The sequence below is a fragment of the Macaca nemestrina genome, chromosome 16 (genome assembly GCF_043159975.1).
Source record: "Macaca nemestrina isolate mMacNem1 chromosome 16, mMacNem.hap1, whole genome shotgun sequence".
Taxonomy (NCBI): Eukaryota; Metazoa; Chordata; class Mammalia; order Primates; family Cercopithecidae; genus Macaca; species Macaca nemestrina.
The window spans coordinates 95,592,973-95,665,061 of NC_092140.1; the positions used below are offsets into that span (position 1 = coordinate 95,592,973).

Sequence of the window (72,089 nt, forward strand, 5' to 3'; positions counted from 1 at the left end):
TAGCCTCCAGGCCAGAGCACAGCCCTGACCATTTGGAGGGTATAGACAGGACTTGCTAGTGGGCTGGATTTGTCGAGTATTAGAGAAATATTCCTGAGTTTTCTTCCATTTTTATGAATCCAAGAAATACAAAGCTAGTTAAACTTTTTAAAAATACTCATAGGTCCATTGGACTCATCTTCCTCCAATGCTCCTCTCTTGAGAAGGCTTCAGGACCCACCTCCCCCAGGACATAACCCGAGGTCCGTAGGGTGAGCGGCCCACCACAGAAGTGCTTTGCAGTTTCTCTCTATGCCTCTGCATGTGCTGTGGCCACTGCTTGGCCCAAACCTCCCCCTTCCGCCCACTCCCTACTCATCGTCCTCGTCTTCGCCGTGGCTGCTGGGCCTCTCACTCAAGGCCTTCCTGCTCACCGTCATTCAAGGCCTTCCTGCCCACCGCTTCCCTGTCGGGGTGAGATGGGCTTTATCTCTCAGTGTCATAGATGCGTGCTTAGCTCACCCTCTAGGCTGGGAGCCCTGCCAGGAGAGGGCCAGTGACTTCTTACTGCTGAGGTCCCAGTAGCCACGACAGAGTTTGGCATGCAGATGCTCAAGAAATGTTTGTTTTGAGGAAACGGAAATGAGCTCTTTAGGGCATGCTAGTAATGGAAATATCCCAGCTTGAAAGATGTTCAGCTCCAGGCTGCAGCCACAGGTGACTCCAGGCTTCCAGACGCTGAGCTTCCCAACAGCTTCTAGCTGGGGTGACTGGGTTCCTAGCTGTTGTGGAGGCTGCTCCTCAGTTGCCATGGGAACCAGCCACTCACAGAACGCCCTTCGCTGGGACCCCTGAGCTCCGCCCTTACTCCCTGCTGCTGGAGTCTGCTCACAGGCTGCCACGGGAACTGCACAGGGGCCAGCACCTCCCTCCAGACCACCCTTGAAGTCACCTGGGGCCACAAGATGGTGGCTGGACTTCCGGGGGATGGAGCCACCCTGCTTAGAGTTGCTTTCATGGAGAAAGGCATCCAAGATCCAAAGCAACCAGCCAATAAATGAATTACATCCATGAAATGAAATGGCTTTGTTTTCAACAGCCAGTGTGAGAAGGGCAAGAATCAAGAAGCAGGCCAGATGGAAAAATGGAAGAGGAATTCGTTTTCCTTTATCCTCAGAGTGTCTTCTGGATTGGAGGGAAGAGCTGATCTTAGGAAAAGGACACGTGGGGACTTTGTCAGACTTGCCAGGAGTGGGTTCAGGCAAAGATTTTACCAATTGGCTTTGAGAGGCAATCAATGGAGTATTTCACAAATGAGGAAACTGAAGCTCACAGAAGTTAAACAAATCCACATCTCTACCTTCTTCCTGGGCCTGCATTGTCTGATCTTCCTTGCAACTAGTAGTGACCACATGGCCAGCCAATGTAGCACAACCAGTGATGAAGGGATGTGCGCCACATCCAGGCCCGCCATTCAAAGTCTGCCATGCATGCCACCAAGCTCTCATCCTCTTCTGGTGATGACCCTGGGGTGACCTTGGAAGTGACCTGATGAAGACAACAGAACCTCCACAGTCTAAGTCCTTGGGTAACTGTACGGAGGAGAACTGCCCAGCCAACCTCTTCCAATGCCAAGATTGTGATCCGAACAAGAAAAAAACATCCACTATGATTATACATGTTGTTGAGGCTTATTTGTTCCCACAATTAGCCTTCCGTAACTGATACATGAGGACAGCCCTGTCTAGCTTCAGCTTCCCTGTACCACATCTGTACCATCCTGTACATCTCTGTGCCATCAAGGGTCAGTTCAGTTGCAGGGCAACTGGTGGCATCTGAGGTATCTTGGCTAATGTTGGGATGGTCCAGAGACACTGGGTCAGAGCTACTCTGTGCATCATGATAGTTGCTTCCTGTGGTCTGGAGGGCTCCCAACGAATTGGCTCCAAGACAGAACATGAATCTTTCATATGACATGTTCTCAGGGAGATTATGGATTTGCTGCATGGTGTCTGATACATAAAAGGTGTTCTGTGAATGCTTATGGATAGATGGATGGATGAGTGGATGGATGAATGAGTGGATGAATGGGTGGGTGGATGAATGGGTGGGTGGATGGATGGGTGGGTGGATGGATGGGTGAGTGGATGGATGGATGGGTGAGTGAATGGATGGGTGGGTGGGTAGATGGGTAGATAGATGAGTGGATGAGTGGATAGGTGATGATGGTTTCTACTATAAGGCAGGGGAAGGAGAGAATGTCCTAACATGGACATGGGAGTCTCACTGAGACACTAAAAGAGTAGGCAAGGAGAGAGGGCTGCTCACACCAGTGACAACTCCCTCTGGCTATGTGTTAGTAAGTCCCACTTGCTAGAGAAGAGCAGGAGACTAGACACGGGTAAGCCTGGGAGACCGCAAATGTGTGGTGTAAGTGACCCCTGCTGCTGGGAATGCCTCCCCCGCCCCCAACCAGGGTAGGGGTTGTCATCTTAGCAAATAAAAATACAAGGTGCCCAGTTCAACTCCAATTTCAGATAAGCACGAACATCTGCCCGTGCAATATCGGGGACATTTTTATACTAAAAATATTATCTTGTACCTGAAATTCAGATTAACTGGGTGTCCCATATCTGATCTGACAACCCTAAGCCAGGCTGCCCAGCAAGCGATCTTGTGTGGACAAAAGGCGGAAACAGTGGCATGGGCTGGTTAAAGGCCGCTGTTTCAGGGACTCAAGTCCTTCTGTTAGGGGCAGTTTGCCTCTTCTGAATGTCCAGGAGGCAGGAGACCTCTAGCCACTCCATCTGGCCTCTTTCCTGCATTATGGGAAGTATTCTAAGCTTGGAAATGGCAGGTCTGTAAATAGCGGTGTAAATCAGAGCAGAAGAAAAAAACCACAAAAATATACCTTTTGACCTTCAGTCCACTGGATACAAAAAGGAAATCCATCCAACTCAGCAACTGTTTATTAAATGTGAAACACACCATGTTATTCCTAACAGGAGTTACAGAATGGGAGCACAGGGGACCTTTCTGTTTTTCACCCTAGGAAAAAGTCTCTACATGCTTTTGTTCCAGTCTTAAACATCATTCGCATAGAGTTCCTATCACTGTCATAAAGCTGGCATAAACACAGTTGTGGTCAGCATGGATGCGCGGTCAGGCTTTGTACAGACACTGCTCTTTTCTCTTTAGATTCAACACGATTTTTGCTTATTTTCTTGATAGTTCTAGGAATCGTGGGAGGAAATTCTAGAAGTTAAGGGGATCTCACTTCACCCTTTCCTCCTGCACTAATCACATCACAAGTCTACATGAAAACCTCCATAGTGAGAAAAAAAGGCAAGGATGCTAAAGGGATTAGCCATCCCCTTCCTGGGTCAGGAGGACTAGCTGGTCACTTGGCCCTTCACCCTGGCTGGTGCTGTGATGCCCACGTTAATAATGGGACTGAGAGTTGTACCCCGTTCGCACATCGTGGCAGAACCTCTGCCACAATCACCCCCATTCTCACGGGGTTGCTTGTCATTGTCTCCCACTGGCGGCCCTATTTTTTTTTTTTTTTTTTTAAGATGGAGATTCACTCTTGTCACCCAGGCTGGAGTGCAGTGGCGCAATCTCGACTCACTGCAACCTCCACCTCCTGGGTTCAAGCGATTCTCCTGCCTCAGCCTCCCTAGTAGCTAGGATTACAGGCACCCACCAGCACACCCAGATAATTTTTGTATTTTTAGTAGAGACGGGGTTTCACCATGTTGGCTACGCTGGTGTTGAACTCCTGACCTCAGGTGATCTGCCTGCCTCAGCCTCCCAAAGTGCTGGGATTACAGGTGTGAGCCACTGTGCCCAGCCAGGCAGCCCTATTTTTATGCTTGCCTCTCTGTAGTCTTTGTCCCACCCAGAAGCTAGAGACATCATTGTGAAATGCCATTCTCCAGCTATCAACCTTCCAGTGATTTCCCTGCCTGTTCAAAAATGTCCCAACTCCTTCCCTCGGTCCACGACGCACAGGATTCAAGCCCTCTGACCATGTTCTCCCACCACTGTCATCCCACCCCACAGGCACGGCCCCCTTTCTGCTTCTCAAACATGCTGAGCTCCATCCCCAAGTAGGGTTCCACATTCACTGAGTACCAGACCTGGAAAATTCTTGCTGCAGGTGTTTACCTGGCTGCTGCCCTCTTGTCACTCAGGTCACGGCTGAGAAGTGGCCTTTCAGAACAGCTTTTACTGACCACGAAACCTAAAACAACCCCCTTCCCTTTTCCGCTCCATCTCATCACTCATTTTTATCACAGCACTTACCACGACCTGATAATTTTTTCCTTATTTATATATTGTCTGTATCCTCAAAAAAGAATGTAAGCTCCTATTTGTCCTTCTTGACCCATATTCCCAGTCCCTTGAACAGAGTGTGGCACATAGTATACTTTCAATAAATGAGGAATGAATGTGTTGCAGAAACTTTCCAAGCTTCATCATATCACCAGGCACCAAATCCTCATGAAGACCGCATATATACATGACTAGTAATAATACTAATAACAGGCAGACCCAGGTCTTACTGCTAATAACAGGCAGACCCAGGCCTTACTGCAGGCCTAAGCACTTTTCCAGTTTAATTCTGTCAATCCTCACAGCAGCCCCGAGAATTCTGCCATAGTATTATCCCATTTTACAGATGAGAACATGAAGCCCAAATGGGAAACGTAACTTCCCATGGGCACATGGGGATAAGTGAGGAAGTCAGAGTTTGCACCCAGGCAATTTAACTTCAAACTCTAAGCCCTGATCACTAGGATCTGCTGCAAACCCCAAACAGAGCCCAAAGCCTGACACACAAAGGGGACTGCATCCGAGCTGGTTTCTGGGAGGTCCCTGTGAGGCTTTTGGTTGTTTATGTTGGTTTGTTTTATACCATTTGTTGAGTTCTGTTCATACATTCAGTGTCAGGAGGAAATAGGCCCAACTGTGACTTGGTAAGAATTCAGAGATAGCCAAAGACAGAGGATGGAGGCCAGTGAAGCCTTCTCTATACTATTTGTCACTCACTTGACAGACATTTTGTGAGTCTGTGCCCTGCAAGGCACCATCCTAGGCTCATGTGTCTGTTAAGAGGTGGTCAGTGCTAAGGAGAAACAGAAGCAAGGAAGGCGATTGTGGAGTGCAGAGGGGAGGAGGAGGAGGAAGCATTACAGGAGGAGGGTGACAAGGAGAGCTGGCCTGAGAAGTTCCATGTGGGTGTCCAGAAGTAAGGTATTTCTGGCAGAAGGGATAGCAAGTGTGGAAGCACTGGGGCTTCCTGGTGTGTGCAGAGGATGAGCAGGAAGTGGGCCTGAGACAGAGGAGCAGTGGGGAGGGATGAGGTGAGTCTTGTAGGCACTGTAAGGATTTTACTCTGAGTCAATGGCAAGTCACAGGTTGACTTACATGTGTAGAGCCTTGCTCTACACCAGCACGGAGACAGTGTGGGCACAAGCGTGGAAAGTAGAAGATCAGCCATGGTGGTGGTTCTGCCCCTTCGTGGACATTTTGTCAATGTCCGGGGACATTTTGGTTGTTGCAGCTCAGGAGTGGAGGATGCTATTGGCATGAAGTGAGTAGAGCCCAGGGATGCTCCTGAACATCTTAGAATGCACAGGACAGCCCACCACAGTGAATAATTATCTGGCCCCAAATGTCAAATGTGCTGAGGCCCAGAAACCCCGAGCTAGGGGATTACTGCAATAATCTAGGTGAGAGGTTACTTATTAAATAACAACTGAGCACCTACTATGTGCTCAGTTTCAGTACTATTGACATAGCAATGAGCAAAACAGACAAAGCCCTCTGCCCTCATGGAGCTTTATGCTGCAGTGATGGTGGAAGCTTAGAATGGCGTTGGTGCAGCGGGGTTCCTGAGAATGGTCAGATCTTAAAAATATTTTTTGAAGGTAAACTGACAGGATTTGCTAAGAATGGAATGTGCAGTATGAGAGAAGAGGTCGATGCCAGGGTTTCATCCTGAGCAATTAGAACAGAGTTACCACTTACTGAGATGGGCCCACTAAGGGAGAAAGTGATTGTGTGGATGGAGAATCAGAGGTTTTGATTGGGACACATTAAGTAGGGATGAGGGCAACGCGATATTTTAGTCTGGAGGTTAAGAAAGGGATCTCCTTTGGAGGACACAAATTTTAGAAATTATCAAATGTGAGGAAGATCACTCAGGTATCTGGAGATGTGCAAGAGACTTGTGCAGCAAGCCTGAGCTCTCCATAATTTGGAGGTTGGAGAGTGTCTTAGTCTGTTCTGTGTTGCTATAACAGAATCCCGGAAGCTGGGTATTCTGTTTATAAATTTATTTCTTAAAAAAAGGTTTATTTAGCTCGTGGTTCTACAGGCTGGGAAGTTCAAGAAGCATGGTGCTAACATCTGCTCCTCTTAAAACAGTGGAAGGTTAAAGGAAAGGGGCAAAACTTAGAGGTGTCCTCATTTTGTAACAACCCACCCTCAAGGGAAACAATCTATTCCCAAAAGTGGGAATTCAATCACTACCTTGAGAACAGTACTAAGCCATTCATGAGGGATCCGCCCGCCATGACCCAAACACCTCCCACCAGACCCCAACTCCCAACACAGCCACAGTGGAGACCAAATTTCAACATGAGATTTGGTGGGGATAAACAAACCATATCCAAACCATATTATTCCACCTCTGGCCCCACAAAACTCATGCCCTCCTCACATTGTAAAATACAATCATACCTTCCCAATAGTCTCCAAAAGTCTTAACTTGTTCCAGCATCAACTCAAATGTCCAAAGTCCAAAGTCTCACTTGAGACTCAACGTAAGCTCCTTCCAACTGTGAGCCTATAAAATCAAAAACAAGATTTTTACTGCCAAGATAAACATTTCCATTCCAAAAGGGGAAAAAACAATCAGCCAAAGTAAAAGAATGACAAGTCCCACACAAGTTCAAAGCCCAGTAGACTGAACATTAAATCTTAAAGCTCCAGGTGCTGCCTCCTAGGCACACTGGTGCAAGGGGTAGGCCCCCAAGACCTTAAACAGCCCCATCCCCATTGTTTTGCTGGGCAGAGCCCATATTGCTGTCCCAGAGGTTGAAATCAGGCACCTGTAGCTTTCCCAGCCAGGCACTACATACTGCTAGAAGCGTTACAATTCTGGGGTCTTGAGGGCATCCCTGCCTCTATGGCTCCACCAGCCTTGGTAGGCACTCCCTGTGGTGGCTCTGCCCCTGTGTCAATTTTCTGTCTGGGCTCCCAGGCTTTCTGATACATCATCTGAAATCTAGGCAGAAGCTGCCACGTCTCCACTGCTCTTGCATTCTGTATGTTTGTAGAATTAGTACCACATGGAAACTGCTAAGGCTCAGGGCTTGCTCTCTACAGGGCAGTGGCATGAATCAAACCTGGGGCCACATGAGCCAAGACTGGAGCATCCAGGATGTGGGGAGCAGTGTCCCCAGGCAGCACAGAGACATGGCATCCCGCTCTTGTTCCCTTAAACCAACCTGTCCTAGACTTAGACCTCTGGGTCTATGATGGAAGAGGTGACCTTAAAGATCTTTTAAATACCTTGGGGACATTTTTCCCATTGCTTTTTCCCATTGTTCTTTTAGCACCTGGCTTCAGTTTATCCATGCTAATCTCTCTAGCAAGGGGTTTCTCTGCCTCACCTCACCCTTGGGCTCTTTCATTCTCTACCAGATGGCCAGGCTATGAATTTTCCAATTTTTTCTGCTCTGTTTGCCTTTTTCTAGTAATTCACTGTAAGCAGTTAGAAGTGAGCACTCAGCAGCCCATGCACTTTGCTGCTTAGAAATTTCTTCCACCAGATATGCTATTCCATCACTCTTAAGTTCAGCTTTCCACAGAGCTCTAGGGCATGGACACAGTGTAGCCAAGTTTTTTTGCTATGGCATAGCAAGGATCCCTTTTACTCCAGCTCCCAATAAATTCCTCATTTCCATCTAAGAGTTCGTAAGAATGACCTTTACTGTCCATATTTCTATCAGCATTCTATCTACCACCTCTTAACAAATCTCTAAGAATTTCCAAACTTTCTGTCATCTTTTTGTCTTTTTCTGAGCCCTCACCAGAATCATCCTTAATGCTTCATTCACAGCAATATAGTCTTTTTCTAGCTGCTCCTTCGAACTCTTCCAGCCTCTGCCCATGACCCAGTTGCAAAGCCACTTCCCATTTTCAGATATCTGTATAGAGACATCCTACTCCTTGGTACCAATTTTCTGTCTTAGTCTCTTTTGTGTTGCCGCAACAGAATACCTGAGGCTGGATAACATCTAAAGAAAAGAGCTGTGTTTAGCTCATAGTTCTACAGGCTGGAAAGCACAAGAAGCTTGGTGCCAGCATCGGCTCAGTTTCTGGCGAGGACTTTCAAGCTGTGTCACAGCATGGCAGAGCATCAAAGAGAAGCAGACGTATGTGAAGGAACAAAACCCAAAGGTGTCCTCACTTTTTAACACCCCACTCTCGTGAAAACTAATGAAGTCTACTGAGAGCGAGAACTCCCTCATTAGAGTGAACAAGTGAATGGCACCAAGATCTTTATGAGGGATCCACATGCCTTTCACTAGCCCCCCTTCCCAACATTGTCACATTAGGGATCAAATTTCAACAAAGTTTTAGTGGGGTCAAACCATAGCAGAAAGGAGCTAGCACCATAGGATGGCATAGAAAGAAAGCAAGAAGCCAAGTGAAGAAAGTGTTTCTAAGATGAGAAGGTGATCAAACCATGCCGAGTAAATTCTTCTCCCCTGCCAAAAAGAAAATCTAAATACCACCCTATCCCCATTTTCTAATATTATAAATTGTTCTAATGAGGTATCACACAACTCAGTCCACTCATTGACAATCCGCTGAATTATCTCCAAGGATAATTCAGTCTGTCCGAGGCTAATCCAGTTTCTTCAGGGACAGTTACAAAACATCTACTCTGAGCAATAAATGAAACTGAATGTCATGCAAGATGGAAAAATGATTAATACCTAGCTTCTGTCTTCATAAAGCTTTCTATCTACTGGGGGGAAAAATGCATCATCCATGAAAGCTTCTGCAACATCAAAAGAAGGTATTAATCCATTGATATTCATTGTTCACTGCATACACGGCACTCTCCTTGTTGCCAAAAATATAAAAGATAAATGCAAGGCAAACTCTGTCCTCTCATGGAATTTGCAATTTTGTTGGGGGGACTAGTGGAGAAATAAAAGCAAGCAGTCATAGTACGGAGTGTAAATGCTCTAGGTGTTTGAAGAGAGGGCCATTCATATCAGTGCCTGTTAACTGATCTCTGGCCTGAATTACCTCCCTTTGCTGCAGTTCACACATGGGTTCTAAGGATTCGGGGATCAGGCAAGAAGATGGGAATAAATTAGTATATGACCATGGCAACCTCCAGGAAGGTTCCCCATAGCACACTGGCAACCCGTGACCCTAGGAGGAGGCTTTTCCGAGACGCTCCGCTTCGTCATTAAGCATTCACCAGGACTGGTGCTGGAAGTGGAATGAGGGCCAACGTGGAGCTTGTGTTTCTTGATATCTCTTCCTGTTCATTAGCTCCCACCTGTTATTTCCCCAGAAGTAACCAGATGAAAGAGGTTTTGCATTTGAAATGTTGAGGCTTTGGAAAAATCAATTTCCACACCAATTTCTCCCTCGGTTCTGATATAGTTACCCAAAAAAACTTCTCAACTCTCCATACCCAAGCATTATAGTGGGAATGTCATGACTTTCTGCATGATATAACCACATCTTCCCACTATATTGAGCAAAGCCTCAGTACTCACAGGAACTCTTTATGTAAGGGGCAGATGGGTCTCAAAGGGCACACAGGCATTTGTTTGTTTTAGCCTAATGGTTAAAGTATGGGCCAGACACCAAAGGGCTGGATTTCTGGGCATGGGTAGGTGAAATATGTTTCAACATATTGCAAAATTTAGATACCCTTTCCTATAGAAATTCCAGGCAATTTTAAAGATAAATGTGTATCACTTGAGTAGAGAAGGGATAAGAGGAACTATGTATTTTGTAGTCATACCCAAGAATAACTACTCTCTCTTTGCATCAAGAATTGGTACAAAAAGAAAACTATTCCATTAACACTCAAGATACCTCAGAAGGAAGATAGAAGGGCAAAGTATTTCAAAATAATGTCCGCTTTCTGTACTCACCTTACCTTTGTTTTTAACTCAGGTTGCTTTGGTTCCAGTAAGATAATTCAATTATCTTTCTGTTGAAACCATGCCAGAGGCAAAAGAAACATGATCGTTTTTCCTTTGGTGCTGACCATATGGGGGTAGGTTATTTTTTCAAATAGCAAAGGACCCCAGAGTTAGAAACTACCTGCAAATCTTGAAGGCTTATAAGAGAGTTATCAGGAAAATGCCTTAAAGTTGTATTTCTTAGGCAAACCAACAAGAAAAAGACCTTTATTTTAATTTTTCACAGGGTGGAGTTATCCCGTTCTCTTTGGGCCCTGTTCTAAATTGAAAAATTCAGAAAAATAAACGGGAAATACACAGGATCAATTGATTTATTATGATTTTTCTAACATGACATGTTTTCCATAAATTAGGACAATGTTGCTGTGTTTTTAGATTAAAAGATCCAGTTCAATATGTCTGTCTGCAGAAGAGGAAATGACATATCCTGTCTCAGGCCCCATTATAAGGATGACTTACGACAGGCAGCTGTCAGGCAAGGCATCTGGATTCTGATGGAGCCTGTTTAGACAGTGGTGTTGAAAGCGCTCAAGAATCGGATGAAAGTCGTGGAATCTTACCACAACCACCCAGCCAAAACAACATGAACAGCATGCATGTCCACATACACACCATTCTGAGGTTAATGTCAGGGTTTTCAAGCCTCCGCAGCCCTGAGGTCCATACCCCGATCTCTTACCTATCAGTTCCTATCTATATGATCTGTAGTGAATTACTTCTCTCTCTAAAGACTCACTTTCCTTCTCTTTAAAATGAGCCTGAGATAGTGGTGTCTGGCTTATGGGTTTGTTTTGAAGATTAAATGAACAGATATATCTAAACGCTTGGCACCATACCTTGCCCATAATGAAGGTTGGTCATTCTGAGCCATTATTTTCCTGCTTGTGCTGTGAGTTTAAGCTTCCCTGGTCAAAAAGAATAACATATGTATTTTATAGTTTATCTGTATCAATTAAAAGGGACAATCTCTATTACAGGTTTTATAGAGTAACCATTAAAAGTATAGATTTACTTTACAATGTCCATAACTTACTTTAAAATACCTCCGCACTGAGAATTGAATCATGAGTTTGTATTAGTAGAAGCCTCAACTCTAGAGGCATGAAATTGCTATAATGGAAACTTTACCTCCACAGGTGACCGGCTGGTGTACCATCAGAAAGACTCAGTCATCACCTGAGGCTTTGAAAATTAGCATAGTGAGCATCATAGATGGATTTTGATTCATATAAGAGATTTGCTAGTCAGTGTGAATACCAGAAATAGGCTTTCAGCTGGGTGCAGTGGCTCACGCCTGTAATCCCAGCATTTTGGGAGGCTGAGGCGGGCGGATCACCTGTGGTTAGGAGTTCGAGACCAGCCTGACCAACATGGAGAAACCCCGTCTCTACTAAAAATACAAAATTAGCCTGGTGTGGTGGTGCATGCCTGTAATCCCAGCTACTCGGGAGGCTGAGACAGGAGAATAGCTTGAACCCGGGAGGCGGAGATTTCAGTGAGCCAAGATTGCGCCATTGCACCCCAGCCTGGGCAACAAGAGTGAAACTCTGTCTCAAAAAAAAAAGGCTCTCAATGGTAAAATTCAAGGTATTCAAGTCTGGGTGACTGTATGAAATATTGTCAGAGTGCTCCGCACCAGTGCTGAATAGGCAGTAGGAATCTAGTGAGGCCTGTGTCCCTGCCAATAGTATCTGCACTGCTTGCACTGCAGATCCATCCATAGACAGTTGTGCCACCAGCTACTGGTTAGGAGGATTTCTGGTTGCCTAATGCTGACTTTAGGGTATCAGAGTCCTACCTCTGGAATATTGTTGCTTCTGCCTCAAGGGAACTTTCATCAGGAGGTAGAATCCATCAAGTTCACAGTTTCATGAACTCTCCTGGGCCTGCTTTTTAAAGGAATGTTTGTTTCAAAAACAGTCTGTGTTTGGCAGAATTTCTTCCAGAATTGCTTTTTTGATAACAAGATCTAAGGACATATCTAACTCTCATTCATCTTAAACATCTAAGTGCCATCATATACCCAAAAGAATGCAAGAGTTGTGCATGGACCTATTTGCTGAAGTCAGTTCACAACAGCTTTAAGATAAGATAGACTGAATTTGGATCCCAGATATGCTACTTCCTAGCTCTTTGAACTTGGGCAAATGTCTTCACCAGTAAAACAAGAAAGTTAATATTACCTACTTAATTGGGTTATTAGAGAATTAAATGAGATAAGGCATATGTGATGGTTGATTTTATGTGTCAACCTGACAAGGCTAAGGGATACCCAAACAGATGGTTAAATATTGCTTTATTTATTTATTTATTTACTTATTTATTTTTGAGACAGAGTCTTGCTCTGTCGCTCAGGCTGGAGTGCAGTGGTGCGATCTTGGCTCACTGCGAGCTCCGCCTCCCGGGTTACGCCATTCTCCTGCCTCAGCCTCCCGAGTAGCTGGGACTACAGGCGCCCGCCACCTCGCCTGGCTAATTTTTTGTATTTTTAGTAGAGACGGGGTTTCACCGTGTTAGCCAGGATGGTCTCGATCTCCTGACCTCGTGATCCGCCCGCCTCAGCCTCCCAAAGTGCTGGGATTACAGGCGTGAGCCACCGCGCCCGGCCTAAATATCACTTCTTAATGTGCTTGTGAGGGTGTTTTCAGAAGATTCAGCATTTTAATCAGTAGACGGAGTATAGATGTTCTGCCCTCACCAATGTGGGCAGGCATCCTCCAATTCATTGAGGGAAAAAAAAGGAAGAAGAAGGGTAAGTTATCTCCTTCTCTGTTTGAGCTGGGACATCCATCTTCTCCTGCCTTTGGACATCAGCACTACTGGTTCTTGGGCCTCCAGACCCTGTCTGGTACTTATACCATGCCGATGTCCCCTCCCACACAGGTCTCAGGCCTTCAGACTTGCACTGATCTACACCACCGCTTTCTTGGTTCTCTAGCTTGCAGGCAGCCCATCTTGAGCCTTCTCGGCTTCCATAATTGTATGAGCCAATTCTCATAACCAATTAATCAAGCAATCAATCAATTCTATCAGTGCTATTTCACCAAAGAACCCTGACTAATATAGCGTGCAGAGCACACAGTGCCACTTCTGGCATACAGTAAGAAAGTAACAAATGCATAGTCACGGTTTTTATCATGCATTTAGGTATTCTTCTTTCTTATTATAAATGACTTTCCAATGTCCTTTGACTTTCATTTTCCATGAGGATTTATTTAGAACCATAAATCGAAACTGTTCACCCTTGGGTTTCTGTGACCTACTTTGCTCTGGTGTTTCTGCTGCCCCTCTGACTGCTTCCCGTCCTCCAGCACAATGAACGTTCTGCAAAGACAGGGACATTGTCTCTCTCATCACCACTGATGCCCAGCACCTATCCATATGCCTGGTATATGGCAGGAGTGCAATTGGGATTTATTTGGACTGTGAGTCTTCTCAGCACCCAGGCTCAAAACCAAGCATTCTCTCTTATTCTCTCTCCTTTCCCTGATCCCTGTCAACCAATCCTGCTTCCTGTTTGCTGTTCATTCATAACGTTACACCTTCCATTTTATTTTCCCATCCTGTCAGCTGCCATCTTTGTCTGGGTGCCATCTTGCATTTAGACCATTGAAATTGTCCCCTACCAATTGTCTCCAGCTGGTTTCCTGTTTCTAGCCTGACTAGTTTTTATTGTCAAACTATCCTCTAGGAAACTGCCAAATTATTTCTATTAAAACCTGCTTTGCACAAGTTATCTTCCTCTCTCTCTCTCTCTCTCTCTCACACACACACACACACACACCACTTTCAACAACTCTCTACTGAAAGCATCCAACAACCTAACTCAGGGACCTTCCTTTCAGGAAATTCTTCACTCTTGTCAAAATGGTTTACTTATTATCTCCAACTGTTCTTATGTACCTACTTTTGTTCACAGTCTAGAGGCTCTCAGCCCTTTCCACCAAAGCTTCCCTCAGTGACAGAGGAGGGTGGCTGTAGTACCCAGCCAAAGATGCTGCTTTCAAGTCTTGTGTTTTATATCAAGAATGCATTTTGCATTGCTATCACCTAATATGTCCATGTTTGTCATAATACCTAAGCGTTTTAAATTGTAGCCATCCAGTTAGATTGAACAAGCCCTATCTCCAGGGTGAGAGAGATGTGTTGGGTTAAGTCTATGGCTTTGTGAACCCTCTAGCTCTCACCATGGGGCACAACTCCCCCAGAAACCCCCTTCTACGCCCCGTCACTGTTCTCAGTCCCATTCCGTAATCTTCTCCCGGGCCTCAGTGAAGTCCTTCCTTTCTATCCTTGACTATTTCTGGCAGCAGTCACTGACTCCTCTGAGGTCCTGGAGTCCTGGAGACTAGAGAGTCTGCCATGCTGTAGCTTGAACCACTGACCATCTTTCAAAAATGGTTTTGTCCCCCCAAATAAAAGGTAGCCTCCTTGAAACAAGGATCCTCTGTTAGACCAGTGTTTATGCCAGCAGGTGCAGCACGCAGCTCTGGACACAAACAGCTCTCAACATTGTAATCTATATCACTCCTCTGCTTGAAAGTGTTTCTTTCACATTTTCAGTTCATATTGATTCTTTGTTTTTTTTTTTTCCTCTTCATGTCCTGGCCCTCACGGTGGCATTCTCTTCTCCTTTCTCAGGTTTGAGTGAACTAAACACTGAGTTAACTCTCAATACTGGGAGCTTTTCTGATGCTGTGCTTCCAACAAAACAATACAAAAGAGAAGTAAGAGTAGTAAACATGGGGGTGGGAGGAAGGGTAAAAATAACAGCTACTTTCTTTTTCCTTTCTTTTCTTTCAGCATTTCACCAAGACTAGGGTCCGTGCTCAGCATTTCATTTGCTTTGTTTCTTGATAATATCAACTGGGAATCTTTCACTGATGTGAAGTGGAACAGTCTAGAAAAGTACACAGGCAACTCTCAACTCCCCTGCAACCCACTTCCTTTGCCTGCCTGTCCACTCTCATTTAATGTCTTAATAATAATCCCACCATACGGGAAAAATTAAGGCAGGGAAGTCATGAAAAGAGAGGCTTTGAAACAAAAGGTTAAAATGAGATGAGGTTCAGACATTAGCGAGGTCCCCATTAACCCAGGTGATTGAAGGGGACACAGAAAGGATGTGTCAGCTGAATCACAGAATATTATTATAGCTCTTTCTCTCTCAGCAGGCATCTACTGTACCACACACACACACACACACCCCACCTCCTTTCCCCTGACTCCTCTCGCCAGCCTTTTTCTGAGGCTGAAAATTACAAGAATCATCCAGCCTTATGGTGTCAATTACGTTGGCCAGCATTCTTTTAATATGTAACTGCCCAGTGCACTGATAAGTTTAAATATAATTAGGGAGTGTTTTAGTCCATTACAGTTGCTATAACAAAATGCCATAGATTTGGTGGCTTATAAACAATAGCAATTTATTTATCACAGTTCTAGAGGCTGTGAAGTCCAAGATCCAAGCACTGACAGACTGTCTGGAAAAGGCCCATTTCCTGGTGCATAGATGGTGCCCTCTCACTGTGTTCTCACATGGTGGACAGACTGAATGAGCTCCCTTGGGCCTATTTTATAAGGACACTAATCCCATTCATGAGGATGCTGCCTTCATGACCTAATTACCTCTCAAAAGGCCGACCTCCTGATATCATCACCTTGGGGGTTAGGATTCCAACACATGAATTTTTGAGGGATGCAAGCATTCAGACCATAACAAGGGGAGAGGGAGATTATATAATCAGTGGGGCATGGCCTGCTGGGTCCAGGTAAGAATAGACATTTCCAGACACTTGTTGTGGCCATGTTCTGGTTGCCATAGTGCTGACATTGAGGACTCAAATGCATACGCACTAAACTAAGTCATTATGCATCAAATGTTTGTGCTTTTGCCCTCTTGTTGATTGGCTGAATGGCTTTTTATAAGTGTGAATCCTGAGAAGGCTTATATTTCATTCTGTTTATGCAATGAGTTCCAGTCCATTAACAGCAAGTCCATTTTAGCAGTAACTTCTTCACAATTAAGGCAAATTTCCATTAAAATTTGTTTACAACAATTGTCAAAAGAGAGACCGAGTTGTGTTCCTTTAGGTAGATCATCTGATTTCCTTAAAGCCTGTGCTGATTTCTTTTAGGCCAAGTAAGAGTGTGCCAGCTCGCAGTTGTTAACGCATAAGCTTCATACAGACAATATGTGCTACCTATCAGCACAGCATCTAAGTGCTTAGCAAGGATAAGAAGAAAAAAGGATAAGCTTCTCTTGGGACTGTGGTCTATTAGTGTGTCAAGCAAATTTTTAATTTGAAGAGCAATTCTGCCGAAATGAACAGAAAGTCCTCTCTAAACATTTTAATAAGAATAACCCCCTGAGCCAATATGCAATTGAGTGCATTACTTTCTAGTAATTTCATTTATACAACAGCTCCACAAGCTGTTTCTTTCTCCATATTCAGATAACCCTAGCCTCTAGGGTGACTGTAAAAGTGATATTTTAATAATGTGCCACATCTGTGATCAGAAATCCATGGTGAAACGCTCTCATGATCATATGGTAACAAGCCTCAGATAACTATTTTCCAGATTTAAACAGGGCTGGTTTGATGCTTGTGGTAACTTTCATTGCCACATTTTTCAATATCTTCTGCAAGAAATCATAGCTAAGGATGAGCCCATAGAATGAGATCCAGCCTTTATTTCAGCTGTGAAGACTTGCCATCTTCCATGGAACTTATAGATCAGCTCTGTTCAATAGGAGTATAATGTGAGCTGAATATATTATTTACATTTTTCTAGTAGCCACATTAAAAGTACAAAGAAAGATGTGAAATTAAGCCTAATGGTATATTTTATTTAACACGGTATATCTACAAGATTACCATTTCAATATGTAATCAGTGTAAAGCATTATTAATGAGATATTTTGCATTCCTTTTTCTTTGTATTAACTCTTCAAACTCCAGTGTGCATTTTACATTTACAGCACATCTCAGTTCAGAGGAGCTGCATTTCAAGGGCTCAGGAGCCATACTGGCTACGAACTACTGCATTGGGTAGTACAGCTATAGAGCAAAAATCTTCTGAAAAGGTGGCCTACAAATCCTGGATGAAGAAAATCTTAATAAAAATGTGAATTCCCAAGCCCTATCCTTGACCTACCAAATCATACCTCTGGGGGTAGCACTAGGGAACTTTCATGTTTTAAGACAGGTTCTGTAGAGGATGCTTTGCTTACTAAAATTTGAGAACATTTCTTAGACTCCCTGTCCCAAATTTGCTTATAGCCCTGTAGCCATCACCACCACACCCACCGTAAACCCCACCGCATGGTCATATAGGTAAGGAGGCACAATTACATAACCCAGTCTGTTCTTTCACACACTCATCAAATGTTTTTTTGAGTGCTCATTTTATGCCCGGCCTAACATTATAGGCAAAGCTCCTGCCCTTTGGAAGCTTATATTCTAATGGACAAGGCCAACTGAACAAGTAAAGGGGTAAATATATGATCTAATATCAGGTGGTGGCAAGTATAAAGAAGTGACACTCGGGTAGGAGGCTGGGGTGGAGGAGGGAGCGTGGAGGAGGGAGGGCCTGGGTGTAGGTGTGGTGGTCAGGGAGGGCTCTGGAGGAGGTGAGTGCTGATAGACACTGAGTAAAAGGAGGGCGAGGCCCCCACTGCATGAGAGAGACCAGTGCATTAGGAATCCCCGTGGTGGGAGCAGCTCCCAGGGCAGTGTGGCTGGAACTGAGTGAATGAGCAAGTGAAAGGAGGAGTTGGGAGAGAGGAGCAGGGACAGATCTGATGACACAGAGCCTACACAGCCACGCCGAGGTGTGTGGGAATTATTCCAAGAGCAGAGAGAATTCTCTGGAGGATTTTAAGCAAGTGCATGTAGCATTAACATCTGATAGGCTGGGCATGGTGGCTCATGCCTGTGATCCCACTTTGGGAGGCCAAGTCCGGAGGATCACTTGAGCCCAGGAGTTCAAGAGCAGCCTGGGAAACATAGTGAGGCTTCATCTGTACTAAAAATAAAAAAAAAATTAAAAAAAAAAATTAGCCAGATATGGTGGTGCCTGTAATCCCAGCTACTTGGGAGGCTGAGATGGGAGGATTGCTTGAGCCCAGGTGATTGAGGCTGCAGTGAGACATGATCATGACACTGCACTCCAGTCTGGGCAACAGAGCAGGACCCTGTCTTAAATAAATAAAAATAAATAAATAAATAAATAAATCTGACAGAGGTAGCTATGGAGACTGTCCAGGAGAGAGAATGGTGGGCCCAGGTGACAGGGATAGCAGCAGAGATGGTGAGATGTGGCAGAGGTGGGTTGGCCCTTAAAGATGGAGCTGATGGAGCTTGGGGATGATTGACTGTGGGTGGGAGGGAGGAAGGGAATGGAGGAGGGTTTCTTTGGGGCCTGAGTGACCACCTATGGGACAGTTACTGAGATGATGCTATGAACTGAAAGTTGGTGTCCGCCCAAAATTCAAGTTGAAATCGAATCCCCACTGTGATGGGATTAAGAGGTAAGGCCTTTAGGAAGTGATTAGATCATGAAGGTGGAGCCCTCATGAGTGGTATTAGTGCCTGCAATCGTTTGTAAGTTTGCCCCCTCTAAATCTCAAGTTGAAAGTTAATCCCAAGTGTGGCAGTGTTGGAGGTGGGGTCTCATTGGAGGTGTTTGGGTCATGGAGGCAGGTCGCTCATCAATAGATTAATGTCCTCCCTCAGGAGTGAGTGAGTTCTGTTAGTTTCCCCAGTGCTGGTTGTTAAAAAGAGCCTGGCACCTCTCCTCTCTCTCTTGCTTCTGCCCTCACCACCTGATCTCTGCACGTACCAGCTCCCCTTCATCTTCCCCCATGAGTGGAAGCGACATGAGGCTGTCACCAGATGCAGATGCCCAGTCTTGAACTTTGCAGCCACCCAGAATAGTGACCCACATAAAGATTTTTTTTTTCTTAATAGAGACAAGGTCTTGCCCTATTACCCAGGTTGGAGTACAGTGGCTCAGTCATAACTCACTGCAGCCTTGAATTCCTCCCACCTCAGCCTCCCAAGTGGATGGGACTACAAGCACATTTCACAACACACAGCTAATTTTTTAAAATTTTAGTAGAGATGGGGTCTTACTATCTTGCCTAGGCTGGTCTTGAACTCCTGGCCTCAAGCAATCCTGCTGTTTTGGCCTCCTAAAGGATTAGGGTTACAGGATAAGCCTCATGCCTGGCCAGTTTTTAAAATAAAATAAATTACTCAACCTCAGATGTTCCTTTTAGCAACACAAAATGGACTAAGATAGTGCCCTTATATAAAATAAATACATTTTTTAAAAAAAGCCAGGGAGCTCCTCGTCCTCTCCTTCCATCATGTAAGTTGGCAGCAACAAGGCACTGTCTATAAACTGGAAAGCAGGCCCTCATCAGACACTGAATCTGCCAGAAACTTGATCTTGGATTTCCAGCCTCTAGAACTGTGAGAAGAAAACTTTTCTTGTTCAAAAGCCACCCAGTTATGGTGTTTTGTTTTAGCAGCCTGAGCTGACTATGAGGAAGACAGATGAGGAAAGCACAGGGTAGGGGATAATTGTGAAAACCCAGTTGCACAGATTATCTCTTTGCAACCGGGGAGAGTCTCAGTATGAATAATCCTAATTTACTCTAAATGGAGAGGAGGGAGGAGTTCACTTACATGTCTCAGCTTCATCTGTTCTTTCACTGTGCTCTTTCCCACAGGAGATAGAAAAATGGTTAACGGTGGCTCACATCTGTAATCCCAGCACTTTGGGAGGCTGAAGTGGGCAGATCACTTGCAGTCAGGAGTTCAAGACCAGCCTGGCCAATATGGTGAAACCTCGTCTGTACTAAAAATACAAAAGTTAGCCGGGCATGGCAGTGTGTGTCTGTAATCCCAGCTACCTGGGGTTGAGGCACAAGAATTGCTTGAACTTGGGAGGCGGAGGCTGCAGTGAGCCAGTGAGCAGAGATCAAGCCACTGTACTCCAGCCTGGGTGACAGAGCCAGACCCTGTCTCAAAAAAAAAAAAAAAAGAGAGAGAAATTTCTCTGCCTGTCAGGAGGAGGTGGAGGAAACCACAGCCTCCTTTCTTCCCAGGTGGTCACGAGTATGAATTCACTCACATACACACACTGCTGCTGCCTGAGAACCTCAGCATCACATCCATTCAGCTCCTTTTGACTCCTTTTGACTCAGTGAGGTAGGCAGAATCCCAAAATAAACCCCCCGTGACCCACACTCCTGCAGAATCCCCTCCCCTGGAGTGCAGGCAGAACCTGGTTGCAATTTCACTCCTTTCACTAAATTATGTTATACGGTAAACATGAAGGGACTTTGCAGATGTAATTAAGGTCTCTAATCAGTTGACTTTAAGCTCACTTGGGCCTGACCTAATCAGATAAGCCTTTACAAAAGGGTCTAAAGGTCACTTAAAAAAACATGCTAATCATGCTCTCCTGTTGGTCTTAAAGACGTAAATGGCCACGTTGTAGAGAAACCTGTGCCAGAGAAAAGGCTTCCAGAAACTGAAGACTGTAGGCTTTAGTCCTCCAACTACAAAGAGCTGAATTCTGCCAACAACCAGTGAGCTTGGAAGAGAATCCTGAGCTTCAGCTGAGATCACAGCTTTGGTTGCCCTCTGATTACAGCCTGGTAAGACCTCTGACCCAGAAAAACTGTCAGATAATAAATTTATATTGTTTTGAGTCCCTACATTTGCAAGAACATGCTATGCAGGAATGGAAAACTAGTATGATAAAATAATAATAATGGCTTTTACTGAGTACTTATATTGTGCTAAATATTTTCAATTGCTTTACCTCATTATTCCTCACAACAACCCCTTGAGTTTGGCACTATTATTATCCCAATGTAACACACGCAAAATTGAGGCTTAGGGAGAAGTCACAGAACTGAGGGTGGGATACAGCAGGGACTCTGAAGACAAGGAATTTGAGCATTACACAATGCTGCCTTCAATTAGAGGAGGCGTCCCACATCAGAAGCTGTGCACCTGAGACTCCTCTTCATAATTATGAAGGCTGCTCTCCCCTCCCCTTAATCTCTTAAACATGCACTCTGGCCCCAGGCCCCACCAAGTAGTGCCTCTGATGGGCCATTGCATCATTTCCTCTCCCCACCCTCTGGAAGCCCCACGGTCAGCTTGGACAGCATGACCTCGGGAATCTAAGATGTCCCCAGGATCCACTGGGCCTATTATAACCTAGCTCACACGTGGGGCATCTGATTTACCTTAGTTTTCCCAGGATCATCCCAGTTGTAAAACCGAAAGCCCAAAGAGAGTGCGGTGAATGGGTACAAATACACAGTTCGATAGGAGTAAGTTCCAACGTCTGACAGCAGGGTCGGGTGACTATAGCTAACAACAATGGACTGTCTATTTCAAACTAGCTGGAACTGAGAACTTAAAATGTTCCCAACACATAGAAATGATAATAGAGGTGATGAAAACCCTAAACACTGACTTCATCATTACACAATCCACACATGTAACAAAATATCACATGCACCTCACAAATACCTACAAATATGTGCATCAATAAAAATAATTTTTAAAAAACCGAAAGGCCCACATCCCAGGAAACTCCTCAGTGCCAGGCAAATCAGGATTATTGATCACCTGACCACCCTCCAAAGCAAGCCCAGGCATGAGGAGGCCGGGGCCACTTCCATCCTGCAACGTGCCGTGCCTTCCCTATCACCGAGAAGAAAAGAAAAGCCCCGCTTGGATGGTAGAGCACTGCTCTCTACAGAGAGCTCAGAGAAGAAGCAACTCTCCTGAAGCAGTCAGTGCCAAGGAGGTCCTGCTGGATGAGGTTTGGCGGTGCAAGCCAGGAGGGGCTTCAGCCTGGACCATCAGACAGGCCTGGAAAGCAAGGCTCATTCAGCCCTCCCCCTTGAATTGAGAGATCCTCTTGCCTGAGCATCACACATGAGGCACATGGATTCAGGCTTCAGACCACGCCAGACTCCATGTTCCATCATCTCTGCTGCCCAAGCAGGCAACTTGGGGAGAGCTGAGGGAGGCTTCACATCCTTCCCAGGACTGTGACCGTCGTGATACTCACCTGGGGAATAATGGAGACCCACCTATTACTGTCCACCTCGATTGAGAGTTCGATCCTGATGAATGGCTCCCCTGTAAGAGCTGGCTTCTCTGTTGGGGGTTCTGGAATCTTGACTACACCCTGCCATCTTCCAAGTTGTGCTGTTTCTGCCAAGTGGCACCTGGCATGACAGCAGCTGGATCACTGTCACTGTGAACTGAGTGACCAGTGGGACATTTACTGAGATGGTGCTATGGTCTGAGTATTCGCACTCTCCCAAAATTCACATGTTGAAATCAAATCCCCAGTGTGATGGCATTAGGTGGTAGGGCCTTTGGGAAGAGGCCCATGTTGTGAGACAAATCTGTCCACACTGTGGGAAATGGCTCAACACACACACGTCATTAAATACAGCCAGCCAGCGATTCATAAACTCATTCATTCATTTATTCATTGGCTTGCCAATATTTGGGGGCACTTATGATGGGCCTGGCACTATCTTAGGTTCCCACAGGGAATTACAGAACATTTTAAACTGTGTAACATGGAAGTGCTGGGCACGATGCTAGCATGTGAAGATACCAACCTAATTCACATGGCTGTGTGAAGAGGGATGGATGTCATAAAAGATCTTCAAGGAATTTTTCCAGAAGTCAGATGTGTATTTTTTTTTTAATTTGAGATGGAGTCTCACTCTGTTGCCCAAGCTGGAGTGCAGTGGTGTGATCTTGGCTCACTGCAACCTCTACCTCCCAGGTTCAAGCAATTCTCCTGCCTCAGCCTCCCAAGTAACTGGGATTACAGGCACCCGCCACCATACCCACCATACCTGGCTAGTGTTTGTATTTTTAATACACACAGGGTTTCACCATATTGGCCAGGCTGGTCTTGAATTCCTGACCTCAAGTGATCCACCTGCCTTGGCCTCCCAAAGTGCTGGGATTACAGGTGTGAGCCACCACATTTTGGCCAGGATGTGGTTTTATTTATTTATTTATTTTTGAGACGGAGTCTCGCTCTGTCACCCAGGCTTGGAGTGCAGTGGCTCAATCTCTGCTCACTGCAAGTTCCGCCACCTCCCGGGTTAACACCATTCTCCTGCCTCAGCCTCCCTAGAAGCTGGGACTACAGGCGCCCGCCACCATGCCTGGATAATTTTTTTGTTTTTTTAGTAGAGACAGGGTTTCACCATGTTCGCCAGGATGGTCTCGATCTCCTGACCTCGTGATCCGCCCGCCTTAGCCTCCCAAAGTGCTGGGATTACAGGCGTGAGCCACCACGCCCGGCCAGGATGTGTATTTTTAATATTATCATTTAGTTTGAGGAAAACAAACTAGTTGTTTGTTGGTATAGAGATACATCCCCTGAAAGCCATTAACAAAACCCCTCAACTATCAGCTTAAAACATGTCTCTGCATTTTATTTTAAGGAAACATAAACCTGGTCACAAAACATCTTCAGAGAACAGGATAAGTGAGGAAACAAATGAAATGCATGGGAGTAGCAAATTTGGGGCCACGGTCATGTTCAAGGGGCGGAGCTGACACGAAATCATTTTGTTCCCGGAAAAGCAAGGTTAACTCAAGCTGTGAAGCCCAGATGCCAATAGATTTACAGCCATCTAAAGAGAAGCCGAATCCTTTCAAGAGTTGAATTATGATGACTTGTAGGTATTGATTAGATGAGAACACCAACCCCTTATTCAGCAGAGAGTTAGGGAATGAGAAGTAGAGGGGAGATGGTGGTGGTGACCGTCTTTATGTAGTTTTCGAAGTCACTTCCGAAAAAGAAGATGAGGTAATAGTTGAATATGCCAGCGACGGACATGAGGAACAGGAAGAGTATGATGCGTTTCCCAAATATGTAGCCAGGGGTGCTGGAAGAGAAGGAAAAAGAAAACTGTAGATGCAGTGCAAATGACACCAATTTCACACACACAAAAATGTTACCCCTTTTAGATACATGGGGTTTAAATTACAGCTCCCTGGACTCAACAATGCTCCATTTTCCCATTTACTTCATACGAAGGATGGAAGTGTCTCAGCTATTACTAGCCATTGAACTTATTTCAAGCGAAGAGAGCCTAGACCTCAAAACCCATTACTGCGAGGGCTTTACTGTACCCGCCTCTCTGTGCTCTCATGATTTCCTTAACTCCAGAGCTCCTTGATGGCCTGAAGGTGGCAGGTTCTGTTGATCACTGGGCATCCTCACTGAGCATTAGGACCATTAAGACCCTCTCTGCAGCTGCCCCTAAGGACAGACACGTGTGTAATGCAGGACTGTGTTAGAAGTGAAGTTTAAATGAGCTGATAAAACCGGTGGAATCTGAAAGGTGCTTCGGCATCTGAGGGCTCATTTTATTCTCCTGAGGCTGCCTGGCGTAATTCATGTTTACATTCATGAGAGCTGGGCACCCAGCAATGGGAGACAGGCCCTTGCATTTCTGAGTGGAGAGAGAGACTTGGTTTTTGTTGTTATTGCTGTTGTTTGTTTGTTTGTTTTTGAGATAGAGTCTCACTCTGTAGCCCAAGCTGGAGTACAGTGGTGCAATCTCGGTTCACTGCAAGCTCCGCCTTCTGGGTTTAAGTGATTCTCATGCCTCAGCCTCCCAAGTAGCTGTAACTACAGGCATGTGCCACCACGCCCAGCTAACTTTTTGTATTTTAGTAGAGATGGAGTTTCGTCATGTTGGCCAGGCTGGTCTTGAACTTCTGAGCTCAGGCGATCCACCCACCTCGGCCTCCTAAAGTGCTGGGATTATAGGCGTAAGCCACCACGCCCAGTGGAGACATGTTTTAACACAATCTATCCTTCTCTCCAAGGCACTAAATCCTAAACTGCATCCACCAGTGAGATGTGACCTCCTAATGGCACGCAGAGGCCACCCTGCGTCTGCCCTCCCTCTGCAGAGCCCTCCTCTGACTGCCGCCATGTCTGGCCCATTGAGTGGTGCTAACAGGTTGGGAAAGTCCAAATGACTCAGGAGGTTGTTAGTAAAGATCTCGGGAAGGCGCCCTTAGACAATCAGGACCGCACAACGAGATGAGCCAGCTCAGCCCAGCAGCTAACTTCATGCTGCCAAGTGCCGTTTCCTGCCATAATCAGAGAGAGCAGCATTTGGCATCCACAGGTTTAATATTAGAAATCTTATCAATTTGAAAGGCACCCTATATGCTCATAATATAACTCATAATTTATCATTTATGTGTTTTGTTTTGTTTTTGAGACTGGGTCAAGCTCTATTGCCCAGGCTGGAGTGCAGTGGCACGATCTCAGCTCACTGGCACCTCTGCCTCCTGGGTTCAAGCGATTCTCCTGCCTCAGCCTCCTGAGTAGCTGGGATTACAGGCGCCTGCCACCATGCCCAGCTAATTTTTGTATTTTTGGTGGAGACGGGGTTTCACCATGTTGGCCAGGCTGATCTCGAACTCCTGACCTCAGGTGATCTGCCTACCTCGGCCTTCCAAAGAGCTGGGATTATAGGCGTGAGCCACCATGCCCAGCCAACTCATAATTTTTCTACAGCAGGAGTCTGAAACTCACGCAGCCATTACGTATCAAGCTACTTGCTACTCAAAGTATGGTCCATGGACCAGCAGCATCAGCCCCCACTGGAAGTTTGTCAGAAATGGGAAATCTCAGGTCCCTCTGGAACCTAATGAATCAGCATCTGCATTTTAACAAGCTCCCTGTGGGACCCACTCACATGGGAAAAGCACTGCTAGCTGACACCAGCCCTGTTCCTTGGCCAGCTTCATTCTCTCCCTGTTTTCCTGTTCAGTTATGTTCATGAGATAAGACATCTTTACTAGCTCCTTACGGGGGAAAATAAACATCCCAAAAGAGGGTGTTGTGGGCTGAATTAGGTCCCTTCCAAAATTCATATGTTGAATCCTTACCCTCAGTTCCTCAGAATGGGACTGTATTTGGAGACAGGGTGTTAGAGATAAGTAAGGTAAAATGAACTCATATGGGGGGACCCTCCTCCAGTATGACTGGGGTCTTAAAAGAGGAGATTTGGCCACAGACATGCTCAGTGGGAAGACAACGTGAAGACACAGGGAGAAGGTGGCCCTGTTCAAGCCAAGAAGAGAGGCCGCAGGAGAAACCCACCCTGCCCACACTTTGATCTTGGACTTCTAACCTCTAGGACTGTGAGAGAATAAATTCTGTGGCTTGAGCCTCCCGGGCTGCAGTACTTTGTTATGGCGGCCCCAGCAGATGAGTACAGAGCCCCCTGGTAGTGCTGGTAAGGGAAGTGAAAATAAAATAAAGAAGTCCAAGTAAGGGATATTTTTTAGCCAGAGAATAGAGGGTTCAGATAAATTAAATTGTGAAAAGTCAAATATCGTGGTGGCTCAGATTTATCACACGAATGAGTCCACCATATGCTCATTACAGAAACAAGAAAAAGTGATTTGCGAAGCTGTTTTACGCTCAAGATAAAACCGAAGTGAAAAATGAAATGGCCGCGCCTCCTGATGAAATAGTGGTGTTCCTCAATTCAGGTAGGATTTTTCCAAGGTCTCAGGGCATGTGGTCCCCGCAGCATTAGGACTGGGGTGCTTTAACTCTTCCCAGGCCGTGCACAGGGTGTGGAAGATAAAAGCTGAGCTTCCTGCTCCCTCGTCTGCAGGGCTCAGGGAATGTGACCCCAGGTCGGGCACGTCATTAGCTGTACCTTTAAGTATCTCAGGTTTGGAGATGGGGCCACAGCTGTGGCAAGTGAGCATGGTGGCCAGATGCCAAACCTGCCCCGGGCTCAGGCCAAGCTGTGGAGAATCTGAAATACTGTGAGCAGGGAAGGAAGAGCTTGGGGGCCGAGACAGGGCACACCAGGGTCATTAGCCCTTGAACAAGCAAGATACCTCTTTCTTTTTTTTTTTTTTTTATACCAACCACAGAAGACTCACTAATCTTTCATTGTTTCTAAAAGTTGGTACATAATTCTAAATGACTGAGGAAGGTCAGAATTAAATTATTAAGCATCTGTTGGGACTTCCTTCAATTCTCACAGCCATCCTATGGGGGCGTATTGTGAACCTATTTTCCATCTAGGCAAACAGAGCAGAGAGCTTGCGCGATTCGCCTCAGGTCCCACAGCCAGCAAGAGGCAACCTAGGTGTTCAGACCTGCCTGTGTGAGGCCAGAGTCCAGCGCTTTGCACTGCAGTGACTTCCTAAGGATGCCTTCAGACTTTAGAGACTAGGATTTGGCTATTAGTTTTGAAACAGCTGTGCCCTCCACAGGCAGCATAAACTTACATGAAAACACAAAAGCATCCTGCTAAACAATTCCCATCTCAAAGGTGCTAACCACTCCTAGGATGAGGTGCCGTAGTGTGGGAGATGAGGGCGCCCATGCACCCAGAGCCCTGAGTTCCACCCAGGCGTCGTGGGTGGCTCATGCCTATAATCCCAGCACTTTGGGAGGCCGAGGCTGGCAGATTGCTTGAGTTCAGGAGTTCGAGACCACCCCACCTCAGCTCTCTGTGGCCCCCCACCAGTCACCACCCCTCTCCCACTTCCCACCCCAGGTTCTTAATGTGTACAAAATATGAGGTAGGAACAGAAAACACGACAGTCCCTTCTTGTTTTACAATTCTGTTCTTTTCAGAACTTAGGGAAGTCTCACTTTAAGCCTGGTGACCTCTAAAGAAAATAAAAATTGTAAGCTCTGTGAGGACAAGATATTTCTCCTCTGCCCACCCACAAATATCCAATAAATCAGGACCTCCACAAATATTTCTGAAGTGAATGAATCATTTCTCAGAAAAGAGAAGAGAACAGGCTTCAGCGATTCCCAAACTCCAGTGTGTATAAGAATCACCTAAAGAATGTGTTCTCTGAGAATGCAGAATCATCTGAGAATGCGAATGTTCAGGCTTCCTCTGGCAGAGATTCTGATTCATAAGTCTGGGATGGGGCCCAGGAATCTGTATCTTTCAAAAGCACCACAGATGATTCTAATACTGTTGTTTGGCGGGTTTCGCTTTTAGAAACAGCAGCCTTGATATCCATCTATGCTCCCCGGCCTTCCAAAAGAAGAATGTTTCTCCTCAAACTCTGGTGAAGTATCACCATACTCCACACTTGGAGGCCCACAGACTCTAGAACATTGATGCTGAGGAGGAGAAATGACAGCAAGGAATCAGTCTTCTTACGTTTTGAGAACTAGGTCTATGATTATTTTGGTGAGTTGAGTATTTTTGGTCTTGCAATGTGCCCCTGGCTCTAGGAGACACCTTGGGTCTCCTTGGGGACAAAGGCTCTGTTATGTTCACTGTTATTCCTTCAGCAACTGACCTGGTACCTGGCACAAAGCAGGGAGCAAATATCTACTGAATGAATGTTGAGTGAATGAGGAGTGAGTGAGCAACTAAGGAGAAGGAGGAGTAGGGTAACCTGAGTTCACTGGCCTCAAGAGTTGGCAGTCATTGCCCACCCACCATTGAGCTGAGAACTTCAAATTGCCAAGAGGATCAGTGGGAGCCCCAACTGAGGACAGGACTCTGAGGGATAGGAAGAGGGAGCAACCTAGTGCCTGCTGGGGAAGGTAGGTGATAAAAGGCCAAGAGTCAGTTGCCAGTTGGTGCCAGGTGCCATTGAGTTTGGGCCCAGGTGATAGCTTAAATGAATGAGGAAGAAACCAAGATTCAGGCTGGGCATCATGGGTGGCTCATGCCTATAATCCCAGCACTTTGGGAGGCCGAGGCTGGCAGATTGCTTGAGTTCAGCAGTTCGAGACCAGCCTGGCCAACATGGCGAAACCCTATCTCTACTAAAAATACAAAAAATTAGCTGGGTGTGGTGGTGCACGCCTGTAGTCTCAGCTACTCAAGAGGTTGAGGTGCAAGAATCACTTGAACCTGGGAAGAGGTGGAGGTTGCAGTGAGCCAAGATCAGGCCACTGCACTCCAGTTTGGACGACAGAGCAAGACTCTGTGTAAGGTGAGGTGAGGTGAGGTGAGATGAGGTGAGGTGAGGTGAGGTGAGGTGAGGTGAGGTGAAGGGAGAGGGAGGGAGGGGAGGGAAGTGAAGGGAGTGAAGGGTGAGGTGAAGTGAAGGGAGAGGGAGGGGAGGGAAGGGAAGGGGAAAAGAGAAGAGAAAAAAGAAAACAAAGAAAAGAAAATAAATAAACTGGGTTCAGTTAACTGCTGGGTAGTAACTGCTACAGGTGAACTAAACAGGATAGAGGAAGGGGTCAGAGAGTAAGATGAAGGACTGAAAATAAGAGCCAGAAACTTCTCGAGGTCATTAAAAAGGGAACTACAAAATCCTCGCAGGGCAGCCTGAAGCCTGAAGGAAGAAGCTCAGACTGGGGCATACATTATGCAGTGTCTTCCCTGCCCACTGGACCAAGGATGACACTGAACTTCCAAAGTGGACAGGGCTGAAGCAACTTCTGGAAAGGGGCAAAGGACCATCTGGGGTCCAAGAGAGAAATTCCAGGGGAAGAATCTCATCAAGCAATTCCTCCTCAGTTGGTGAGGTCAAGAACTAAAGCAGGTCCCAAGGGCATTAGGTGTCTGCAGATTCCAAGTGTGACATAGCCCAGGAACAGAAGGGGGACCTGGGGAGGAGGTGGGCCTAACTGAAGAAGCTCTCGACAAGTAGCTTCTAGAAGGCAGGATTGAAAATCTCCTTGCATTTAACCATAGAGCCCCTCTGGCTTACATCTATATCAGGCCGTATTTTGGTCTAGATTAGGCTTAGACATTTCTTCTAGTATCTATTACTTCTACAGATGACAACTACTCAGAGCGGTTGTGTTAAGCAGTATCTGTGTTAAGAAGGACTCTGAGGCCAGTTTTGGTCTCTGCAAGAAAGAGCACCATGATTCATCAGTAAAGCCTACCACACCCACAGGGGAGGAGAAGGGGATCTTGAACCCATGCACACAGTGGGTTACGGGGCTGGCGGGATCTTCTTATCATCTAAAGCGGGAGACCAGGGAGGGACATAAGAAGTCAGGCCGTTTATATTTCAATGAGGTCTGAAGAAATCTACTATTTTAAAGATTTCTTGTAAACCAATCTTCTATTGTTTATTTTTGCCACCTCTGTTCGTTCCCTAATAGGAATCAGTTAGTAAAACCTTTAAAGTTAAAAGGACATGTGGGTAGGTGGACAAATTTTGTCATGCTCTGCAGATTGTCTCGGAATTAAAGCAGCTGTAGGATCTTAAGCAAGTGGTGACAGATGAAGAGAGGAGCAGTGACTGAGCCACATCCCTGGGACTCTGCGAGGGGTAAGATAGGGCTGCATAGGGAGCCAGGCAAAAGAGAAGACCCTCTTATTTCATTGCTAGACATTCCACCCCCACTCTTAACAAGGTAATCACATGGGAAAAGGCATGATAGAGGTTTTCCAGGGCAAAAGAGAATAAAGAATATCATTTAGGGCAGTGTTGATAAGAATAGGAGAGATAATGGAATTGTGGTTTTAGAGGATAAATAAGAATGCTACTAGAGAGGAATGAAGAAAGAGATGGCACAGGGAAGGATCTGCCAAAAGAACAGTCATTCTTTTTCCAGCTGCAGCCCGGCTCGTGGTCTAACCCTGTCAAGTCCTTGAGCTTCACAGGCTCTCAGGTTTTCCAGATATAGCGCTTTCACCCGCGACCTCCCCAGGATGTCACTGCCTTTATCGCTACTGAAGGATGCTATCTAATCATAGAGCCCATTAGCCACTAGAAAGTGGTGCTATTGTAAAAGACAGAGCAGCTGTGAACATAGAAAAGGAAGGAAAATGGTGTGGAAGGCTGGGGTCGGCACCTGGGGCAGCAGCCTCGCAGAACGCGTTCCTGGCACCTGGACCCCTACTAGTGCATTAGGAATTGCAATCTCTAAGGAACTGATGGCATACTCTAACTCCAACATTTCTTCTGTAAGTATCAGCATTTATTTTACTAAAATCTCGATTTCCTAATCCAGGTGTCAGGAAGGTACTGTGCTGCTTTGGAGCTTTCTGTCTGGCAACATCTATAAACAATGCAATGGTGATGCTAGTTAGTTTCACAGTCTCATGTCTGCATCTTTTTTTTTTTTTTTTTGGATGAGGTTTTGTTTTTGTTGCTCAGGCTGGAGTGCAGTGGTGCAATCTTGGCTCACTGCAACCTCCACCTCCTGGGTTCAAGCAATTCTCCTGCCTCAGCCTACCGAGTAGCTGGGATTACAGGCTCCCACCACTATGCCTGGCTAATTTTTTGTATATTTGTTAGTAGAGACGGGGTTTCACCATGTTGACCAGGCTGGTCTCGAACTTGTGACCTCAGGTGATCCATCCACCTCAGCCTCCCAAAGTGCTGGGATTATAGGCGTGAGCCGCCGCACCCGGCCGTCATGTCTGCATCTTATTTTCCCAACGTTCTTTCTGCTGGCCCCTGGAAGATCTGTTCCTCAGGACAACTTATCACAAGGTGCAAGCATTCGTTCTCATTTCTCTAGACAGTCAAATGTTTCACTCCCAAGAGGCCTGGGAACCCAGACATAAAAAGTCATTCCAGGCCGGGCGCGGTGGCTCAAGCCTGTAATCCCAGCACTTTGGGAGGCCGAGGTGGGCAGATTACAAGGTCAGGAGATCGAGACCACAGTGAAACCCCGTCTCTACTAAAAATACAAAAAATTAGCCGGGCGCGGTGGCGGGTGCCTGTAGTCCCAGCTACTCAGGAGGCTGAGGCAGGAGAATGGCGTGAACCCAGGAGGCGGAGCTTGCAGTGAGCCGAGATCGCGCCACTGCACTCCAGCCTGGGCAACAGCGTGAGACTCCGTCTCAAAAAAAAAAAAAAAAAAAAAAAAAAAGTCATTCCAGCGCCAGACTCTGCAAGGCGGGAGTGTAGGGTGTGGGACTGCAAGGCACGTGCAACAAACAACACTGAAGCACCCTTTGAAAGTCAACACCATGCAGAGGAATTGCTTAATGAGAAAACTGGGCAAGTCCCCCAGCTGTATTTTCGGTCTTCGAAGCTCAGGGAGAGAAGGATCAGAGGTCCTAGTCAGCCTTCCCCCTCCCACCCAAGGGGATGCTACAGAGCCATGAATCTAGTAAAATATTGTTTTGAATTATCACTCTTCCTGCTCGAAAATCAGGAATCACTCCACGGTTCTTTAGTAGTCCCCATTACCTACCTCTGCGTTCTCTCTCCTAGGTAACCGACAAAGTACTTTTGCCTCACCAACAAGTACATCAGTCCAGCAAAGGCAGCGGGAACTAAGTGGAGAAATGAAAACACCTGTATCAGTTTCGTAGCCACCAAAAACATGCCGTTAGCCCAATTTTAGCATCGTCATTAGGCAATCAACGTTGGTCACAAAATCTAGCAGAGGACATGCGCACTTCAGAAAAAAAGCCCAAGGGCTAGAGGAAACCCGAGAACCTTCCTAATACTGATAATAATGACCTTATGCCGGCATCATGGCATTGTTTACAACAAACTTGAACAATCCGCAGCCTGTGGGTCACACATGGCCCAGGATGGCTTTGAATACAGCCCAACACAAATTCATAAACTTCCTTAGAAACATTATGAGATTTCTTTTTTTGTGTGTGTGTGACTTTTTTTCCTTTAGCTCATCAGCTACCAATAGGGTTAGTGTATTTTATGTGTGGCCCAAAACAACTCTTCTTCCAGTGTGGTTCAGAGAGCCCAAAAGATTGGACACCCCTGGTTTACAAGGTATTTGCATAGCCATCATCTAACATGAGTCCTTTCAACATAACTAGTACCCACATTTCTATTTCCAGATGCAGAAACGTGGGTTCAGGTGGTCCACCAGGCTTGCATGAGGCTGTCAGCTGGTAAAAGGGGGCAGAGGGTAGGGCTTAAACCCTGAACCCAGCTCTGAAACTGGTTCTCTTAAAAGTACACCCTTCACCCCTGAGCCTCCCAGCAGCACAATGTTTTAATCTTTCCTGAACCAACAGTTACCGTTTAGAAAAGATCTCTAGGGAAGGAGATTCCCTCTGCATTCTAGCCTTTTGGGAAACTGCCTGGAGCAGCACCCCAATGACTCTGTGAAGTCCTGAAGGCTTAGCGCTGGGAGTTAACTCAGCAGGAACTCATGTTATCTGGAGCCACAGATATAAAAGCCATTTACAAACTGCTGCCATCGAGGGAATCCTTTTCACCTGCGGCAGTGCTCCTGGCGTTTGAGGAACTTGAGTCTCCTATCCTCCCAGCTCGCTGGTAAGGAGTGTGTTACTGTCACCGTCTGACAGATGAGGAAATTTAGGCTCAGGCCACAAGAGCCATGAGGACTTCTGTCTTCTTTCTAGACCATCTCTGAGCCTGGCAGAGTGCCTGGCACATAGGGGTTTTCAAAATAATATTTGTCAAATGAATGAAAATAAGTCAGGCCAGTGAAGGGGTGGAATTTGAAACCAGGTCTTTCTGATTACAAAACTTTATCACCACCACCCACATTATCAATAATATTTATCACGCTTCAGTTGTTAGGCAGAATCATATGAAATGCTGTTTTTGTAGGTCATAAATAGTCAGATATTGGCAATTTTACATGGCTCAATCTGGTATATGCCAAGCACTGTGTCAGGAGTTTTATACGTATTATTTCACTCACCATAGGAATGCTACTAGCTAGACCATGGGTCTGTTTTACAATAAGGAAACTGAGGCTTGGAAAAGCTGAGTAACAGCCTGGAGTCACACACCAGCAATAAGAGTCCTTGGATTTGCCTCCAATCAGCCACTCCCCAAAACCCATTTCTTTCCACAATTCCTCCTGCCTTCCAAAATACTACTGTTGTCTGGCAGATTAGAAAATCAAAGCAAAAGAGAAACTGTGAGTTTCAGCTTTCATTCTTATTTATTTATTTAGAGACGGAGTTTCACTCTTGTTGCCCAGGCTAGAGTGCAATGGTGCTATCTTGGCTCACGGCAACCTCCGCCTCGCAGGTTTAAGTGATTCCCCTGCCTCAGCCTCCCGAGTAGCTGGGATTACAGGCATGCACCACCACGCCCAGCTAATTTTGTATTTTTAGTGGAGACAGGGTTTCTCCATGTTGGTCAGGCTGGTCTTGAATTCCCGACCTCAAGTGACCCGCGTGCCTCGGTCTCCCAAAGTGCTGGGATTACAGGCGTGAGCCACTGTGCCTGGCCCATGCTATTCTCTAAAAAGCGCAAGACTGTCACAATCATGATTTGCCTTGGGCAAAGTTTTTCCTATGTTGTACCATCTGAATGATTCTGCTCTAACTTACTGGTCCATTTTTCTTTCAATGGGAACCCAATTGAACATGAGCTATCAGAGATTATGGGTGGAAAATGACCGTACTCAAACCCCTGTGCAAGGAAGGTGAGTGCCTCCTGCAGGGAAGTGGGCTGCCGGCACCAGGAGGGTATAAATCCAGGCTCTGAAATTCTGATGTTCGTGCAAGCCATGGTTCCTCTGGGACTTGAGCTTCTGCTCTATGAAGTGAGGGATTTGCACTAGAATTATCTTTGGGTTTCCTTTCTGCTCAAAAAAAATTCTACAATCTATTTATTCATAAGAAATCATGATTATCAACCAAGGTTTACTGATGATTTTGTCTGCCGGCAATGACAAAGCTTGTTTTGACAGGAAATACATATTTCCAGGGCTACGAAACACCTTCAAACTCCCATTGTATTTATCTGGCTACAGCAAGTCCGCATTCATCTGGATCAAGCATCATCTAAGACATAAAAAGAACCATAACTCCTAGTAAGAGCATAGTTTGACTTGATTTTTTGAGTAATGCGAGACATATTTCCTATTTAACTCAGGATAGAAAATAGGAAATAAATGGTGAGCTTACTGACAGCCTTCTCAGCACAGAAGGAGTGCCACGTGGTGTCCCTTAAGTGGATTCTGCTGCCGCCTCACCTCTGCTCTCTATCACTGAACTTAGTTCTTTTCCCGCATGGTGCTTCCCACCCTTGTCATTTCTTCATTCACTGACTTTTGTGGTCCATCTTGCCAGCTGGCCTGTGCTTCACCGCCATCTCTTTTATTTATCACTGTACATCTAGGCTCAGGGCTTGGCACAGAGTAGCTCTTCAATATATATTTATTATGTAAATGAATAAAGTAAGAGGATCTTTGTGAAAATCCAGAATTTTAAGCCAAAAGACCCAGGCACTCATTCTGCCTGTGTTATTCACCAGCTGAGTAGCTGTAAGCAAGTTACTTCATCTCTCTGAATCAAAGTATCCTGAAAGGTAATAAGGGACATAAGATCCACTCTATCTACTTTATAGAGCGGGGAGACAAAAATAAGTCTTACATAGTTCATCATGGGACTCAGTGTGGCCTTTCTGCCTGTGCCCTCCAGGGCCACAGAAGCTGGCCAGTTCATGCCGATCGGCCACCAGGCACAGTGCCAGGCATGGCCCCGAAAAGGGACCGAAAGTATGACTGATTCCCACTCAATGTTAAATCAACTCTGGAAGTTGATCTGTATTTCCAACTTGCTCAAGTCAAGCCTGTGGGCTGCTGCTAACCGTGGGAAGGCCAGGGATGTGGCATCCAGCCCGTGGCTCAGTGGAAACATGCCTGAAGGAAGGCCACCATACAGGAAGCTTATCAGCAGAAGAGCCCAGTTACAGCCGCCCCAGAATAGATCCCTCAGGCACTCTCATTTATAATGCCCTTGTATCTGAACTAACACTGCTTAAGGATTCTGAGTCACATTTAGCCTTAAACCACCCTTGTCAGCACAGCAGCTCTCAACCAGCCACCAGGGAGCAAGCATTAGCAATGCATTATCACACGCGCTCTGCACGGGCGCAGAGCATGCCTGAAACACAGCCTCCCGAGGGCTCTCACCTCTCCAGGGCTTCACAGATGGGAGCCAGAGGTCAGGCAAAGTCCTTTCAACAAAAAGCCTGCCCTTTGAACCTCCTTGAGATGCACTTTATAGAAGGAGAATGAACAAAGGGAAGTCTGAGTTACCTTGGCTGCAGAGTAGCCCCGCAGACCAGAGCACAGCGAGGAAAGTGGGGTATGCATCTACACAGTTCTGGCTGCGGAATAAATAAGGAGAAAAACAATCAGATACCAAGTCACCGCAATATGGTCTGAAAATTACCTGAAAGTTGAAGTTAATCATCATCATCATGTATGAAACATAAATCCCATTCATAATTCCACTTCCATCTACCCAATAAGATGGGGCAGCTAGCTGCCACCTGGGAAACAAACAATGGTATAAAGCAAACACATGTTCATAATCCATTAACTCTGTTCCTATGGTGATGCATAAGGGAGACTTGGTTTCTTGATGTATTCCTTTGGCAGGGTTCCCGTTCCTGGCAGTGCACCTGTGCTTCTTGGAATTGAAGAGTGAGCAATGCAGACAGAGGATGTGGCCACACTGGCGTGGGGGTGGTGGGGGAGAAGAGCCCAACTAAGGAAACTTTTCTATCAGATCCACAAATCAGCCCAGGTCGGCAAGTCAGGCTGAGCAAAGAAAGGTGATCTTCAAGCGTTAAAGACACCAAGGTCAATTCAAAAAAGCTGGTGCTCAGAAAGTTAGCTTACTGAGAGGGCGATCACTGTGTGCCGGACACAGTCCTCACTCCCTGGAGAGTTCTCACTCTACCATGGATGTTTTACACCCATCCTCTCTTAACTCACCATATTCCTGAGTTCACATGATGATTGTGTGAGTTTCCTCTTGCTGCTATAACAAGTGGCCACAAACTGAGTGGCTTAAAACAATACACCTTATAATCCCAGCACTTTGGGAGGCCAAGGCAGGCGGATCACAAGGTCAGGAGTTCAAGACAAGCCTAGACAACATGGCGAAACCCTGTCTCTACTAAAAATACAAAAATTAGCCGGGCATGGGGGCATGTGCCTGTAATCCCAGCTACTCAGGAGGCTGAAGCAGGAGAATCACTTGAACATGGGAGGCCGATGTTGCAATGAGCCAAGATCGTGCCACTGTACTCCAGCCTGGGCAACAGAGGGTGATTCTGTCTTTCAAAAAAATTAATTAATTAGAATTAAAATATACACATGAACAGAGTCCAGATCCAATTCCTTTTAGCTCTCAGACCCTGACTCAGCTCTGCCCTCGTGAGAGATGGGTGAAGGCACAGCCCATTAATTAAGGCCAGGTCTGAGCTGATGAGCCGCACTGCCTGGGGTATCTGTTCAGCAGCTGCCCCAGAATCTTGAGCTATCTCTATCAGTCAGCAGTTGTGTTTTATGCTAAAAATACACGCATCTGTCTTTTTAATCCACCAGTATCATTTGTCCTTCATGCTGTTTTTCCTTGATAGCCATGGTCACTAAACATTTATGATCCCACACCCCATCAACCGAGTTTTGAGCATGCAACCTTTTAACAAGTATGTTTGCATATAAACTATATACACATACTACTATCCGTGTATATGTTAAAAATGAGTAAAGCTTCATTTCTTCCTGCAGCCTCATGGGTCATCTTGCAACCCTTTTCAGTGTTCCTGGATGCCCCTGGAGAAGCTGCTCCTGGGACGGCTTTCTCCTAGAATAACACACAACCCTATTCCCAGTGGTTTCCTGACACAGGCAAACAGACCAGCTGCCTCTGGCTTTTGCCAGCATGTAGCTGCCTGCTGCATTGATCTTTGGCCCTTTTTACAACCCAGACAGGCACACAGATACACTGCTGGCCCAGGGAGGAAGCGGTCTTTGTAACAGAACCTCAGCAGTATTCAGACAATTTTTATCTTACGGAAAACTCGCCACCCTGCCTGCTTAGTTCCTACCTTTCCATGGCTGGCTCTCCCCTCCCTCATCCTTCGCCTTCCCTCTCATGGAGGTTGAGTGTACAGACCCGTGGGTTTTGAGGGCTGGGCTGAAGCACCCACACAGTGGGGATGCCCGAGCGGCAATAAGCACCTTCCACTCTCCTCTTACACTTTTCATCTCTGGAGCCCCACAATGACTGTGGAACTTCCAAATGACACAGCACAGCCACCAACCAAAGGGCACTTCTGCAATCTGGAGGCTGGCAACCAGTGACGCCAGGTCTGAGTGCCATGGCTTCTTAGAAACAGCTGTTCACTCCTGGGGGGACATGGCAGAAACTACACAGCCTGACCTGCTCCATTTCTTCTTCATTGCCAGCCAAATGGAAACCTAACTTCTAACCACATACGGTGAAATCACGCCATAACTTCTCCAAACTGGTTGAGCTGAGGAGTCCATAGGAACACAATGTGACCAGTGAGAATGCAGTCACCTGGCAGAAGTTTCTCTTTCCAAACTGATATGGCACAGTAGGAATGCTTGCTTTGGATTTCGTCTGGGGAGAAGTTTTGACCTTGCTTCATCAGAGACACTTTCTTTGCACCTCTTGCATGTGGATGTGTCCGAGGTGGGACTCTAGTAATTTTCTCTGCAGATGGTGCAAAGAGGCTGACAGCAACCGACACAATTTCTGTACTCTCCTCCAAATGGTTTTAAAATGTCTTAAATCACACCTTTAAACATCTTAAGTTGATTCTGAGAATTAATACATGGAAGGCCTAGATGTTAAAATAGAAACCTCTCTATAATCAGTTTAGCAAAGGATTTCCTTGAGCTTGGACTGCTGGAATAGCCCTGGACAGAAGTGCTTGGGAGAAGGGAGTGGAACCCAGAGCAGGTGGGAGCATGCAGAAAGAGGGAGACCTAGGTGGCCCGCTGCAGCAGCACTGTGAGTGTTCAGGGACTGTCCGAAAGGAAAATGCCCAAAGAGGGCAAGGGGCCAGGCGATCAGACTGTGACCACCGTACTAATGTGTTCAAGAGTGGCCCAGCAATTTCAGGGCAGAGGGAGGGAGCTGAGGAGACGCTCCCTCCAATTCCCGCTTGCCTACACCTCACTGAAACAATTAAAAATACCTAGATGAGGAGGACTGAAGAGAAAGTATATCGGTGAGTGTGATGTAGGCCTGTTCAGTCGAGATCCCTTGAAGCCAGTTTAATTCACGGGAAAACAATGGTACCCCCGAAGGGGACCCTCCCTCCCATGGTGCCAGCAGCGAGCCCAAGGAGTCCAGCCCTGCGGTGTGAATCTTTATCCTGTGTTTGCCCCATTCTTGGCATTCTGAATGCATTTTTCTTGGGTGACCATGACTCCCCCTTTGGAAGGATCGCTGGGGACATCAAAGTTGCTCGTGGGCTGGAACTGAAGGCCAGCTCCTCCCTTAGCTCCCTAGCATGAGGCCTTCCTCCGTGACAGGCCCCTAGTCCATAGTCCATAGTCCCCAACACACCTACCGCTGGCTGAGCCTTGAAATACACTCTGCATAAAGGAGAGAGGAGGATTTGAATAACATTCCTTCGGATTTGCATCCTGAATAGATTCCACCCATCTTTAGGAGCTGCTCGGGTGTTTTCAAACAGCCTTTTTATTCAAAGAAAAGAATGAGAGAGGGGGAAAGCACCTGCGTAATGTCCCCATTCTTTTTGTTCTTATTCTAGTTGCTCAAGGAGCCCCTGTGTTAGAAAATGCACTGGTGTCACCTCCAGACTTCCACCTGCAGGAGAGCGAGGGGCAGGTGAGTTGAAGGCTGTCACCAGTGTGTCCTGCCTGTGGCTTCTGAAGGCGACTGGTGAGTCATGGCTGGTGTTCACAGTAACACCCCTGGTCTAACCCCACAGGAAATAGGTCAACTTCCCTAATCAAATGACTCTTTCTGATCTTTCTGAAGCTGCAGAGATCACGCCTCACTCCGCCAACGTGCCCCGTATCCCCACTCCCTTTCTTTTGACACTAGCACTCACTAAGATGATGAAGGGTGTCCACAACGCCTCTCTGGTGAAATCCAACCTTCCTTAGCTCCCTGGCGCTCAGAAAGTTGGCTCAGACAGACCTGTGGTATTAAGGGTGTCATCACTCCTAGAAGGAGACCCCCCTGCCCTTGCCCCCGCCGTTAGCAACATCAGGGTTTAGACTCACTTGGCAGTGTAGACTCGCTCAAAGGCAAGTGTTCCCGTCCTCTGGAAGCTCCTCCCATTCTGGGTCCTGCTTTCGTGCTCCACCTTATGGGCAAAGAATCCTGCCAACAAAAAAGGTTTGCACTCGGCTCATCGTGGGCATGTTCTGGAGTCTGTTACTTCCTTGTTTTACTAGAATGTTAAACGCCTCCTTGACTTGACCTCCAAACAGCCCTAAATGTCCTCCATCAACTGTCATTTAGCAGAAATGTACTCAGCAGCTGCTCTCTACTGAACGCTGCGTTTGGTGTTGGAAACGCAGTTGTGAGCAAGGCACGGCCCCCACTTTCCAGGATCTTACAGCCTAAAGGAATAGACAAACAAGGAAAGCAGGTGTTCCACACAGCAGAGTGAGTCATGCCAAGATAAGATTGAGTACACGGTGCTTTCAGGGTCAAAGGAAGCAACTTAATTCCATGTTGGGTCACAGAAGGATTCCTAGAGGGAATTACACCTAAGATAAAATCTGAAGAACAAGTAGAAATTAGCCAAGCAGAGGGAGGGAGAGGGACCACTCTATGTTAGGAGAACGGAATATGCGAAGGTCCAGGGGAAAGAACTGTTTTGGTTCAGAATGTCCAGCCAAGGAGGGGGAATGGAGGGCGCTGGGGAGAAAGTGGGATTTGGTAGAACCACCGACAAGGCCAAACAGGGAGGTGATGAATTGTTCTTTCAATGACATGTGTCTATGACCACTTGCCATGTGCCAGACATTTAGCTTGCATCCAAGAACAAAACAAAGAGCCTTGGTTTGAGAAACTGATGCTCTGGTGAGGGCAGCAGAGGAGGAAACAGATCATCCACAGTAAGCAAAATACATAAATTGAAATGATACGGTGTGCTGAGCTATGGGCGAAAGAAGAGCATGGTAAGGGGCCATTTGATGCATGCAAGAGGGTGGGGGCGTGAGCCCCAATGACAAAGCAATAACTGAGCCAGGGGTTAAGAAGATGACCATTGAGATTTGCACCTGGGCCTAGCAGGGTGACTGTGACCTTGCTGAGAGCCGTGTGAAGAAATTCAGAACTTAGTTCTGTCTGAGAACAACAAGGAATTACTGACAGGTTTAAGCAGAGGAATGTAGTCATCAGAAAGCCACCCTGTGTTTAGTGTAGCAGGCACTTCGCAGAATCAGATCCAGGAATGGGGGATAAGATAGGAGTCGACTGGGGTGGTGGCGGTGGGGGTGTCAGAGACGCCAAGGAGACACAGTCTGGAGGGTTTGACTATAGATTGGATGATGGGGGGGTGAAGGTCTCTCTCCCTTCTCTCCTTTTCTATTTTATTCCTTTACTCCTTTTTCAAGAGTGAAAAAGGGGATATATGTGATTGTCAGGGATCCAACCACAGGGTTCCTTTTCATCAATTTCATATTATCTGCCTCAAAAAGACATTAAAAGGGTGCTTTATTATGTATAGGAATAAAAGCCTTTCATGTGTTTCTTTTTGATACAAATAACACTCCTTCTGTAGGAATGTGCCCACTTTAAGTGTATCTGTAGGGTCTCTTGCATAAAGGAAGGGCCCACCTCATCCCAGGCAATGTGATGGGCACTTGCCGTGTATTCTGTCACTGAGTTTTGCACCCACTCTTTGCAGTGGGTAGTACTGTTCCCACTCTGTGGGTAAGAACCCTGCGACCTTCCAGACTCACCCCACCGCTGGGGAGCAGTGCAGCCGGGACTTCAAACTCTGTGGGTCACATGGGGATGTGTTTCTCCTCTTGCTGTCACCGTGAAGCTCCCCACAGGATTTCATCAGTTCCACGGGTTTTTTTTTTTTTAAAGAGACAGAATCTCACTCTGTCGCCCAGGCTGGAGTGCAGTGGCGTGATCTCGGCTCACTGCAACCTCCGCCTCCAGCTTTCAAGCGATTCTTCTGCCTCAGCCTCCCCAGTAGCTGGGACTACAGGCGTGCATCATTCACACCCAGCTAATTTTTGTATTTTTAGTAGAGACGGGGTTTCACCATATTGGCCAGGCTGGTCTCGATCTCCTGACCTTGTGATCCACCCGCCTTGGCCTCCCAAAGTGCTGGGATTACAGGCGTGAGCCACTGGGCCCAGCCAGTTCCACAGGGTTTAATACACCTGTGGAAAGACCTGTTTTTGCCAGAGTATGACAGAAGATCCTAATTGTTTTCTTTCCAGAACCCAAGATGGTGTTCCCTGCCTCTGAACACATAAACAGGGCTAGTATAATCAGCCTTCTGTATCTGCAGGTTCTGCATTCCTGGAGTCAACCAACCACTGACCAAAAATATTAAAACAAACAAAACAAAACAAAACATTTTGTCTATACTGAAAATGTATAGATTTTTTTCTTGTTACTATTTTTTAGCAATACAGTGTAACAACGGTTTACATAGCATTTACATTCTATCAAGTATTATAAGTAATCTAGGCCACACACAGTGGCTCATACCTGTATTCCCAGCACTTTGGGAGGCCGAGGCAGGTAGATCACCTGAGGCCAGAAGTTCGAGACCAGCCAGGCCAACATGGTGACACCCCGTCTCTACTAAAAATACAAAAATTAGCCAGTTGTTGGGGGACTTGAGGGGGGGCTGTAATCCCAGCTCCTCGGGACACTGAGGCAGGAAAATCACTTGAACCCAGGAGGCGGAGGTTGCAGTGAACTGAGATTGCACCACTGCACTCCAGCCTAGGTGACGAGAGTGAAACTCCATCTCAAAAAAAAAAAAAAAAGACAAAACAAGTAATCTAGAGATTATCTAGAGATTACTTAAAGTATATGGAGGATGTGTGTAGGTTAAATGCAAATACTATGCCATTTTATATCAGGGACTTGAGCATCCATGAATTTTGGTATCCAAGGGAGGTCCTGAAACCAATCCTCCAGGGATACGGAGGGATGACTGTATTAAAAGTCAGAGGTTATTTCTGCAACCAGCAGCACGACACGCTGTAGTTCTCTGCATCTACCTCTCTTCTTTCCCTCCTTGCTCAGAGAACCAAGCCCCTTCCTTTTCTCTAAGGCTGTGACCTCTACCTGCGATCTTGACCCTGTCCATGCCACTGACTTCAAGTCTGTATTTCATTGCTCCTTCTCCCACTTCCAGAATCTTTAATATCATCTTCTCTCCTTTTCTTTATCCTGGAAACACCCACAGATCTTCCCTACCCTTTAAACAAAACAAAAACAAACCTGCCTCAGTCCAACATTCCACTAGGGTTTACCTCTCCTTCCTTCTAAGATAACTTGGAAGAGTTGGCTGCCTTTGTCTACTCCTCACCGCCCCCTCACTCCCCAACCTCTTGTAATCCTGCAGTATGCTACAGAAACAATGCATGCAAAGACCATAAACACACTTATCGCAGCTAGCTGCTAGCAGTAAGCCAGAACAAGTGTGAGAGAGACAAAGACCTAGATAGAGAGATAGCTGCAAACCCTTGTGAAGCATCTGCTGTACGTGGGCACGGCTGGCTACTTTATAGCATCTTGTGCAAGATCTTCAGCAACCACATGTGGAGGTTATCAATCACTCCACTGCTCAGTGAAGGAAACTGAGGGCCAGAGAAGTTAAATAAGTTTCTCAACAAACATAAAGAGATCTTGAGATTTTAGTTAACCACAGAGTTCCTATGACTCAGCAGTGACACACAGTTCTGGAAAAAGTAACTCATACGTAGATTATTCTAACAGAGTTGGAGTCCATATCTCAGGAACAGCTTCCCTGTACGGAAGACACCTATCTGCATAGGTGTTCTTAGAAAGAACACAGGAAGAGGAGAGGTGACCCAATGGCAAGGGACTCCAGAAACGATAGGCTGAAGAGGGGGATGTGACAGCTGACACCGTAAACACAGAAAAGAGCAGGCACAGTCTGTGATTTTAGGGAACAGCACCAGGACTGCTGGATAAAAGGCACAGGGCTGCAGATTTCAGCTCAACATAAGAAAGAACTTCTTGAACAGTGAGTGCTTGAATGAATGAATTGGAGGCAATATGCATGGAGCAAGTGTCTACTCTCTAAAGTCAGGTGATTAGGTTTTAATCCCAGCTTCATGACTCCTGACCTTGGGACTTTCAACCCACGCTCCAAATTCTCCATGATTCACTTTGCTTATCTGTAAAACAGGAATAAATCATGTAGTATGTATTTCTAGGCTGGGCTCATGCCTGTAATCCCAGCACTTTGGGAGGCCAAGGCAGGAGGATCTCTTGAGGTCAGGAGTTCGAGGCCAACCAGGCCAACATGGCAAAACCCTGTCTCTACTAAAAATACAAAAATTAGCCAGGCGTGGTGGCACATGCCTGTAGTCCCAGCTACTCAGGAGGCTGAGACATAAGAATCACTTGAGCCTGGGAGGCGGAGGTTGCAGTCAGCTGAGATTGCACTACCGCACTCCAGCCTGGGTGACAGAGTGAAACTCAATAATAACAATAATAATAATAATAAATTTCTTTATTCACTTGCATATACTTGTAAAGACCTGTCTTTGTGCCAGGCAGTGTCCTGGGTGCAGGGGACTAAAGCAGGGAACAAAACAGGTACAGTGAAGGAAAGGTCAGCCTACAGTGACCCCTCTAGTCTCTGCAAAGGCAGTTGCGTGAGTGGGTGAGTGCAAGGATTAAATGGTGCAAAGATTACATGAGATAATACTAAGCACCGCAGGAAGCACCATTCTTCACACAACGCAAGCTTTCAATCCATGCAACAATTGGAAAGGCAAGCTTGGAAGGTGGTGAGTTTTCTGAACACTGCAGTGTTCAGGAAGAAGCAGCTGTGGGGGTTACTGTAAGGAAGATTCCTGCTTTGGGGGAACTTCATGAGTCTATGATTCTGTTTCTAGAGCCTATCAAACCCCAGGTTGGATGGCAAAGTCTTCCAATATGGTGCTTGGGAGGTTTCTTGTGAGTGTGTGTATGTGTTGGGGTAGTAACAGCAATAGTAACAGCAGCTCCATTTCCCTCCTTAGCACTATGCTCACAAATCCTTATGACTGCAGGGCCATAATGTCGCCAAAACTTGGAGGAGCCTGCCTCTCTTGGGGGAAAGAGGACACTGCTAATGCCTGCCAGCTCCCCCTACAACCAGAGCAGATGTAGAACAGCCTCCACATCCTTCCTCTGCCATCACTAAGTGTAGCTCAGGGGCACTGAGCCCCTCCCCTCAGTTCACATTTCTTCCCAATCACTTTCTCCAAATACAGTATGTGCTTCCCAGGTTTGCATCATGTCCAAGCTGCTGGTACCTTGGCTGGAGAAGTTGGAGGCTCTCTGCCTGCTACTCATAAGAAATGCATCTACGTAATTAAAACTTGCCCTAAGCCCCAAATTGGGGAGACAGATTTGAGCCCAACTCCTGTCTCCTTGCTGGCCAGCCATGCAATGAAGCCTTTCTTCTCTCAAAAGCCAGTGCCATAGTACTGGCCAATGAGCCCATTTGCTGCATTCTCTGGGAAACCAAGTTTTGATAGTTCTGGTCCAGGTTTCTTAGAACAATGTATTTGAAACTCGTTCTGTTTTTCCAAATCTGCATTCTGCTGGATCAAGCTGGAAAGGGTTACAAGTTTGAAGATCTTGATGACTAAACAATGTTTGAAAGGCAGAGGGGGACATTGCACCAGGTGGGCCGGCTCTGCCCAATCACAGAAAATCAGGCTTTCAAAGTACAGACAGAGTGCAGAGCCCAGTGCAGTCATGGGTGTATGTGGAACTGTGCCTCACTATCTTAGGACGCAGACTGGGTGCAGTGGCTGGTAACACCATGGAAATCTTTCTTTAACTAACAGGAAGTGTTCACAATGGCATTTTAGGGTATGAGGAAGAAGAAAGGCAGGGTTTTTGCATATTTTTTTTGAATTCTGTAAGGTAGGTCTATGGTTGCAACATTGAGGTGAATTAGAATTGCAAAAAGAGGCTTGGACATACATCTGGATCTTTGGGATTACCTACAAACTCATAGTTAAAAACAAATAGTCGTGTTATCTCCCAAGTTATTGAATGTTTTGCCACCTCCACTGAGAGGTATACGAGGGGCTCTTCTGTGGTTTCATTGGGACCACAGAAATTCCCTTATTGAGCACAGGCAGGAGAACTGTGCAAAGTCACTCTGACCACACATTGCCTCAGCTGGCTCCCAAGGGGCAGCCGTGACAATGGAGGGACAGAGGCAGTGACGTGCAGGCCATCACGCTCCAGCCCCAAAAATTAGCTCCCTGCTGGTCCGTGCTGGTATCTCCTCAACCAGGAAGCCCCCAACACACTCATCATTTCCAGGAACTCTGTTAGTGAGGCCACTGTGCCCTGTGGTTTCTAAAAAGTCTAGGTCTTCAGACTGTGGCTGTCAGGACTCAGACATCCTGCCATCTTTAATCTTACCTCCACCTCCCACTTGTCCCACAGAAGAAGATTTAATCCTATCTGTCAAAAAGAATTCGAAATCTCACACCCACCTCAATCTGAACAGGGTTTGCTAAACCATGATGGCAAAGCCCAGGATAAAGCCCTGGGCAGAGCAGGGCCAGTTCCCTAGTGCACCTCCGTTAGGAGAGGTGAGGAGAACCTGTCCTTGAAATGGAGAGCTCTGAAGCTTCCCCTAGCTCAGCTCTGAATCGAGAGGGAGCCAGACAGGGTGAACTCAAACTTCGTAGCAGAGTTCAGCCCTAACTGCACAGACAGGTGAGGGGGCACAAGGTCCCCTGTCCACCGATGCCCCTCAGTTTTATTGACGGGTGTCAGGGGAGAGGTGAATAAGTGAATACTAGAGCTGAGTAAGTGCTGGCCACCTGCCCACCCATACAGCTACCTTCGCAGAGACTGCAGGCGTGGCCGCAGGCTGACCTGTCCATCACTGGAGCTGTTTTGTTCCCTGCTCTATTCCCCCGTACCCAGAATACTATCTGGCCCAGAGCAGGGTCTCTGTACATGTATGCAGGTTGAATAAAGGAATCCTTGCCAATTTACAGGGCCAAGGGAGCCCCGTGTGAAACCGTAAGGGCTCAAGGAAATGGTGGCCTAAATAAGCCATTTGTTCCCTCTCTGAGCCACAACTTCGTTGTATGTAATTTAGTATAAAAATGTTTGGGTCAGAGAACCACAAAGTATAGTTCTTATAGAAAACATACTTGGAGTGTACGAAGCTGGGCCTTTCTGCCCTGGAGGCTGAGGGGGAGGCTTGCTCTGTGCCCAGGAGGCTACATCACCATCATCTGTCCACACTCAGGATGAGGGAAAATAGAATATCCCAAAGTGATTCAATACTCAAAGTTCCAAAACGTGACAGCGTGTCAATGTTCAGTAATCACCACGAAGCTACAGCAGCTGCCCTTAGTAATTACTCTTTTTTTTCTCTATCTTAATAAATATAAAACACAAAGGCACTGGAGATACTTATGAAAGTGGTCTGAGGCAGTCCTAACTCAGAACTTTAGGGAGACAGCTCTACACAGCCATCCCTTTTCCAGATCTAGGTATCCTGCTTGTTTTTTTTTTTTTTTTTTTTTTTTTAACTAATAGCGGAATAATGGAAATGCAAATGCCGAGCAGGACAATTTTCCTCTCTCTCTCTCTCTCTTTCCGAAGTATACAATGCATATGAAAAATGCTTCTAAAATTATACATGCTAGAGAAAAAAAAGGTGTCACAAAAATAAAACCATGTTTCTTCAGAAGAACAAAAGAAAAAAGTAATATAGAGGAAAAACAATAAGATGATTTTTCCTACACACCTACCAAAATCACTCTTTTTAGACTGCAGATGACTGGGAACTTCAATTGCACTGCAGAAGTTAGAAAAGCCCCGTGTCTGCGTAAATGTGTATATCATGTTCCCTTTCTAGTCTTCTTACCTTCCACCTCTTGCCTGGCTACATTAATCAATAGCTAAAATGCTGATCATAGACAGTTCAGTGAGGGTTTTAGCAAAAGCCTTCAAGTTGCAGCCCTGGCTCTAAAAATGGGACCAGTCATCACCACGAAAGTGAAAGACTAAGAGGAGGAAAACGCCAAATTTACACAGAAATACACACAACCCTACACATTCAAATAAAAAGAAGCAAATAAAGATAAGGTAAAAGTGTGTGAGCGTGCGCACACAAAGACACAATAGTTTAAGCCTGATTTCCAAACACCCATCAAAGAAAATCTCCCCTTCTGTCCTTCCCTGAGTAAAAGGTTTTCCTTACCGTTCTGGACCACGCTGATGAGGGTGACAATGGCCAGCAGGACAACATTGCCTACAGTTTCTTGATCCATGTTTGCTTCAGGCTCTCCGGAGAGGACTGCTCTGGCTCCGGCCCCACAACCTGCCCTGTACAGGAAGGGGAAGTGAGAGCTTGCACTCTTTCATCATTAGAATTTCTGAAGATCCCCAGCACAATGACACAGTGCCTCCTTCTTCCTTTTTTTTTTTTTTTTTTTTTAAAAAAACTAGCCACCAAAATGCCCTGGCTGTGGTTCAGTGCAACCTACTAGGAGAAGCAGGGCTTGGCAGAGGAGCAGACAAAGCCAGCACTCTCCCACACTTCCTTGTCATGGGAAACTTTCCTGGGAGTCTCCAGAATGAATCCTGGATCCAAGACTAGGACCAGCATGAGCCCAGCACAGGCACCAGAGAATCTGGAAGCTGCCATCATCTCTGACTTCAGCAAAGAGAAAGAAGGGAAAGAAAACCCAAAACTTTCAAGTCAGACAGAGTGGTATAAGCCTGTAACCCCAGCACTTTGGGGGGCTGAGGTGGGAAGATCGCTTGAGCCCAGGACTTTGAGGCTTCTGTGAGCCGATGACTATGCCACTGCACTCCAGCCTGGGCAACAGAGAAAGATTCTCTCTCTCTCTCACACACACACACACACACACGTAAAATGAAACTTTAAACAAAATTTATACAACACCAAAAGATCTGTGCCCCAAGCACTGTCCTTCTTTTTTTGAATTCCAAGAAAAAAAGTGAACACTTAACACACAGTAGGGCCCTCAGTAGCAGCCACATAAGGTTTGAATGAAGGAAGGAATCAATGGCAGTGGGGAGGGACAGCTGATATCTCCATTTCTTCAGAGAAAAGTAATAAAAGGAATTAACGGATTAAACCAAAGAATTAAAACCAAACCAAATAATTGGCAAAAGGCAGAAATAGAGTTACAGATGATCCCTAAGGGAAGTTTCCAAAGGATTGTTAAACACTGCAACTGGCTTTTCTGAGGCAATTGTAGAAACGCCTTCCTGGAAATTCTTTTCAACTTAGTACGAGTAGAGCGGCTGTGCTTTCTGAGAGAGTGTAAGCGTGGACCTGCCGGGTGGGTGAGGTGGCTGTCTGGTATTCTGCAGCTTAGCTCAGTGTGAATGGCAATCCCTCCGAGGTTACATGGCAAATGCAAAACATCTGCAACCTTTGTACCAGACTCAGCTATTTGGCATTGGATAAGAGGCGCTTTTATCAAAACTTCACTTTGAAAGGGAACATGGACCACCGTAACTGGTGGCAGCAGGGAGGGCTGCGTCTCGGCTTGGAAGAGGTCAGTGTAGGGGAAGATATTGCTCCCTCAGACATACAGTGCCAGAGGCCAGCTTGAGTGCCCTCGGTTCAGCTGAGAGAGAAAGGCTGGTGGAGGCAATGTGCAGAGTTGCAAGCGGGGAAGCCAGTAGCCAGGGCAGTCGGGCTGGTCATGACACACTTGGGTACTCCCTGAGTACCTAGGGCACTTTGTAGAGTGTAGACTTTATATTAGCCAAGGCTCTCCAGAGAAACCGAACCAATAAATGAATAAATCTCCATATACACATATACACACACACATATCTCCATATGTGTATATATATAGATTTTTATATATGGAGATGTATATATGGAGAGATATATATATATATATGGAGACAATGAGGTACAGTTCCACATGCACCCGTGACTGGGTTGGGCTCTGCACTCTCTCTATACTTTAAGAGCATGATTTTCTGTGATTGGGCAGAGCTGACCCACTTGGTGATCCACCCTCCTCTGCCTTTCAAACATTGTTTAGTCATTACATATATATATATTGCAGATTTATAATAGAAATTGGTTCACATGCTCATGGAGACCATGAAGTTTCATGGTTTGCCATCGGCAAGCAGGAGACTCGGAATAGCTGCTGGTGAAGATGAGTCTGCATTCAAAGGCCTGATCATCAAGGAGGGCAATGGTGCAAGACCCAGTCTGAATCCAAAAGCTGGAGAACCAGGGGCTCCAGCGTCCAAGGGCAGGAGAAGATGGATGGCCCAGCTCAAGAAGAAGAGGGAATTTGCCCTTCTGCCCACTTTTTGTTCTATGCAGGCCCTCAGTGGATTGATGACACCCACCACGTTGGTGAGGGTGGGAATTCTTTACCCAGTCCACTGATTCCAGTGCTGATCTCTTTCAGAAACACCCTCACCAACACACCCGGAAAAAACATTTTACCAGCTACCTGGGCATTTTTTAGCTCAATCAGTTTGACATAAAATTAACTACCACAGAGTTATTACAAGATTTGTTAGGGCTCAGCACTTGCAAGATTTGTATATTCACCTTAGTGAGATCCAGTTCATACCTGCAGTTTGGTAAGTTTCAGGGGATGTTTGGGTTTGGGTAGCCAAGGAGTTTGAACCCCATAGAGTTAGCCCTTCTAACATTTACCACATCTTAGTGACAATGCATCAGAAGTGAAGGCCAGTCCTCTTACAAAGTATTCCAGTTGCAAGCACTAGAAACTTAGCTCAAACTAGTTTAGGCAAAAAGGAGAATTTATTCACTCAAAGTCTAAAAATCTGACAACCGAAGTTGAAAAGAGTAGAGATGTGGTTAGGTCTTGGAGCTAGAAAGCTTTCTCTCTCTCTCTTAAATATAGCACTCTTAAATGGGATTCTCTCTCTCCTGCCTTCCCCTCTTTTTACTCTCTCTTCTGTCCCTTTCTCTCTTCCCCTTCTCTCTACCTCTGTCTCTTTCTTCCAATCTCTCCTCTCTCTCTCAGCTTCTCTTAGCATGTCAAACGTATTCTCTCTGGAGGCCTGTTTCCTGGCGACATCTTCACCGTCTCTGGAGTTTTACATTTTACAGCTTCCATCACCTGTCAAACACTGACTTCTCTCATCTGATCTCTTAGGACAGCCTCATTGGCCCAGGCTGCCTGGGTGTCCATTCTTGGAGAGGTCAACCAGATGGCAGGAGAACGAAGACCCTGGTAGTTCTCACAATTATCATATGGCAGAGGGGGACTAACCCCGCAAAGAAAAACTGGGAGGAGGGAATGAGAGGTGTATTTACTGTTGCACTTGATGGTCCAATGCTTATAATCCCCAGATTAAAATTTCCAGTTTTTAAAGAAGTTTCTCAATCCTACACACTTCTGTCTTTAAAACTCATCCCAATCTGCCGGCACACGAAAACAGCACCTACGGGGACCAACATGGTCAGCCCCCACCACCACTGGAAACCTTCCGGGCTCCGTGGAACGCAGGGACCCATACCTTCTGGGGCCCCACACATGGGAGAAAAGTCCAGCCATTCGCGCTTTAGAAGGCCCAAAGGCGCCTGGAGAGGTGCTGGGTGCCCCTGCTCTGAGCTCCTCGGAGTCACCCGCAGCCGCAGCCGGCGCGCAGAGCACGTGCAGAGGCCCGGGGATGGAGGGAGTCCACTTCACCCGGAAGAGCGTGTTAATAGCCGAGACGGCCATTAAATGTTAAATGACAGAGCACACATTAAGATTCTGGCTGCGGCTGCATAGGAGCACTTATCAGAGGTGAAGCTCTGGAAATGCCATTCATCTCAATAGAGAGCTGCTGAGACAGAACAAAAAGACGAGGGGCGCCGGGAGAGCCAGAGAGGGGAGCGCAGCCTGCCCCGCCTGCCCGGATTCCCGCACGAGACCGCCTGGCCGCAGCCCAGAGCAGCCCAGAATTTGGAGGCGCTGAGCGGCTGTGTCGTGGGGACCTAGTCTGTGCTGGACATTGTGCCCAGAGCCTCACGTTTGCTCCTCAGTGCAACCCTCTGAGGGACAAATTACGCTCCTCCCATTGCCCAGAAAGTGAAACTGAGGTTCAAAGGGGTTAAAAATGTGGTCAGGGGCCTGGCACGGTGGCTCACGCCTGTAGTCCCAGCACTTTGGAAGGCCGAGGCTAGAGGATGGCTTGAGTCCAGGAGTTGGAGACCAGACTGGGCAACATAGCAAGACCCCCATCTCTAGGAAAAATAAATTAGCTGGACGTGGTGGCAGACCTGTAGTCCCAGCTACTCGGGACTGAGGCAAGAGGATCGCTTGAGACTGTGGAAATGGAGGCTTCAGGGAACTGTGATCTCAACACTGCACTCCAACAGAAGGAGATCCTGTCTTTAAAAAAAAAAAAAAAAAAAAAATGTGGTCAAGGCAGAGACCCACATAGCAAGGAGCAGAACGAGGGTTCAAGCCCAGGCCGGTCTGGCTTTAAAGTCTGGGGTTTTAATCACCCTACGTGGTGCTACTGGAATTGTCTTCAGAACCTGGGGCTCCCTGGTCCTTCTGCATTTATGCCTGGCAATCCCCTCACAGGCTAAAGCACTGAGCACTGGCCCCTCAGCCCTGAAGAGAGATTTTTAGAAAGGAAAGAAAGGAAGACATATGCACTTTACAGGAAATAACATATCCCCACGACATCTGACCGTTAGCAAAGGTAATTTTACAAGAAATATCCCACAGCGACAGCCCACCCCTCTCCCGCCCATCCCCTGCTCCCAGCGCCCTCCATAATTATGCATATGCTGCACTGATCTGTGTGTGACAGGTTAGTTAGACAAATGTGCTGGGAGTAGGCAAGAATAATTAGCACATTCATTCATTAGAGTACTGTTAGTAGTTTGACTGTGAAGGACAACCATTTGTCAACAGAGATCAGGACAGCTGGGGCCAAGGAGTGACTCAGGGGGGCAACAATTCAGGAATGCCGAGGCTCTGCCTAGCTGCTGTTAAAAATCCTAGGAGCTGTGCAGACACTTTGCGTCAACATGCCTCCATCGCCATGGCAACAGGGCCACTATGCCCGGCTGTCAGCCTACAACATTCACGTGGCCTTCGTCCTCATTTCAGGGTACACGTTGCCATCTCATGACATCTCTTCCCTCCACTCCCCATTCAGGGTTGCCCTCTCTGTTCATTAGGACGAGGATTGACTGGTGGTGAGGGAGAGGGGCAGGAGGTGGGATCAGTGCCAAGCAGGGCATAGAAATACAGCCCAGGTCTACAGGCTGGAATTATGGATGGTTACACAACAGTTCCTTTTCATTTCAGTTAGTCTCAAGAATATTCAGACCAATATTGATCTGAATGATAAGTGATATGAACAGAGAGACCAGGCATGGTCTGTTCCAGATGTCACATGCCAGTGGTGTCTGTGAGAACCAAATCAACCTGGTTAAAGTGTCGTTTCTCCTTCCCCGGCCACAATCAGGTGGCCTTTCCTTCCATGAATGGCTAGCTCATGGTTCTGAACAGAATTGAACTAAATTGAGATGAATCCTCATGCCATCCTGTAGCTGAAGAAACAAAGATAGTGAATTTGCTGTAGCTCATATGCTATTGATTGAACTCCATACATGCTCAGAGTGCTTTACAGAGATGACCTTCTCTATAACCTTAAATTGTAAGCTGATCGTATCGGTGCAAAGCAAACAAATAGAAGGCAAAGTCCATAGCCATTCACACAGATAGCAGGAAGCCAATGTAGTTTCTGCAAAACCCCTTCCTTTTCCCATTACAAACTCACACCACACAGTGTATTGCTTATGCGTTTGTAGGAAAATGAAGCAAATGACACACGCATATGGAAAACATCACGTAGTGTGTTGTGTAAGAAAACAAAGGTTAAGGCCGGGTGCCATGGCCCACGCCTGTAACCCCAAAACTGTGGGAGGCCGAGGCGGGCAGATCACCTGAGGTTAGGAGTTCAAGACCAGTCTGGCCAAAATGGCAAAACCCTGTCTCTACTAAAAATACAAAAATTAGATGGGTGTAGTGGTGTACACCTGCAATTCCAGCTCCTTGGGAGGCTGAGGCAGGAGAATCGCTTGAACCTGGGAGGCAGAGATTGCAGTGAGCCAGGATCACGCCACTGCACTCCAGCCTGGGTGACAGAGGGAGACTCCATCTCAAGAAAAAACAACAACAACAACAGGTTAGACATGGATTTCTTTGCTCCAGACTTAGCTTTATCTGTTTTGTAGGCTATCCAAGGAAAGGAGGTCAGTCATGGGCATGGCCTGCCTTGGGAACATTCAGTTCTGATAGGATTAAAATTCGTGATGCCCATATATGCTCAGTTAATTTTTGATGAAGTAATTCAATGGGGAAAGGAAAGTCTTTTTAACAAGGGTGTTAGAACAACTGTATATTCTTATGGGAAAGAAAATGAACCTTGACCCTTTCAAAAAATCACACAAATTATAACTAGAAGTGGCTCTTAAACATAAACATAAAAACTAAAAATATAAAGCTTCCAAAAGAAAACATAGGAGAAAGTCTTTGTGACCATGAAGAAGGCAAATATTTTTTAGATAACACAAAAAGCATGAGCCATCCAAGTAAAAAAACAAACAAAAAAACCACAAAAAACAATAAATTAGACTTCATCAAAATGTAAAATTTCCACTCTTCAAATAACAACAGATATTTTGCTAAAAAAGATATACATATAGCCAGTAGGTACATGAAAAGATATTAAACATCATTAGTCACTAGGGAAACACAAATTAAAACTACAATGAGATAACACGATACACCTATTGGAATGGTTAGCAAGGGTATGGAGCAACTGGAACTATCAATCATTGCTGGTAAGAATGTAAAATGGTAAATGTAAAAACGGCAACATGTTGGGAAGAGTTTGATAGTTTCCTTTTTGTTTGTTTGTTTGTTTGTTTGTTTTTTAGAGACCAACTTTCTCAGTCTGTCACCTAGGCTAGAGTACAGTGGTGTGATCATAGCTCACTATAACTTCAAAGATCGGGGCTCAGGTGAATTTCCCACCTCAGCCTCCTGAGTAGCTGAGACTACAGACACACACCACCACACCCTGCTAATATTTTTTATTTCGTAGAGACAGGGTATCACTATGTTGCCCAGACTGTTTGAACTCCTAGCCTCAAGCAATTCCCCCACGTTGGCAGTTTCTTAAAAAGCTAAACATACACTTACCATATGTCCTAGAAATTTCACTCAGGTATTTCATCATTAGAAATGGAAATACATATTCTGTATCAGTCAGGGATTGACCAGAGATGCAGAACCACTAGACAATATTTTATATTTTTAAATATATATACACACACATTTTTAAGGGATTCATTATAGGGATTAGACCATATGCAATTAAGGAGGCTGATTAAACAGTCTGAGTGTGGTTTTGTTTTCTGGAGTTGCTGTAACAAAGTAGCACAAACCGAGTGGCTTAAAACAACAGAAATGTATTGTTTTACAGTTTTAGGGAATAAAAGTCTAAAAATCAAGGTGTCGACAGGGTCATGCTCCATCTAAAATCACTAAGGGAGGATTCCTTCTTGCCTCTTCCTGGCTTCTGGTTATAATCCAGCTGCCACCACCTCCATCAGCACACGGTGTTCTCCCCTGGTGTCTCTGGCTTCCTGTGGCCATCGTATAAGGACATTGGTTGTATTGAATTAGGAGCCCATCCTGAGCCAGTATGCCCTCATCTTAATTAATTAGATTTGCAATGATGCTGTTCTCAAGGTTACATTCTGAAGTCCCGGCAGGTAGGGCCTCAACCTACCTTTTGGGGAAACACAATTCAACCTTTAACAGTGAGGCTGCTGTTTCTGTGGCTGGGGCTGACTCCTAAACTCTAAAGGGGAGACTGTCAGGAAGGGAAGGAAGGCATGACATGTGAGAAGCAAGGACAACCCAAAACCCGCAAGACTGAGCTGACACTGAAATTTGCAAGAAACCACAGGATGGGCTGGAACCCGTATCTATCACTCACCAACATGAAGCCCCAACTTCAACGTTGGGGTTTTCTGCAGAAGAATCTGACGCCTTCATCACAGAGCAGTCAGAGAAACTGAAGGAATTTCCAGCAGAAGCTGGAACAGCTGTGAGCTCAACCACTGACCTAAGCCAACCAGATGATGGGCAGATTCCCAACAACGTGAGACAGAGCCACATGCCCTTCCTGACCTGCTTAGTGTAAAAAGATACTGCTCCTTCACTCCCACCTTCCTCATCTCATGTGAAATGTCTCCAGTGGCCCACACTAATCCAGAGGTACGTAGGAAAAGTGAATTTGGGGAAACATGGCTCTAGTGTAGGCACATTGACACAATACAGATCTACCAGGGCTTACCTGGTGTTAGCTTAGCATCCATTCGCACCTCTTAACCATGCTAAAGTTGCCTTCCAAAAAGACCATGGTGACTGGGCACAGTGGCTCACACCTGTAATCCCAGCACTTTGCGAGCCCAAAGCAGGTGGATCACTTGAGGCCAGGAGTTCAAGACCAGCCTGGCCAACATGAAGAAACACCTCTACTAAAAATACAAAAATTACCCTGGCACACCTGTAATCCCAGCTACTCTAGAGGCTGAGGCTGGAGAATCACTTGGACCCAGGAGACAGAGGTTGCAGTGAGCCAAGATTGCAGCCTGGGCTGCAGAGTGAGACTTGAGGGGGGGTGGAAAAAAGGGCAAAATCATGCTTCCGCCTAACAATGAAACTTTCTCTCATCCAGTAGAAAATGCACTAACCCTCTTCTCTTTATTCATCTTTGAGTGATATTCATTCTGCTTGTAACTAAGTCGCATTCCTTTTTTGATATCTTGTAACTTAATACTGAGATATAAAGTTAACTACCATTAACACATATTACGTTTTATAGTAGAGAAATTGAATAGAGGAATAGGAAAAAACTGGTTAGCTGGTGTGGTGGTGCATGCCTGTAGTCCCAGCTACTCGGAGGACTAAGCAGTAGGATCAGTTGAGCCCAGGTGTTCAAGACCAGCCTGAGCAACATAGTGAGAGCTCATCTCAAAAAATAATAATAAATGAATAAACTGGTTAATATATGTACAAATACATTTTTATCAAGATAAACAAGAAATATTCAACACTATCACCTTCCTCATTTCTCAAACTGGTTGTATGATTTTTGACTGACATTTATAACTACCTTCCACTACTCATTCTATATTCCCTTTGGAATTCCCCATGTTCATGAATAGGAATTCCAAGGGGAACACAGATGGAATATAGATGGATATAGATGGATACAGATAAAATACTCTCCTTGGAATATGCCCACCTCAGTGAGTCCAAGTTCCTTGCCTGGTGGCTCAAATCTTCATTCCTGAAGGGCCTGGACCACAATCAGTCCTCTGTGTACTAGGTTGGTGTCGCTTTCTATTGACATTAGTCACAGACACATAGAGTACATACTCCTCACCCTCATTGTGAAGTGACAGTCCAATTTCTCCTTGGTAATTAGGATCAGTCACCCCAGGTGGGAAAGGAACCCCCTTCCTTGCTTGTGTATTCACTGGCATGAGGAGATGGCGAACTGAGCTGTCAGTTTAGTGGAACCACCATTGTATTCCCTGATGGAAGCATTCCCCCCATAGGAACTAAGATTTCTGCAATAGCAGAGCCCAAAGTTACAGGAATGGAAAGGAAAAATTACTACTCGAACACCAGGGTGTTAGTGAGAAAAGCCACTCCCGTTTTGACCCCATGATTCTTGGACCCATGAATCTTGACAGTGGGAGAAATAGTATCATGTATTGGCCACTGACTTAAAGCATCCTGGAGGACATAACCCCAGGCCAACAAGGTGTTGCTGCCCAGCTGGTGCTGTCACTGAGCCTTTAAAATCCATTCCACTGTTCTAATCTGGCCACCTGCTTCACTGTGAGGCCAGTGAAGCCCGTGATCAGAAGCTCATATCTGTACTTCCTTTGCTGTAAGATTACTTCCTTGGTCAGAAGCAATGGTGGCTGAAATTTTATAACAAATAAAATTAAGCCCACGGATGGTGGGTTTGGCAGAGCATTGTAGTCAGGGAAGGCACATCCATGTCTAGAGTAAATGTCTATTCCAAGGAAGACAAAGCACTGCCCCTTCCATGATGGAAATTGTCCAATGTAATCAACCTTCCACCAGTTGGTTTTCTAGCCCAGGGAATGGTGCCATATTGCCGTAGATTTCTATCTTGGCAGGATGAGCACTCAGCAATGGCTGGAGCCAAATTGGCCTTGATGAGTGGAAATCCATGTTGCTGTGTCCATACATAGCCCTGCCCGCCTGGTCATGATATATGTAAGCCCGTTGGGCAACAGTGGCTGGGGAAATAGACTGGCTAATGCTGTCAGAATGAATCATCTAATTCAGCTGATTTTAAAATCCTCTTCCGGTGTGGCTGCTCTTTGGTTAACATTCATATGGGATACATATTCTCATGTTTTGTGTGTATTCAGAGAATTCTATCCATATACCTCTTCCCCAGGACTCCTTGTCACCAGTCTTCTAATCAAGTCTCTTGGAAGTTCCTGATCATCAGACTAAACCATTAACCACTCTCTGTGATTTTGTGTAAATCTGTAACTTATGGCCATCTTCTCTTCTAGGCAAAATGAACACCCACTTGTATTGCTCTAAGTTCTGCCCGCTGAGGGGGTTTTCCTTTGGCACTGTCCTTCAGGGGTACCCCAGAGTAGAGCTGTAGTGCCTCAGCTAGGCACTTCGGGTAGTACCAGCACTATAAACTATGCTCCAATTTGTTTTTTCCTCCATCAAGTAGGCATAGGAAACTCCCCGTGAAGCCACAGATGCAGACTGGGAGGGAGCAGTCAACCTGGTAACAGTACTGGCTGGGCCAAGGGCCTGCGCTACTTGCTCTTGCAGCTTATTTGTGCCTGCAGGACCTACTTGGGCCCAATCTCATGTTCCATTTGATGATGGAACACTGCTGTGTGCACCCAACTTTCTGCCTTGGGTCAGATGACTCTTGTTCACAATGGACAACTCAGGTCAAAAGACAACATGGTGGCCCATGGTGATGCATTTTGTGTTTATTATTGATAGTAGCTAGAAGATGTTTCTCAAAAGGAGAATAGTTATCTTCAGGGAATGACAGCTTTGCTCCAAATCATTAGGTGCTATGCTGGGGTTCACCTATAAAGGCCTGCCAAAGGCTCCAAACAGCTTCCCTTTCCACTGCAGCTACTTTAAGCACCATCATGTCAGTTGGGTCTTAAGGCCTAAGTGGCAGAGCAGCTTGCCCAGCAGCCTGAGCTTGTATACACAGCCTACATTCATTGTTCTGGGGTCTCATTCAAAACTGGCAGCCTTTAGGTTTCAAAATGGTGCAAAGCTGGAAACAACCAAATGTCCATCAGGCAGTAAATGGATAAACAAATTGTGGTATATTCTTATAATGGAATTATCCAGTAATAAAAAGAACAAACTACTGAGGCACACAACATGGATGAATCTCAAAAACATTATGCTGAGCAAAAGAAGACAGACACAAAAGAGTGAATGCTGTATGGTTCCATTTGCATGAAACCCTAGAAAAGATAAGTACAATTTATAGCAATAGAAAGCAGATCAGTGGTTGCCTGGAGCTGGGGCTAGGGCTGGATATTGACTGGAGAGGGACACTAGAATAAAAATTCACTCGTTACTGTGAGAACGGCAACAGGCCATGCGTCACCATGACAAAAAACACCTCCCACTAGGCCCTGCCTCCAATATTAGGGATTAAATTTCAACATGAGATTTGTAAGGAACAAATATTCAAACTATATCAGATACAGTTTTACAGGCCCAGATCCTAAAGAGGATCAGATGACATCTGGGCAGGAGAACTGAACGTTATATATCCTCTATGTTCTTTCATTTATTCACTCATTCAACAAATACTTACTGAGCACATATACCATGTGTCATGCACTGGCTTGGTACCAAGCAATAGAACCAGTTAGTGTTAATATTGGTTAGGATAAAGTTCATTTGCGTATAAGCAAAAAATAAAAAAAAAATAATAATAAGCAATGGCTTAAACACGTAAGCTTTCATTTGCCTCTCGTTAAAGGAATTCCAGTGGTAGGCAAGCCAGGGCTGGTGTGGTCCAAGGTGAACAAGAACATAGGTGCCTTCTTTCTTCCTGTTCTACCCATCGTAAAGCGGGCTTCCGCCTTAACATCACCTGATTGCCTGAGACAGCTTTGAAGTGTCTGCCATCTGCACCGCATTTTAGGAAGCGGGAAAGAGAAAGAGTAAGCAGTGAAATGAGGAATTACCTCTTCAACGAGCTTTCCTGGAAATCCCACCCTTCAAATTCCACTTCTATCTTATTGGCCAGAATGCTGTTGCATGGCCATTGCTAGCTTCAGAAAAGACGAGGAATGTAATCTGTCAGCTGGGCACTTTACTGCCTTGAATAGAGCTTGGAATGAATGGGAAACATTTTGGGTAGTCAACTTCCTCAATCTTTTTTTATAGAGGATGTCAGGAAAATCTTACCAGAGGAAGTGGTGTTTTGGCAAATACAGGAGGAAAGAAGAGACAATATGTTCAAAGATCCTGAGCAAGAGAAAGGCACCATGAAGTTGAGGACCTAACAAAATTTCCATTGAGTGGGAAATCTGATTGAAAAGATGATGTGGGAGGGGTTGGGGAATCACATCACAAAGGGCCGTGCTGTTTCCATTAAGGAGTTTCAAAATGATCCTGGGGGCAAAGAGAAGCCATTTGAGGATTTGAAGAGGAGGAGTCTCACAAATGGTTTTGCATTGTAGAGTAGAGCACTCTGGCTGCAGTGTGGAACACAGATTGGAGAGACCAGCACGGAGACAGGGAGAGCAGTTGGGGTCTGTTCCAGAGAAGAGATGGTGGATTAGACTAGGATGGTGGCCATGGCCTTGGACAGAAATTTGTGTATTGAGGGTCTGTTTGCTAAATAGTAGCTACAAGGCTTAGTGAGGGATAGACGGTGAGGAAGAGGAGTCAATAATAATGCTCAGATTTCTGACTTAAACAACCAGATGAATGTTGGTGCCACTGCCTGAGAAGTCGCTCTTAAGACTCTTTAGCTATCCTGACTCTTACAGTACTTAGTTGGGGCCATTTGGGAATGTTGCTGAAGTTCTCCTTGCTTGGCTGACTTTGGCTATTCTTGAGTAAATGTTTGATAAGCACGATAGCCCTCAAACAACCCATTTGACAGTGGATTGATTGAGACATGGCAAAATTAAACTTGATGCAGATGTATGTGTATTAAAAATGAATGCCCATCTCCTATGGCCTCCTGATAGAGAAGAGAGATGTGAATTCGGCTAGCAGAGAGAAGGAGCGTTGGGTGGGATCAATGAAGAGTCCATGAACCCTGTGCAATGACTGGAGAACTGAATGACAAGCTTCATTTCCCCGGTGTGTGGCTATGGGGTCCCCAGATCTAGGTTAGGGGTTCAGTATCCATACCTCATCTTGGGACTGAATTACAACCCTTTCAACCAAAGAGCATCTGCGCCCACAGAGAACTGGGAAGGAAAATTAGAAAAGCAGTTGTGCCCCCCAGAAAACGCTCTCAGGGCACAGCAACCCATTCTCTTAGGGATGAGCAGGGAGAAGAGATTTCCTTTTCTGCCTTTTATTGACAGAAATTTTGCAACATGCAAGGAAATAGGATATTCAGATTAAATGACTGGGCATTCAAATATTCAAAAGTTAAGTTCCTTCCCCCAGCAAAATTAGCCTGACCATATTAACAGAGTTATATATTGCATGAAAGTGGTTTAGTTCCTGTTTTCCTTTTGAATAAACTGGCTAAAAATATTATTGTTTGTGGTGTTAAATGGATTTCATAACTAACACAGGATGTGGCTAAATTCATAGTACTGTGATAATTTTAATTGAATTTTCTGACTCCTACATGTTTGTCAACTTTTAACACTGTATTAAGCATAAGGTTCCAATGTTATTAATATGAAATGCTCACATTCCCTTATGACTGTGATTATATTTTGTTATCATTCCTGAATGTTGTATTAAGTCTATTTAAAAGATATCCCAAGAGACCCTTATATGTTTACTGCATTAGAAGAAAAACAGATGTTCTCACACATCCTGAGAGATAATACAATTTACATTGCGTATGCAGCTTGTTGAGAACCACTTAAAGATCTTTCTAGGTGGCCAGAGGGTTTAAGTAATCCATAGCATCTGACAGCGTGTCATATTAGAAAATTAGAAAAAAATGCCAATCACATTTTCCAAAAGCAAAAGCACATTTAAAAATTATCCTCTGGAGGCCAGGCACGGTGGCTCACGCCTGTAATCTCAGCACTTTGGGGGGCCGACGTGGGCAGATCATGAGGTCAAGAGATCAAGACCACCCTGGCCAACATGGTGAAACACCGTCTCTACTAAAAATACAAAAATTAGCTGGGCGTGGTGGTGTGCGCCTGTAGTCCCAGCTACTTGGGAGGCTGAGGCAGGAGAATCACTTGAACCCAGGAGGCAGAGGTTGCAGTGAGCCAAGATCAGGCCACTGCACTCCAGCTTAGCGACAGAGCAAGACTCTGTCTCAAAAAAAAAAAAAAAATTATCCTCTAGAAAAAAAAAAGGGGGGGGAACAGAACATTTGAACCACAGTCCTCCTGTTCTCAGACTGTGATTGAATTACAATCACAAATTAGAACTGACATGAGTTTTTCAGTAGAACATCCCGACTGGTTGCCTCACTCACTTGGAACTTGTCCATAGTCTCACTTCTCTAGAAGAAGCCAACCACCTATGACATAGCAAGAGATGACCCTGGACAATCAAAATAGATTAAACAGAGAATAGTCACTAAACAGTATTGACTTTTGGAAATGTCCTAACCAGCCTGGTTATTTTATGAAGGATTGTAACAAGCTTAGTTCTCTGAAATCTATACCTAGAGCTGATAATAAGCAAGAAAGTAAGGAGAAATAAGGAGAAGGATACGGAAATATTTGTTGAATGCAGCTAAATGCAAGCAGCCTTACACATATTATTTAATCTTTATGACATCCCTATGAAGAGGTATAATTATCCCGGTCCTCAGATGAGGATACTGAGACAGAGAGAGGTCACGCCGTGTGCGTGCACCATATGCATGCAGTGAAGCTGAAATCCTAGCCTAGAGAGTCATTACGTGAACAACAATTACTAACTTCTATGAAACGTTTTCTAGGTATACCAGATGCAGCACTTTATATCTATTATAACCCTTAATTCTTACAAAGGACTTTAAATCAACCTCCATTATTGTCACCATGCCTTAGACGAGTGAATTGAGGCTTGGAAAGTGTAGGTCCCTTTCCCACCATTGCACAACTAGCTGACAACTGAGACAGCACTCAGACCTGGTGAGTGTGATGCCTGAGCTCGTGAGATTTCACCACAGCCTGCACTGCGCTGACAGGCACAATGGCAACAGAAGTGGCGACTTGACGGCAGAACACAAGAATAAAGCTAGGCAGGCCAAGACATCCGAAAGATGCTGCTGTCACTCAAGAGGAAGGCAGCAGTTTGGACCAAGGGAAGACTGTGAGACATGTGCCCACATTCTCTGTGAACGTCGGGGAGGGAGAGTGTCCAGGTGCTCAGTGGTCAGCTATGAGCATGGCGGGAGAGGGCTGTCATGACCTCAAAGGTCAGCATTTTACAGGAGGTCTGGGAGCTGCATTGGGCAGCTAGGTCTACCCTGATCCCAGCTCCTGATGCGACCTCAGCTTCCAGTGTAAACCCCATGTGTTGACCCTGAGCTTTGTGGAATGGAGAGAATAAAAGGCCTTTTTTGAGAAGGTGGCAGGGATGGCAGATTCCAGAGAAAGCGATAGGTGAGAGGAGCTTTCAGAGAAGAGGCTGAAGCTGCACGAGAGTTTGCAGTTCATGGTGTGAGCTTTCCAAAGGGCACAGTGGATGGGTTTGCAATGGAGAAAAGGATGGAGGAAGGGGGCAAGGGTGGGTCAGAGACATGGGGAGAAGAACTGAGCAATAAGGCAGTGTGTAGTTGTGGAGTTATTACAGATATGCATATCTGTAATAGGTTTTCATCCACAGTTCCTGGCTCATAACTCCCATAGCCCTTACTACAGTCTTGTGTTACAATGTTGAGTGTGTTAGACCTCAGGGGCAGTCCTCAAAAACAGAATCTTTCGGCTGGGCACAGTGGCTCACACCTGTAATCCTAGCACTTTGGGAGGCTGAGGTGAGCAGATCACCTGAGGTTGGGAACTTGAGACCAGCCTGACCAACATGGAGAAACCCCATCTCTATTAAAAATACAAAATTAGCCGGGCGTGGTGGCGCATGCCTGTAATCCCAGCTACTCGGGAGGCTGAGGCAGGAGAATCGCTTGAACCCGGGAGGTGGAGGTTGCCGTGAGCTGAGATCGCGCCACTGCACTCCAGCCCAGGCAACAAGAGTGAAACTCCGTCTCAAAAAAAAAAAAAAAACCAGAATTTTTCTGACCTACTCCCCCGACCCCTTTCACCTGCCCCTCAAGGCAGGACTCTAATCTTGCCCCCACCCCACCTTTCTGATTGTGGGTTTTAGGACCCTCCCCAGGGAAGCTCTTGTCCTATACCCTGGGGAAAGAATGTGGGTGTCTTGAAGCTTCCATAAAAACCCAAGAGGACTAGGTTGGGGAGCTGAACATGTGGAGGCTGACAGGCAGGTGAAGGAGAACTCGTTCATGTACTGAGAGAGTGGCGCACCCCAGCTCCACAGGGTCAGAAGCTCCTGCACTAGGGACCTTTCCACACCTTGCGCTATGCATCTTTCTCTGCCTGTTTTTATCCTTTAAAGTGTCCTTCGCAATGAACTGGTAGCTGTGTTTCCCTGAGTTATGTGAGCCACTCTAGTGAATCAGTCGAACCCAAAGAGCGGGGTGGTGGGAGCCTCAACCTGAAGTGGATTGGTCAGAAGTTCCGGAGGCCAGCCCTCCGCCTGGGAGAAGGAGGGTTCCCTCTGGAGGATCTGACACTATCTCCCAGTAGACAGCGTCAGAATCAAATTGGAGGACACCAGCTAGTGTCTGCTGTTTGGGGTTTCCCCCACACCTTTGCTCACAGGAGCCTTCTGCATTGAGGACTGTTGTTATGTTGCTATAAGTGAAGAGGAAAAACTCCATTTGGGAGTTTTTTTCAAACACAGTAGTAAAGAATTTAACACTGCCCAAAAAGAGGTCTGGCTTCTGCCCTCGGCTTCTGAGAGGTGATCTCTAAGGCTCTGCAATGTCCTGCCTGCTAGAGGTGTTTCCCGTTGCCTGGGGACATTGGGTCACGGTGTGTGATTTAGAGCAGGGACTGTGAGTGACGTGTAGCGGTGGAGGGTCTGGGAACAGATCGGCCACATGGGCAGTCAGCTGTGCTCCTGTGACAGAATCACAGTAAGGACCCTGGACACCAAGGCTTCCCTGGTAGGGAACACTCCCTGCGTGTTGTCACACGTCAGTGCCAGGAGAGTGGCGCTGTCCGTGACTCCATGGGAGAGAACTGTGGGGGCTCCATGTCGGGCGCTGTCCTGGACTCTGTGCTGTGCGTTTCTTCCTTTGGCTGATTTTAATCTGTATTCCCTCCCTATAAGAGATCATAACCATGAGTATAACAACTTTCAGTGAGTTCTGTGAGATCTCTCAGCAAACTATCACAACTCAGGGTGGTTTGGGGAACGCCTTGAACTTGTAGTTGGTGTCAGAAGGCAGGATAGTGTTTTGTGGACTGTGTCCCCTCCCACTTCCAGTTGGCTAAAGGTTCACAGAGCTGCAAAGTGAGGTAGACTGACCCCCTTAGTCTCTTAAAGCAACACTTCTCAAACGCTAATGTTCATACACACAACATCGGGATGTGATAAAATGCAGATTCTGATTCTACAGGTCCAAGTGTGGCCTGATCCGCATTTCTGATAAGATGATGCTACTGCTCCTTGGAGCACACGTTGAGTGAGAAGGTCTTACATCAACGGTTTCCAGACCGTGTTACATACTGAAATCCCATAGGGAGTTTTTAATTATCCTCATGTCCAGGCTACACACCATCTAGTGGTATTAGGCTGGCATCCCTTTCTCGTTGCTGTGGTGTTGGCAGGTATAGTCAATCAAAGCATGGGGCCAGGTAAAGCTGTGCTGGTGATTGAAAAACGCAAGCCAACAATAGAGGTTGAGAGGTTGTGTTTAAGAAGGTTGGGAAATACAGAAAAACAAGACTGACAAAGAAGCAAGTAGCTCGGCGTGGGATTCTCCTTGTCCTTGGGGATCTCTTCCTTAGCATGCGGTGGCTATCATCGCCACTCTGACACAGTCCTAGCTACGCAGATCCCCTGCAGCAGCTCAATTCTGGAGGGGAGCCCAGGATCAATGGCAAGAGTAGGCAAATGTTGACCCAAACTCAGCATTGCAGTGACATTCTTACCAGGCCATAAGTGCTGATATTTTACTATGACTATATTTTTTTTTATCGCTTTGAATGCTGGATTCGGTAGCTAGCAAAGGACAACCTTAGAGGTCAAAGGGCCACTTGCCTAAAAATAAGGTCCTGAAAAAAAAAAAATTACAGAAGCCCAGGGGATGCTCGTGTGTTATGAAAGGAAACTGTATGGAGGGCTTTTCAAAATGCCTAGGCATCTGAGCACATCCTCCTGGGAAACACCTCCCCAGCACGAATGTGGCCTCCACAGAGTTTCAAGAGGAGCCATGGAAAAGGCAGCTGGGGACATTTCCTGGGGAATGGGCCACTTCCCACCCCATAAGTGATGTCCCTGCCTCCCCATCCCACTGTGGGCCTCAGAGGTTCAAACTACCTGTTGCGTCTGCATGGTGTGGACATAGAGGCAGCCAGGGTGAGAAGCAAGCAAGAATGGGCATGCGGATAACCTTGACTCCCAGGGCCCCAGAAGGCACTCACCACCTTCACTCAGGCCACTGCAATGTGGCAGAACTATACTCCTGAAACTATACTGTTTGTTAGAATAATAAGGAAACTATCATACATTAAGTGCAGTAAATGTGTCAGGCATGGGACCAAGTGCTTTGCACCCAATGTCTCATCTAACATGGACAAAACCCAGTAAGACAGGTATTATATTATTGCCCTTTTTACAGATGAGGTGAAGCTTGGAGAGCCCCAGGAACTTGGCCATAGTCACGTGGCAAGTTAAAGCCCCGTTCTCAAAGCCAGGATGCCAGGCTGCCAGGCTCCAAAGCCAGGGAAACCCAGCTGTTTCTGAATGCCCAGAGGACTCACGCAACCCATCCAAGGTCACATATTGACCGGGAGAAGGAGCAAGGCAGTGAACCCCAGAAAGAGAACGAGCCTCCTCTGTGTTGTGGTGCCCCAGGACCCATCAGGAAGTGATCTGGCCACAGAGGTGACCCTTCCCAAGCCAAGGGATAGATTCTCAGAACCTTGACACAGCTCAAAGCGGGCAGTACAATGCGTAATAGGATAAATGCCAGGAACGGAGTTGCCCGCAAAGGAAAATGAACACTGTGGCAAGCCCTGAGTTTCCTAACAGGAACCAGAGGCTGTAAGCTAAGTAAAGACATTCAACAAGTGCCCAGGGTGTGACGGTGCAAGCTTAGGAGAGCCTGGGAGCCTTCTCAGAGGCTACAGATGCCCCAGCAGAACACCCACCAATGTTTCCCATGTCTAGGATCTTCTCTTCCCCTTTGAAGCATCCAAGAGAGCCATCAGCAGGCTGGAGACTATATGCTAGGTCCTGGTTCATGAACCCCCCACCCCCTACCTCCCACCTCCACCAAGCTCTCTTGCCAGCGGCCACCTCTCTTGAGCAGGAGCCAGAGTAATGCAGGGAGAACAGGAAAGAATGAATGATGCCCCCAAAAATGGAGCATCTGCCCTGGGCAATGATGGGATCCCTCTGGTTCTCAGTCAAGTGGATGAACCCCACATTGACCTGTCATATCTCCCCTCTCCTGGTCCTTCACCCTTGGACTTAGAAATCCTCTCAGTGAAGACAGAGATACAGCTTTTTCCTGCCCAAATGCCTTTCTTAGGAAAGAGTAGAAAGGATCACCCAGCTTCCAATGGAACAGAGAGATGCTGTCAGCTTTTTGTGAATCTCTGAGCACTCAGCTCAAGCCTTCTTTTTTTTTTTTTTTTTTTGAAGGTTAGCACATCCATCACATCCCCTAATGCCTATTCAACATCTGTTCTCTAAAGAGTCAGGGAGTTACCTCCAGGGGGACTCTTTCAGGGAGACCACAGTTATTTAATGCAAGGCAGAGAGTTCCTTTAGTGTTCGCTAGGAGTCTGACACCATAATTCAGATTTATGGAATAAAATTCCGGAAGAAATTTGGTTGAGAAACAGGTAGAGTTTGATGTAGATTCTGGGGCTACTCTAGCTGCCCAATACCGCTTCTGGGAGCCTGGGTTCTTAAAAACCACTGAACATGGCCCTGGGCCCAGGTCAAATTTGTAGGAGGCACGGTAAAAGATACACACACACACACACACACACACATACACACATACACACACACCCTAGCACTGATGGCTTATGTCCCCAATGTGCCCCAAGGTGCCAAAGGATTTCCCAAATTCAGAAATTTTCAGAGTCTTCTGTGTATGCCAGGGAGCATTGTGATTAAATGTGAGCATTTTTGTTTCTGTTGACTTCTGGAGATGTACAATGCCTGGTTCACAGTGAAGTCAGTTCTACAGAGTTCTTGCAGAATTGTCTAGATGTGGCAGGGTCCTCCTCTGCAGAAAAGGGAGATGAGAGGAGGTGCTAGGGGGCAAAGGTGGGATGCAGGAACCAGGTCATACAGAGCCGCCCCTCGCTGGAGCCCAGGCCCTTTCAGCCCCATCTTTGCCAGAGCTTTGACCGCTTCACCTCCAAATGCTCAGATAATAGGAAGCAATTTCTGTCCCTTTTCTGAGTACCTCTTGCTTCACCAGCCCTCCCCAGACCAAACACACCCCAGACAAGGATGGGGGCAGGTACAGTTGCCAACTGTGACATCGGGGCAGTGCAATGTCAGAGGGCCAGAAGTTATATTATTGCACTTACTCATTTCCTTGTACTAGGCAGGGAGGAAGTCCTATAGACTCAAGTCTGTCCAAGGACAGTGTGGACACTTCCTCTTTCCTGACCTTTGTGTCACTCCACTTGATCTACCTCCTACCCACGACCCCCTCTTCCAAGTCCTCAGGGCCTGATGTCCTGGCCCCTTCCCCTCTTTGGGAAACTAATTCTTCCCTTCTCCACCACCAGTTCACCCAGCCCCCAGCCCCTTCTTGTATCTTGGAAAATCCAGCATCTCAGGCTTTGTTCGAACTCACACAGAGCCTCTTTTGCCCAGCCTTTGCTAAGTCAGGATTGGAGAAAATGGAAGGCAAAAAGGAAGATTAGTGAGCTCATGCACGCCAGCATGACCAGAGAGAAGTTGGCCTTAGGTACATCAGAGTCAGGACCCATATACCCCGGACGCTCCCTGCCTACAGTCCTGTGTCTGTGCGGGTTAGCTTCTTTCTCTCCAGCTAGAGCTGGGCTCTAGTGCAAGCCTGATGGAGATAGTGGGTGTTTTATTCCAGTTCAGACTCCCCAGCAATGAGAACTGCAGCAGACATCCTCTGTTGTTATCTAGGGAACCAGCCAGTCAAGTGAGACTTGAAGGAAACAAGTCTCACTGGCTGGGTGTGGTGGTTTATGTCTGTAGTCCCAGCACTGAGGGAAGCCAAGACAGGTGGATCACTTGAGGGCAGGAGTTCGAGACCAGCCTGGGCAACATAATGAAACCCAGTCTCTACTAAAAGAAAAGAAAAGGAAAAAAAAATGTATATATATGTATACACACACACACACACACACAAATTAGCCGGGCATGTGGCACACGCCTGTAATCCCATCTACTTAAGAGGCTGAGGCGGTAGAATCCCTTGAACCTGGGAGGTGGCGGTGGCAGTGACCCGAGACTGTACCACTGCATTCCAGCCTGGGTGATGGAGTGAGACTGTCTCAAAACAAACAACAACAACAACAAAAATATGTTCTTTCTGTTAACATCACTTTGTTCCTGGACCTTACAAAATGACAATCCTGGCACCTTGGTCCTGGCTCACCTTACAAACTCCAGGACTAGTCTGTCTTCGAAACTGTTATCACTTGAATTTTGTTCCCAAAAGATATGTCTATGTTCTAACTCCTGGAACCTCAGAATGCGACCTTATTTGCAAACAGAGTCACTGCAGATGTAATTGGTTAAGTTAAGATGCAGTCATAATGGAGTAGCATGGGCCTGTAATCCAATATGACTGATGTTCTTTTGAGAAGAAACACAGAGTCAGACACACTGGGAAAATGCCATGTGACAACAAAGGCAGAGATGGGAGTGATCCACCTGCAGGCCGAGGAACGCCAGGGATTGCTGGCAACACCGGAAGCTAAGAGAAAACCATGGAGGAGCTTCTCCCCTGGAGACTTCCACAGGAGCACAGCCCTGCTGACACCCTGATTCCAGATTTCCAGCATCCAGAACTATGAAACAATACGTGTCTGTTGTGTAAAGCCTCCCAGCTTGTGAGACTAGTTACGGCAACTCTAGAAAACTAATGCAGCAGCCAATATGGTGGTACCAGCCCAGATTGATTCTTTATGATCCCCAAATCTCCCCCGGATAGAAGATGCTTGTGTTTCACTTCATCCCACCAAAATGGAAAACCGTTTTGGTTGAGGCTGCTCTGCTGTTGCTTGGCTACTGTCACTAAACTCACTATCTTCTCGGAACCAGGATGACATGCTACTCATGACGAAACAAATGACTCAACAGCAGGCAGTGTAAATGGATTTACAAGTACTGCAGGGAAGAAATGATATGATAGCCTTACTGGAAACTTGAGCAAAGGCCTGCTGTGAGACATGGTAAGACTTTTGTATCAGTCAACCTGCTGCAGTCCTTTGCTCTGTCGTGAAGCAAATAACAGAGAAGGCTCTGAGCTCTATGTTGTGCTCACGGACATCTCTGGGGCCCAAACATCTGCCATAATGCTTCCTACTGCTTTGAGTGTCTAAGACATTGATTAATTTAAGGTATCAAGGACTTAGGTACTGTTCAGAGATTCAAATTTTGCACATTTAGTTGGTGGTCTGAATAAGAAATTGTTACTGATATTGCAAATGGGTTGCCCAGTAAAATACAGGGCCCCCAATTTAAATTTTAATTTCAGACAAATAATGAATGATTTCTTAGTATCAGCATGCCCCAAATATGGTGTTGTGTTTTAGATAGCATCTTGCTCTGCCACCCAGGCTGGAGTGCAATGGTGCAATCTCGGCTCACTGCAGCCTCCCCTTCCAGGGCTCAAGTGATTCTCCTGCCTCAGTCTCTCAAGTAACTGGGATTGCAGGCACTTGCCAGCATGCCTGGCTAATTTTTGTATTTTTAGTAGAGACGGGGTTTCACCATGTTGGCCAGGCTGGTTTCAAACTCCTGACCTCAAATAATCCACCTGCTTCAGCCTCCCAAAGTGCTGGGATTACAGGCATGAGCCACCCCGCCTGGCCAGCGTGTAATTTTTATTTGTTAAACCTGGCAACCCTACCTGCAGGACTGCACTTAGGCCCTAATGCTGCACATTTAGAGACGTCACGGGATGTGACGGCCGTAATGAAATCCTTAATGGCACTATCTGATTGAAAGTAATGTTACATTTGTAATGGCTCAAGAAAAGGCCTTCCACGGTGAGGCTGCATCACCACATGCCACATAATCATACGAAGACTAGAGCATTTTGATGTGCTAATGCGTGTTATAAGAGTGGAAGGAGGAGGACACACTCCCCAACTGCACACACACAAGAAATTT

At 46.1% G+C, this 72,089-nt stretch overlaps 1 protein-coding gene across 1 annotated transcript; it reads right to left on the reverse strand.

Moving 5' to 3' along the window:
* Positions 1 to 23,713: 23,713 nt before the first annotated feature.
* ALOX5A (arachidonate 5-lipoxygenase activating protein) lies at positions 23,714 to 48,555 on the reverse strand. The gene is made up of 5 exons (XM_011748609.2): positions 48,431 to 48,555; positions 40,242 to 40,341; positions 36,258 to 36,328; positions 32,451 to 32,532; positions 23,714 to 24,195 (listed from the first exon to the last, which is right to left on the reverse strand). Exons 1-5 carry the CDS (start codon positions 48,498 to 48,500, stop codon positions 24,033 to 24,035), a joined length of 486 nt encoding a protein of 161 aa, XP_011746911.1. The 5' UTR covers positions 48,501 to 48,555; the 3' UTR covers positions 23,714 to 24,032.
* Positions 48,556 to 72,089: the final 23,534 nt, after the last annotated feature.

Coding starts and splice junctions, on each gene's coding strand:
- ALOX5A (XM_011748609.2), bottom strand. CDS start 48,500: ATGGATCAAGAAACTGTAGGCAATGTTGTCCTGCTGGCCATTGTCACC. Junction 40,342..48,430: donor CATCAGCGTGGTCCAGAACG/GTAAGGAAAACC, acceptor TTTTGTTGGCAG/GATTCTTTGCCCATAAGGTG. Junction 24,196..32,450: donor CTAGGAGAGAGAACGCAGAG/GTAGGTAATGGG, acceptor CTTCTCTTCCAG/CACCCCTGGCTACATATTTG.